The sequence below is a fragment of the Urocitellus parryii genome, chromosome 4, assembly GCF_045843805.1.
Source record: "Urocitellus parryii isolate mUroPar1 chromosome 4, mUroPar1.hap1, whole genome shotgun sequence".
Lineage (NCBI taxonomy): Eukaryota > Metazoa > Chordata > Mammalia > Rodentia > Sciuridae > Urocitellus > Urocitellus parryii.
Genome location: NC_135534.1, coordinates 31,206,677 through 31,278,765, shown reverse-complemented (window position 1 = coordinate 31,278,765; position 72,089 = coordinate 31,206,677). Strand labels below are relative to the sequence as shown.

At 40.6% G+C, this 72,089-nt stretch overlaps 2 protein-coding genes across 3 annotated transcripts in view; one reads left to right on the top strand and one right to left on the bottom strand.

The window, feature by feature from the left end:
• Positions 1-21,160: 21,160 nt before the first annotated feature.
• Cat (catalase) lies at positions 21,161-64,579 on the top strand. The gene is made up of 13 exons (XM_026404840.2): positions 21,161-21,325; positions 38,423-38,594; positions 39,790-39,900; positions 40,875-41,005; positions 41,604-41,708; positions 42,513-42,638; positions 45,132-45,323; positions 45,788-45,940; positions 49,736-49,874; positions 52,705-52,835; positions 61,056-61,163; positions 63,471-63,554; positions 63,868-64,579. The coding sequence occupies exons 1-13, from the start codon at positions 21,260-21,262 to the stop codon at positions 63,931-63,933; spliced, it is 1,584 nt and encodes a 527-aa protein (XP_026260625.2). The 5' UTR covers positions 21,161-21,259; the 3' UTR covers positions 63,934-64,579.
• A 5,788-nt stretch (positions 64,580-70,367) lies between these two features.
• Positions 70,368-72,089, bottom strand: part of Elf5 (E74 like ETS transcription factor 5) — an 18,533-nt gene continuing 16,811 nt past the window's right edge. For both annotated transcript variants that reach the window (XM_026405016.2, XM_026405035.2), the window contains 2 exons: positions 70,924-71,119; positions 70,368-70,464 (listed from right to left, as the gene is read on the bottom strand). In XM_026405016.2, the coding sequence (XP_026260801.1) occupies positions 70,368-70,464; positions 70,924-71,119 (293 nt within the window). The remainder of the gene's footprint in view (positions 70,465-70,923; positions 71,120-72,089) is intronic.

The following is a 72,089-nucleotide window of genomic DNA, read 5'->3' as shown; positions in this document are numbered from 1 at the left end:
TGTATCCAAATCTTTCATGTCTGTATAGTACTTGCATTTCTGCCAGAATGAATTTTGACTTTGTAGAATATAAACATCAGCCCCTCTTAATCTTCGTCCTTTCATCTGACTGTCAAGGGGCTTTGAGTTCCAATAGAAATGGAGCCACAAGCCACTTAGGGGGTTCTTTCTAAGGCTCATTTTGGTATTTTGTTGTAATTAGAGAAACCTGGTGCTAGGGAAACTTCAGATTCAATCCCCAAACCTCGAATTCACAAGTTCAATATTCTCTTCTATTGTTATTTTTCAAATGAGCTCATTAAAAGATGGGTCATAAACTCACTGACACTGGACCAGAGTAAACAGAGTTAGGACAGTCACCCGCACATAGTAAGATGGGTAAAATAACGATTCAAAAATAATGCAAACAAATGGAAGAAATAAATACAAAATAGGCCAAGGGTCTAATCCAATAATAAAATACTCTTCTCTCTTCTGATCCCTTCCTTATCCCAGGAGGTGGTGCATTAGCAAAATACTGCCTAACCACTTACCTGGGAACATGGTCTCCAGCAGGACTGTGACAGGCTTCTCAAACAGTGCGAGCAACATGGGCTTTGGAGTCAGGTGGACCTGGCTTACACCCAGAGCCTCGTGCAATAGCAGGGCACATCCCCTAGACATTGCTGAGCCTCAGTTATGTCATCTCCTCCCTCTCAGAACTGTCAGAGGGATTAAGAGAGATAAAGCGTGAAAAAGAACCCATCAACCTGTGTGGCAGATGGCTGGCACCACTCATCCATTCCTCCTGCTGAAGACACCCGACAGAAGTTGCCTAATGAAGAATCTGTGAGTACAGCTCGTTTTTCAAAACATCTAGAAATTCCTTCTTCTTTCTAGCACTGAGCATTTGAAGCAACGAGTCAAGGAGCCAAAACTAAGAACTAACGGAGACGCTGAGGAACCATCCGGTCTGCTCTACTCATCTCAGTGCCCACCATTTCTCGGTAGTCTTTCTCAGTCCACCAAATCTGTTAATATTCACGATCGTAAATCTTGCTTCTGAACAAGAAGATCAGATCTGCTGAACCCAAACCCAGTGGCCTGTGCAATTAATGAGACCAATTAGAGGCAGCATGTGCATGAAAGTTGGAGGTGGAGGGAAGATGGATGCTAAGGCTTGTTTAATGTCCCACAAAGGCCTATGGGTTAAAGGCTTGGTTCTCAGCATGGCACTACTGAGAGGTGGTAGAATTTTTGTCAGGTTAGACATCGTGGGAGGTGCTTAGGTCACTGGGAATGTGCCTGTGAGGGGGATTGTGGGACCCTGGTCTTGTCTCCCTCTGCTTGATGGCTTATTAGGTGAGTGATTGGCTCTGCCATACACTTCTGTCATGATGTGCTTCACTTGTCAGAGGCCCAAAGTGATGAGGCAGCTTGATACTGGGCTGAAACCTCCACAACTGTGAGCTAAACCTTCTATCTTCATAAACTTAATTGCCTCAGGTATTTCATCATAGTAATGGAAAGCTAATATAGTGGGGATAGAAATAGTGGATACTTACTTTTAAGACTAGTGTGATGGGTATTTTGCCAGTGTGGAATCTTATATATAAAAAAGAGTGATTTTTGCAACTCAATTTCTAGAAATATGTTCTATAGAAAGCCTTACAAAAGTACCCAAAGTTGTACTTGAAAAGATGTTCATGGCAACATTGTTTCCAAAAGTGAAAATTGGAGATGATCTCAATGTCTTAGCAAGGGAATATGGTTCTGTCTCCTGCTATATACCCGAAATCCTCATGGAGCTCTCATGGGGCAGTATGAGGAGGAATGGCTCTCTCTCCTTTATGTCACAATCTTTTTTTTTTTTTAAATTTTAAAGAACACAAATATTTAATTTCGAGCACAAAGCAAGGATTTGGACCAAAGACATCAGAATGAGTGTTCATTTCATCACACAAGGCAAGGTCTGAGTCCCATTGACACCACCTATCTGGACGTGCCTATATGGAAACATGTATTGGGTGAGTCCCTCCAGACCAAGGTAAAGCATCGTCCTAATGATGAGAGGAAGGCTGAGCTTATGTGTCAGCAATTCTTGGCCTTATGAGAAGATGTCAAAGGTAAAATCTGGAGAATTAAGCAAACACTGGCCAAAGCCACAAATGCCCTTTTATTTACATTTATTCTAGTTACTTGATCAGCTGACCAACCAAAAAATATTTATTTCTTTTTTTTTCTTTTTTTTATTGTTGGTTGTTCAAAACATTACATAGTTCTTGATATATCATATTTCACACTTTGATTCAAGTGGGTTATGAACTCCCATTTTTACCCCGTATACAGATTGCAGAATCACATCAGTTACACTTCCATTGATTTACATATTGCCATACTAGTGTCTGTTGTATTCTGCTGCCTTTCCTATCCTCTACTATCCCCCCTCCCCTCCCCTCCCCTCCCCTCTTCTCTCTCTACCCCCTCTACTGTAATTCATTTCTCCCCCTTGTATTATTTTTCCCTTTCCCCTCACTTCCTCTTGTATGTAATTTTGTATAACCCTGAGGGTCTCCTTCCATTTCCATGCAATTTCCCTTCTCTCTCCCTTTCCCTCCCATCCCTCATCCCTGTTTAATGTTAATCTTCTTCTCATGCTCTTCGTCCCTACTCTGTTCTTAGTTACTCTCCTTATATCAAAGAAGACATATGGCATTTGTTTTTTAGGGATTGGCTAGCTTCTCTGCTCTAATGCCATCCATTTCCCTGCAAATTCTATGATTTTGTCATTTTTTAATGCAGAGTAATACTCCATTGTGTATAAATGCCACATTTTTTTTTATCCATTCGTCTATTGAAGGGCATCTAGGTTGGTTCCACAGTCTTGCTATTGTGAATTGTGCTGCTATGAACATCGATGTAGCAGTGTCCCTGTAGCATGCTCTTTTTAGGTCTTTAGGGAATAGACCGAGAAGGGGAATAGCTGGGTCAAATGGTGGTTCCATTCCCAGCTTTCCAAGAAATCTCCATACTGCTTTCCAAATTGGCTGCACCAATTTGCAGTCCCACCAACAATGTACAAGTGTACCCTTTTCCCCACATCCTCGCCAACACTTGTTGTTTGACTTCATAATGGCTGCCAATCTTACTGGAGTGAGATGTCATGTTAGGGTTGTTTTGATTTGCATTTCTCTGACTGCTAGCGATGGTGAGCATTTTTTCATGTACTTGTTGATTGATTGTATGTCCTCCTCTGAGAAGTGTCTGTTCAGGTCCTTGGCCCATTTGTTGATTGGGTTATTTGTTATCTTATTGTCTAATTTTTTGAGTTCTTTGTATACTCTGGATATTGGGGCTCTATCTGAAGTGTGAGGAGTAAAGATTTGTTCCCAGGATGTAGGCTCCCTATTTACCTCTCTTATTGTTTCTTTTGCTGAGAAAAAACTTTTTAGTTTGAATAAGTCCCATTTGTTGATTCTAGTTATTAACTCTTGTGCTATGGGTGTCCTATTGAGGAATTTGGAGCCTGACCCCACAGTATGTAGATCGTAGTCAACTTTTTCTTCTATCAGACACCGTGTCTCTGATTTGATATCAAGCTCCTTGATCCATTTTGAGTTAACTTTTGTGCATGGTGAGAGAAAGGGATTCAGTTTCATTTTGTTGCATATGGATTTCCAGTTTTCCCAGCACCATTTGTTGAAGATGCTATCCTTCCTCCATTGCATGCTTTTAGCTCCTTTATCAAATATAAGATAGTTGTAGTTTTGTGGATTGGTTTCTGTGTCCTCTATTCTGTACCATTGGTCCACCCGCCTGTTTTGGTACCAGTACCATGCTGTTTTTGTTACTATTGCTCTGTGATATAGTTTGAAGTCTGGTATCGCTATACCACCTGATTCACACTTCCTGCTTAGCATTGTTTTTGCTATTCTGGGTCTTTTATTTTTCCATATGAATTTCATGATTGCTTTCTCTATTTCTACAAGAAATGCCATTGGCATTTTGATTGGCATTGCATTAAACCTATAGAGAACTTTTGGTAATATCGCCATTTTGATGATGTTAGTTCTGCCTATCCATGAACAGGGTATATTTTTCCATCTTCTAAGATCTTTTTCTATTTCTCTCTTTAGTGTTCTGTAGTTTTCATTGTATAAGTCTTTCACTTCTTTTGTAAGGTTGATTCCAAAGTATTTTATTTTTTTGGAGGATATTGTGAATGGAGTGGTTGTCCTCATTTCCATTTCAGAGGATTTGTCTCTGATATACAGGAATGCCTTTGATTTATGCGTGTTAATTTTATATCCTGCCACTTTGCTGAATTCATTTATTAGCTCTAATAGTTTCTTTGTAGACCCTTTTGGGTCTTCTAGGTATAGAATCATGTTATCTGCAAATAATGATAATTTAAGTTCTTCTTTTCCTATTTTTATGCCTTTAATTTCTTTCGTCTGTCTAATTGCTCTGGCCAGTGTTTCGAGAACTATGTTGAACAGAAGTGGTGAGAGAGGGCATCCCTGTCTTGTTCCAGATTTTAGAGGGAATGCCTTCAATTTTTCTCCATTCAGAATGATGCTAGCCTGAGGCTTAGCATAAATTGCTTTTACAATGTTGAGGTATGTTCCTATTATCCCTAGTTTTTCTAGAATTTCGAACATAAAGGGATGCTGTACTTTGTCGAATGCTTTTTCTGCATCTATCGAGATGATCATATGGTTCTTATTTTTAAGTCTATTGATGTGGTGAATAACATTTATTGATTTCTGTATATTGAACCAGCCTTGCATCCCAGGAGTGAATCCTACTTGATCATGGTGCACAATTTTTTTGATATATTTTTGAATCCGATTCGCCAGAATTTTATTGAGGATTTTTGCATCTAGGTTCATTAGAGATATTGGTCTGTAGTTTTCTTTCTTTGAAGTGTCTTTGTCTGGTTTCGGAATCAGGGTGATGTTGGCCTCGTAGAATGAATTTGGAAGTTCTCCCTCTTTTTCTATTTCCTGAAATAGCTTGAAAAGTATTGGTATTAGTTCCTCTTTAAAGGTTTTTTAAAACTCTGCTGTATACCCATCCGGTCCTGGGCTTTTCTTAGTTGGTAGTCTTTTGATGGTTTCTTCTATTTCCTCAATTGATATTGGTCTGTTTAGGTTGTCTATATCCTCCTGACTCAATCTGGGCAGATCATAAGACTTAAGAAATTTATCTATGGCTTCACTATCTTCTATTTTATTGGAGTATAAGGATTCAAAATAATTTCTGATTATGTTCTGTATTTCTGAAATGTCTGTTGTGATATTGCCTTTTTCATCCCGTATGCTAGTAATTTGGGTTCTCTCTCTTCTTCTCTTCGTTAGCATGGCTAAGAGTCTGTCTATTTTATTTATTTTTTCAAAGAACCAACTTTTAGTTTTGTCAATTTTTTCAATTGTTTCTTTTGTTTCGATTTCATTAATTTCAGCTCTGATTTTAATTATTTCTTGCCTTCTACTTCTTTTGCTGTTGTTTTGCTCTTCTTTTTCTAGGATTTTGAGATGAAGTATGAGATCATTTATTTGTTGGTTTTTTCTTTTTTTAAGGAATGAACTCCAAGCAATGAATTTTCTTAGAACTGCTTTCAATGTGTCCCATAGATTCTGATATGTTGTGTCTGTGTTTTCATTTATCTCTAAGAATTTTTTAATTTCCTCCTTGATGTCTTCTATAACCCATTGATCATTCAGTAACCTATTGTTCATTCTCCAAGTGCTGCATGATTTTTCCTTCCTTCTTTTATCGTTCATTTTCAGTTTTATTCCATTATGATCAGACAAGATGCATGGTATTATCTCTACTCCTTTATATTGTCTAAGAGTTGCCCTGTGACATAATATATGATCTATTTTTGCGAAGGATCCATGTGCTGCTGAGAAAAAAGTGTAACTACTTGATGTTGGGTGGTATAGTCTATATATGTCAATTAAGTCTAGGTTGTTAATTGTGTTATTGAGTTCTATAGTTTCCTTATTTAACTTTTGTTTGGAAGATCTGTCCAGTGGTGAGAGAGGTGTGTTGAAGTCTCCCATGATTATTGTATGGTGGTCTATTAGACTCTTGAACTTGAGAAGAGTTTGCTTGATGAACATAGCAGCACCGTTGTTTGGGGCACATATATTTATGATTGTTATGTCTTGTTGGTGTATGGTTCCCTTGAGCAGTATGTAGTGTCCCTCTTTATCCCTTTTGATAAACTTTGGCTTGAAATCTATTTTATTTGATATGAGTATGGACACTCCTGCTTGTTTCCGAAGTCCATATGAGTGATATGATTTTTCCCAACCTTTCACCTTCAGTCTATGTATGTCTTTTCCTATCAAATGTGTCTCCTTTGGCAGCATATTGTTGGGTCTTGTTTCGTGATCCATTCTGCTAGCCTGTGTCTCTTAATTGGTGAGTTTAAGCCATTAACATTTAGGGTTATTATTGAGATATGGGTTGTTCTTCCAGCCATATTTGTTTATTTATGTTACTAAACATGGTTTGTTTTCCTCTTTGATTATTTTTCCCCCCTTTACTGTCCTACCTCCCACTGTTGGTTTTCATTGTTATTTTCCATTTCCTCTTCCTGTAATGTTTTGAAGAGATGGTTTTCTAGCTGCAAATTCTTTTAACTTTTGTTTATCGTGGAAGGTTTTAATTTCACCTTCCATCCTGAAGCTTAATTTTGCTGGATACACGATTCTTGGTTGGAACCCATTTTCTTTCAGTGTTTGAAATATGTTATTCCAGGATCTTCTAGCTTTCAGAGTCTGTGTAGAAAGATCAGCTGTTATCCTGATTGGTTTACCCCTAAATGTAATCTGCTTCCTTTCTCTTGTAGCTTTTGAAATTCTCTCCTTATTCTGTATGTTGGGCATCTTCATTATAATGTGTCTAGGTGTGGATCTCTTATGATTTTGCACATTTGGTGTCCTGTAGGCTTCTAGGATTTGGGATTCTGTCTCATTCTTCAAGTCTGGGAAGTTTTCTCCTATTATTTCATTGAATAGATTTCTCATTCCTTTGGTTTGGACCTCTATACCTTCCTGTATCCCAATGACTCTTTTAAGTTTGGACTCTTTATGTTATCCCATATTTCTTGGATGTTCTGCTCATGGTTTCTTAACAGTCTTGCTGAGCTGTCTATGTTCTTTTCAAGTTGAAATACTTTGTCTTCATTGTATCATGTTCTATCTTCTAAGTGTTCTACTCTGCTGGTAGTATTCTCAATTCAGTTTTTAAGTTGGTTGCTTCCTGAATTTCTAGGATTTCTGTTTGTTTGTTTTTTATAACCTCTATCTCCCTGTATAGTTGATCTTTTGCTTCTTGGATTTGTTTATGTAATTCACTGTCAAAGTGATCTTTCATTGTCTGATTTTGCTGTCTAATGTCTTCCTTGAGACTTCAGATCATCTGAAGCATGTATATCCTGAATTCTTTATCTGACATTCCATCTGCTGTAGCTATTACCTCTTCTAAAGTTGAGTTGACCTGCATTGCTTGTGGTCCTTTCTTTCCTTGTCTTTTCTTGTGTTTCTTTCTGCTTGGTGAAGCTGTTGTGTTTTTGAAATTTTCCCCCTATATATTTATATTGCTCTTGTATAGTTGAAAAGTCTCCCTTGCATGGGTGGGAGGCGGCTGTGCTCCTCCTCCAATTGGGGTGATCTGTCTACCACGCTGACGGGCCGCTGGGTCTGTTCTGCCAGTAGGTCGCAGGTCTGCCTACCTTGCAGGCACGGGCGGCGGCTCTGCTCTGCCCCCTCCACCAATTGGTGTGACGTGTCTACCACGCCCGCGGACCCCTAGGCCTGTTCTGCCTGTCGGTCGCAGGTCTGCCTACCTTGCAGGCACGGGCGGAGGCTCTGCTCTGCCCTTACTCCAATTGGGGTGACATGTCTACCACGCTGGCGGGTCGCTGGGCCTGTTCCGGGCGCAGGAGGTGGCTCTGCTCTGCCCCTACTCCAATTGGGGTGACGTGTCTATCACGTTGGCAGGCCGCTGGGCCTGTTCCACTGGTCGGTCGCAGGTCTGCCTACCTCACGGGCTTGGGTGGCGGCTCTGCTCGGCCCCTACTCCAATTGGGGTGATGTGACTACCACGCCGGCGGGTCGCTGGGCCTTTTCCGGGCGCAGGCGGCGGCTCTGCTCTGCCCCTCTGGCTTGATGACAAAGTGAGAGAGGCTCGGGTGTATGTGACTCACTTTCTTTACAAGGAGACCAACTATTTCTGTCGCCACTGGTATCGATGAAGTTATCTCCTCCATGCTTTCTGATGACATCAGATCTCTGCCATGTTGGTATCCCATGCAAATGGCAGCATTTCGTTCCCTTTGCCGGGTGACCAAAGCAACGGGTGAGTCCTGACTGGCCCTCACAAGTCCCGTCTCAATCCTGTTGCCACTGCCTATGAAGGCTCGGTTGGTATTTACCTCCACAGTATTCAGCAGGACCCTGACCGAGAAGCAGTTTCTGCGGGTTCTTTAGCACTGAGCCTGAGTAATTTGTCTGCGAGACACAGGCGAATGGCAGCCTGAAATTACCTGTTCTATAGCTGAATGAGCCGCGATCAGTCGAAAACAGGGATGGTGACGTCAGCTCTCCTGTCACAATCTTTTGGTGGCATGTCATAGTAGCATTGCCTGAGCTCCAGTGTTTTATAGAGTATAGAAAAATAAGTCTTCCATCTTTCACTTTATAGCACTGTCTCTGCCTTGGAATTAAACTTGCACCCAAATCTTGCAGAGCTCCCATGATATACTCAGAATCACTCTTTTTCCAAACTAAGGCATTATTTCTAGGCTCAGTAATTCATGCTTGAGTTCTTTTTCTTTTAGAATAAACTATTCCCTAAGAGGTTTATCAAGGCCTCTGCAAAGACACTTGTGTTGCACCTTGCTACCAGTTTATTTGACATGTCCACATGGATATGACTCCCAAATATACACTCAGTATAGGTTCTTAATAAGAGACATCTTAGCCTTCAAAGAGACTTCCCTTTGGTCTGTCCCATCACTTTATCAGAAACACAGTATTAGTTTTCTGTCACTATAATGAAATAATGGAAATAATTAACTTATAAAAAAAGTTTTATTTTGGCTCACAGTTTTGGAGGCTCCACTTCATGATCAATTGGCCCCATTGCTTTGGGTCTGTGGCAAGGCAGAAAGAAAAGTTTTGAGGTTCCACATCAACTTTGGGGACATTCTCCCAATGACCAAAGGATCTCTTAATAGTCCTTACCACCTAAACTTTCTGCCAACTCCTAATAGTGCCACACTGGGGGCCAAGTATACCCCCACGGATACCTTTGGGGTATATTTATCCAAATGATAGCATTTCACTCCAGGCCCCCAAAGGTTCACATCTATCCCACAACGCAAAATATATTCAGTCCATCCCAAAGAGTTCCCCAAAGACTTCACTGTACCAGCACTGCTGAAAAGCCCAGTCCAAAGTCTCCGCTGAGATTCAAGGCAAACTCAACTGTGAGGCATAATAAAAAAGAAAATTGCCTACTTCAGGCTACAGTGATGGATGGGCACAATGTAAACATTCCCAGACAAAAAGGGAAGAATAAAAAATGGGAAGGAGGGATCAGCCCAAAGCACCACAAAATCCAGCAAGGAAAAAGTGATATCTTAAAGCTCTATGTCCAGCCAATGGGGCACACCGTGGCAGAAGGTGGACTCCAAGGGCTCAGGCAGCCCCACTCTTCTGGCCTTGCTGGTTTGGGCCCAGATGGACATGCTAACCCTAAAGTGCTGGGCAGGTTCTACGTGCTGCTCGCTGCTCCCTTGGCAGACATCACACACTGCCAGCAGCTCTGCCTTCTGGGGGTCTCCTTGTAGCTTTGGCTTCACTCCCACAGCTCCACACAGTACTCGTAGCAGCGGCTCGCAGGGACTCTGTCCCTGCAACACACTGCGTGGCCTCCCAGCTCTCCTTTGAATTCTTGGTGGAATTCTTCATGACCCCGTCACTCTTGCATTCTGCATGCCTGCAAAACCATGTCATGTGGACGAGGCCAAGGTCTGCTGCCAGTGAGAGCTCACCAGGGCCTGCGTGAAGCACAGCTGCAGCACCCTCAGAGTGACTTGCCAGCTAAACGTGGGGAAACAATGCTCAAGGCTGTCCTGGGCACGCAGGGCACCCCGGATTCTCTAAGGACCTCCCCCAAGGGCCTTCCTCCTACAGGGCCACAGCATGTCCAAGAAGCACCACCCTGGGGACCAAGGCTTGAACACATGAACCTTTTGGGGACACTTACACAGACCATAGCACATGCCTGAGCATCCTAAACCTAAACTCGTTTTAGGCAAGTGTCCTGTCTATAAATGATTCTTTTTATCATTGCATAAGTTATATAAAGTTTAAAATATGTAGGTCTCTCTCCAAGTGCATTATTTATGAAAAATACATGTTGGGCTAAATTACAAAGAAAAGCAAGAGGAAGGAAGGGAAATACAAAAGACTGTACTCACACTGGTCACGTTCCACTTTTTAGGCAAAGGAGTGGACCCACAGATGTTTGATTTTGGTACTCTTTGTTACATGTACCTACATTACATATATATGAATTCTGTTGTATTCAAAAGTTTAAGTATGACATATTTCCCAATTAAAACTTTGTTCTAACTTAAGAAGACCCTGACATATTGCTATGCCCCCTGCATTTCTTATATGTTTGCTTCTTCCTTTTGAGGCTTTTCTCCTTCTTATTATTTATTATAATCTCCACATTTTGAAGAGCCCTTTGCATATTTGCCTTCTTTTTCTTATCTTAAGGGATACTTCTCTGTGTTCTTCGATGATTTCACCTCTGCTTCCTTCCTGGTTGCTAGTTTCTCTCTCTCTACCTCTTTTGAACTACTTTCACCCACTTGGACTACTCTGCCAGCATTTGGCAGTGAAGTTACTCTCTAGTCTTTGTTTTTCTTTTCGGGAAGGGTTTCCTGCCTATGATTCATGAATCATTGTTTATTAGATCAGTGAGCCTCTGGGTTTTCTATTTGCCCCTTTTGGTGATATTTAATCGAGATGTGCTTTTAGATATTTTCTTTTATGGACTACTCTCTAAACTACAGTGGCAAATTGGAGTTATGGTCTCAGGAGGTGCCACTGCTACAATGAAATAAAGGTAGTCTATACGCAAAGTCAGTACTTCCCTCCTCCCCTCTCCATGCTCTCCCTCCCTCTTTTCCTCTCCCTCCTTCCCTCTCTTCCTTTGTTGTCCTGGGGATAGAACCCAGGGGTGCTTTACCACCAAGCTACATCTCCAGTGTCTTCCTAAGTTTCCCAGGCTGGCTTTGAACTTGGAAATTCTTTTTCCTCAGCCTCCTTAGTTGCTGGGATTATAGGCATGTGCCACTGTGTCCAGCTGAAAGGTGCTTTGTTATAAGCTTCTCTTAGGGAAATTTCTGCTCCTACTTTCCTAAGCTCAACACCTGGGATAAACATCCATAGGATATCATGGTATACACGGGATACCATGTAGCTATTAAAATTGATCATATAGATTATTATTTGTCAACAGGGGAGATGTTCATAATATTCAGAAGTTAAAAAAAACAAGCTATTATAGTATGTAGACTTAATAATATTTCTACATATGATCTCATTTTTATTTAAAGCCTTCTACATCTAAGTGCAAGTATAGGTATAAATAGAAGGATATATATCAAATTGATACAAATACTAACAGTAATTATATGGGATGGTGGGATTAGGTGTGATTTTGGAGGTTAAATCTATATGATTTTCTAAATCACTTGAGGTGAGCATATATGGGTTTTATAAAAACCAGAAAATTAATCTCAATTTTATTTTTTTTTTAAAAAGAAAGCTTTTGGTGAGATTAAGAAATGTCTCCTCTAAAGATTTCATTTCTTTCTTTATCAAAAATTTTCTGAAAGTATTCTTTACCTACCCTTTAGCATTTAAAATAACACCACAGCAAATGTTAAGGGTGCAATATGAGTATTCTGCATGCTCTGTCAATGCACATACACTGGTCCACAGCAGTAAGTTAATGTACAGTTCCTACCACGCAGGATGTGTGGTGAAAGTCCTCCCCAAAGACACGGCAGATTTGGCCTGGAGGTAACGGCTGTGGGGGGAGCTGGTGGACAGAAAACAGACTGGGGAAAGACAGTGTAGTCTTACAGGGTTGCACAGTTCCACGGGGAAACAGAGGTGTGTGTTTCTCCAGGGGCCCCCAGCAGGATACTCAAGGCAAAGGAAAAAGCTCCTCCAACACTTTTTCTTGGGTCAGAAGCATCCTCCACGGTTCCCATGTTGAATTCTAAGACACAAGCCCGTGGCGGTGGCAGTTGTGACGACTTAGGGTGGGAGGATAACCAGAGATCCATGTGATTTTAGCTACTGGTTTTAGCACTGAAAACCCCATGTCCCAGGAAACCTCTGTGTTCCAGAGAAACGGTATGATTGATCTCCTTATTGGATGAACACATTGGATGACCAGCATTAGCTGGTCTCTTCTAGACTCTACCTGGTTTCACAGGGCTTTCTGAGGGTAAAGTCATCTTTAGCTCTTACACATATTACATTAGACATTACCTTTCTCTGTACATAATCCCCAGTGCCTAAAGATTTCAAGTCTTTTTTTGTTTGTTTGCTTGATTTTAACTTGCCAGGCAATGGAACACACCCTAGGGTAGAAACTGAGTAGTTTTGCTGAGGAGGAACAATCAGGGATTAATTGCTATAATTGAAGTATTGAAAACTAGCTCTGTGGCTAGGAAGGAAGGAGTCCATCGGCCTGAATGCTGGTTACAACAAATCCTGTGGTTCACCAGTCAAGAGAGTTATCAGCTGGATTTGAGAGTCTGGCATACCATGGTGTCTCCAAGTATGTGGTCCCAACCAGTCGCGGCTGCTTAGAAACACTTATGGTGAAACAGCTTGTTCAGCTTTGCAAGGCAAATATTGTTCTAAGTGGAAATATTTCCTCTTGACAAATATGAACCTCTCAACAGTCCATAGCCTATTTTGCCAACAGAGCAGAAAGGTCTCCTTAGCTCGGTCTTCCATCCTCTGTTCCTCTGTCCCTGGAGACTTATGCTCTTCCTGCAGCCATGTTCATCCCTGCCCACCCACTATTCCCTGGACTTTGCTCCTACACATTCTCTTCTTTGGGGCTGGGGCTGGGGCTCAGTGGAAGCACACTTGCCCGGCATGTGTGAGGCACTGGGTTCGATTCTCAGTAAAAATAAATAAAACTAAAGACCTATCAACAACTAAAAAAAAAAATCTTAAAAAACAAAACAAAACAAAAAGTACATTCCCTTCTTTAACTTTGGATAGTTTTTTTCCCCCCAAACCTAGTCTTTTTTTTTTTTTAATTTTTTGTTCTTTTTAGTTATATATGACAGTAGAGTGTATTTTGGCATATTATACATACATGAAGTATAACTTCCCATTCTTGTGGTTGTATGTGATATGGAGTTCCATTGGTTGTGTATTCACTGTATGTGAACATAGGAAAGTATGTCCGATTCATTCTACTGTCTTTCCTATTCCCATCTCCTTCCCTTCCCTTCGTTCTCCTTTGTCTAATCCACTGAGATTCTATTCTTCCCTCCCCCTCTTATCGTGTTAGCACTGAGATCTAGTCTTGATCAGCATCTCTGTTTTTCCTAAATTCTTTCTTTCCTTTTTTTTTTTCCCCCTTTGTAACCTGATTCTCTCATCTCCATCCACTCACCCTTACCTCTTGGATTTCCTTCTAAGTCTTCCTTTCCAGCCAGACTGTGTGGCTTTCGGCTCTCTCAGGGAAACACTGGTTTCCACCTGGGTTTTTCTTTCTTTTAAAGCCACAATAGTGTAAAGTAATTTCACATCTGCATTTAATTATGATTCAGTCTTCCTGGCTCCACATTCACAAATTTCTAGTGCTTTGGAGGAAGGAGTGTTTGTAACAATTGTCCACAGCAGTGACCGTGTTGCCATCTGCTTTTCATTTCCTAGGTAAAGCACAGATGCAGAGGTGGCTGAAATGGTTGGGAGTGGGGTGTCTGGACCATCTGGCATGGCGCAGGCAAGACTCTCCACATGTCTACACTCATAATATTTCCCCTGTTCTTTTAGCTTCTATCTTTAAAAACATGCCTCTTTAAAAAAAAAAAAAAAGTTCACTGGCCCAGAACAAATAGAACTTTGACTTTGGTTTCACAATTCGTGGTCTGATTTTTAGACTATCCTCTTTCATGTTATATAATATTTCTGAGAGTCACAATTTTTTTTCCATCTTCAGATCATAGAACTTTGATGCTGATATGTTTCAGAGAAGCAAAGAAATAACATGGGGAATATGATGTAAGGAGGGCATGGCCCTTCCTGGTATGAGCCACAGAGCTCCCCCTGCCCTGCCCAAAGCAGTGCTCTTGACCATGTGCTCATGTTGAATTCCCTGTCCCCTTAGCCTGCGGTCAGCACTGTTGAGTCATGCTCCCAACTGTGGTCCTCTCTGTGGGGTTCACTGTGGCATACTTATGTGTCTTGGTGGCTGGTATTTTGGGCAACTTTTGTTTGTAGTGGGATTCAGTGCTCCTGTCCCTTTCCAACATTATAATATTTCTCTTGGCTCAAAGTTTATTCTGTGATTGATTGATGATCACTGTAGACACATGGATAACAGAAGCCCGGAGGAATGCACGTTACTAGGCAGGACACTTTTCCTGCATGTAATCAACCTCTGACATCAAGGCTTGTATTCTCAGGGTTTCTGCCAACAGAACAATATACAGAATGATCTCTAAACCGAACAGTGTGAACCTATAGCACGATACATTGTGTTCCAAACATAACCAAAGGCAGCCATAAAGTCAGGGCGTATTTAGACAAGATAATAGCTGATATTTACTAAATGGATAGCTAATTATACAGTAATGAAAAAGTTAGAAACAAACATTGTCAAGTAATTCCTTATAGATAATAATACAAGGTTAACTTACAGCACGTTTTGTGGGATGAACTAAAGTTTTTTTTTAATATTAACACATTAAATCTCATACATATGAATTAAGAAAACCATAAGGCTATTTATCTGTATTTATATCTTCTTATTTTTATCTTCAATTTTTGTGTCTATATTATTTAGCTTTCCATTGCTGTGACAAAATACCAGAGAAAAACAACTTAAAGCAGGAAAGATTTATTTTGGCTCATGGTTTCAGAGGTTTCAGTCCACAATCACTTGGCCCCATTGCTGTGGGTTTTTGGTGAGGCAGAACATCATGGTGGGGAGTATATTGGCAGAGCAAAGCTGCTTACCTCAATGAGGACAAAATGTGGAAGGGGGGAGAGAGAGAGAGAGAGAGAAAGAGAAAGATATGACCTTCCAGGACATGTCCTATGACCTAATTCCTCCAATGAGGCTCTACCTCCTATAGTTTCTACCATCTCCCAATAGTCCATTCAGCTATGAACCCACTGATGTGGTGGTGATTGATGAAGTCAGAGCCCTCATGACCCAACCACCTCCCCAAAGCTCCGTCTCTGCACATTGCTGCATTGGGAACCAAGTCTTCAACACATGAGGTTTTGGGGGACATTACAGATGCAAACCATGATTGTGTCTTAACTTGTTCTTAGAAAAAACAAATCACTGGTTCCTGGGTGGAATGGTGATGCAGGGGAAGTTTGAGTGGTATTTCTTTCCCACCTATTTTTTTCCCTTGCTCTTGCTACTTTACCCCTATGTAGTGCCTAACCTGGGCCCACCCTGTCTTTCAGTCCACTACTGAACAATTTGTGATTAAAGTATTCCCCGAGAAGATGGTTACATATGACTGGCCCCCTAGGAATATACTTACACACTTTGGTACATTTTTATTTTGATATTATACTAAAACTGTAGAAATTTTCAAAAATAATACAAATAACTCCAGTTTGCCTTTTACTCAGACTCGCCCTGTTTATCATCTTATTGATATCTTAATACCTGTATTCTGCACATGTGTGCAATTTTTCTGACCCATTTGAGTGTAAGGTGCCTTTAAAAAAAATTACAAATCGACCTTTGTTTGCATGAGGCCATTGCTTTTGGTCCTTGGCACAATTAGAATAATATTACTTCATGTCACAGAGTCTCAGAGTAGAATTTGTTTATGTCCACCTATCCTGGGGCAGGAGCTGCATATAAGAGGTAATCCAGGCCAGTGGAAGCTCTTGCCTGGTGGAAACTGTCTGAATGGACATGTTTTCCCGGGGATCTTCATTCTGTAATTTTAGAAGTCCCAGTCTCTGCCTGTGCTTCGTTGAGAGGAAGAAGGGTGGCTAAAGATCTTCCTCCTTCCCCTGCTCCCTGTGCTCAGCAAGCTGCATCTTGTCCAGCTTCTTCTCTACCACTCTTATCACCTTTGGTTGTTCCTCACCCCCACGTGACTCTCTATAACCGCTCATGATTCTTTCAAAAGCCTAGAATGTCATTTTCCTGTGTCTTTCTCAATCACAAGAATGTGAAATGTGAAATTCACAATTGGTTTACATCAGTGTGCTTCCCACAGAGCCAGGTCCTAGCAGGGTGTGGGACAAGGCTTTGGGTGTATTCTACAAATGGGGAACACTCGCCCCCATCTTCCTGTCTTCCTGTACACTCTGTTGCGGGCAAAACAACTTAGGAGTTGACATGTGCTCTCTAGAGCCACTGCTTGGTCTGAATCCAAAGGCACTAACTAGTTATGTGACTTTGGGAGGTTACTTAACTTTGTGTTCCTCAATTTCCTGTAGGTAGAGTGAAGATAATAAGGGGTGATGCCTTATGGGATTGTAGATAGGGTTGGAAAAATCCTTAGTGTGGAGCCCGGGCATAGCAGGAGCAATGTAAGCTTTTGCTAAGTTTTGAGAGGATGGTTATGCAGGATGGGAAGGTTTGGTTTACAACTCTGGTTGTTCATCACAATGTGACCTTGCAGCCATATGTGAAGTGACAAGAGGCAGTCTCTTAACTACAGCACACCCTAGAGGGGTGGGAGGAACATAATGTGGGAGCACAAAATCTGTTGCATTTTCTCAGCAGCTGAATCAGCCCATAAAAGTCACAGGGGGCTCAAGAGCAATGGTCATTCTCATAACTGGGGAATACTGATATCTGCGTGCACGACATCCCCTGAATCCAACAACCCCAGGAGGTCAGTGTGGCACACGACACATGCCCTTTCTTTTATAATAGAATGCCTGAGTTTTGCCAAGCACATGGTCACCCAGTCAGTGACTACATTTCTCAGTTTCCTGAAGAGCGAGGCATGGCCATGTGACTAAATTTGGGGTAATGGAATGAGAGTAGAAATGAAGAGTGTCATTTCTAGGTTGGACACTAAAAAGGAATGGGTATGTGCTCCACGTGCTCCTTTGTCCCCCTTCCCACTGGCTGGCATGCAGCTATGATTATGTGTGAGCTGCAGGAGCCACACTGGACTCAGAAATGGAAGCCTGGTATTAAAGGTGGCAGAGATGCCCAACCAGCCCTGCACCATCTAGGTATGGGATGTTTTGAGTGAGAGAAGTAAACTTTGATCTTGAAACAAGATTTTGTTTTAGCAGCTTAGGTTATAAGTAAGACAGAAGCTGTTACTATCTCCATTTTACAAAAGAGAAATGGAAGCTTAGAAAGATTGTGGCTTACCTGAGGTCACATAGTTTGTCAATAGTCACAGTAGAGTCAACTTCAAGGGCCCCAATGCTAGTGTTGGGACTTTTAACTATGTAGCATGCTGTTTTGCCTCTTGAAGTCCTGTTGGGTTATGATCTGTGCTTATGAGAAAAAAAAGAGAGGAGAAAGACACCTGTCCCACTCCACCTAGACTACCATCCCCAGCTGTTGCCAGTGGTTCCCCTCAAAATAAGTACATTTCATAACCACATTTCTCCATAGATACCTCAGGTTCAGTCGACATTGAACGTGTTGGTTTGCCTGTGAGTTTTGTTGTGGTTGTTATTGTTGTTTTTTGTCATTTTGGGGACTGTCAAGGTGCAAGAATTTGCACCTGGTTCTGCACACAGTTAAGCCAAGGGAGAGCACACGTGTGACACCCGCACATAGGAGACTGGTAATCAAACACTTCGGAGATAGCAGCACTGGAAAATAACTCCCAGCCGGGTATATCATCCCAGTAGCCAAACATGATTGGTTTACATCGGCTGTGCAGGATCCCCGGAAAGTGGGTAAACAGCAGAAGTCAAAGCCAAAGTCAAATACAGAGGTCAGTGTACCTGGGTGAACTTGAAAAGGCCTTAACCCTAGTTGTAAATATTTTCTTGCTCTCCCAATCCTACTTGAGGCATCACAGTACCAGCATGGATAAAGTCAGGATTTCAAGGAAAAATGCAGAAATTTCTTCAGATTTCTGGTAACAGGGTAGATCATAGCATGCTTATTTCTGGCCTGGTACCTAATATCTATTCATTCTTCAAGATTCACTTTGCTGTTATTTCCTCAAGGAAGTCTCCTATGGCCTCCCAAGTTCAGGCTAGGCTGTCTTCTCAGGTACACCCCCACAACCACTGAACTTCCCCCTTTTGGCACTCTGTACACTTTCTTGTTTCACTGGGATGCTCTGAAAGCCTCTCAGGCAGAGGGCCCAGGAACAGCAGGCATTCAGTGGGCTGAATGAATCGTGTGGGGTCGCCATGATGGCTGAGCATAACACGACAGGGTTCTCCACTCAAAAGAATCTAATGAAATATGCATCTTGTAAACATATAGAATCCAGCTACTCCCCTATCTTTAAGATTTTATTGCCAATCCACACTCTTATAGCCAGTAAGAGTTTAAGCTGGTTCAAGTATTGCAGAGAGCAACTGACAGTATGTCATAAGAGCCTTAATATGTTCAAATGATTTGAACTGAAAAGTACTTCTGAAAACGGATCTTTAAAGAAGCAAATACAAATGCAGAGGAGGGGTATCACTACTGTCACAGTACGAAAAAATTTAAGCATTCCTGGTAATGGAAAATGTATAGACACATAGTTTGATTGCAAATTGTGCAGCCATGGGGTGGGGATTCACATTTTTTGAAGAATATTTAATGACTTGGGAAAAACTTCATCCTATGATGTTAAGTGAAAAGAAGAAGGACATAAGATTATATATTCTTTATAATCAATTACAAACTTCTTTCTTCATACAATACCTTTATGTATATGTATATGTGTGTGTGTGTGTATATATATATATATATATATATATATATATGATAGAAAATGTTGGTAAGAAAGATACCTATTTATTAACATTAATATGTGATTGTTTGATATATATGTCTGCATTTTCAGGTGTCTATTAGTAAGTACATATTACTCTTAATATCAGAAAACAGAGAAGTTAAGGAAAAGATAAATTCTAGCTTATTTTCTAATGCATTTCTTTTTCCTCAGACACTCAGGGTGTAGCATGGCACATGAGGCTGGGATGAGAAAAGGCATATGAAATTTTTTCTTCTCATGATTGTTCCAACTGCAGCCATTTCAGACACCAAGGGACATCTGGGCCACGGTGGTAGGATCACAGAGCGGTGGCACTGCTCACTCTTGTGCCTCAAATGAGTGGCTCATTCTGAATCATAAACATCTCTTACTATGTTCTTTTTTTTGTTTGTTTCTCTCCTCTGCTTACCCCTGCAATTCCCTCACAAGGACATAGTGAAGACAATTAAAATATGTAGAAGATTTACCCTCTCAGAGTGTGAGAAACAGAACCTAAGTAAATAATTACCTTAGATGCCGTTACTGCTCCTGCTGCATGGTACACCTGTCATCTAAAAGTCATAGAGTTCATTCTCTCCATTCTTTTCTTTTACTACTGATTAAAGAAAATTTATAAAGCTTCCCAGTGGACTTCCCAACATTTTCTCTTGAATATTTAAACTTGGTTTTAGATTTGGTGACATCAGGATTAATAACATTATGTTTTATGCCAGTATATTTTTATTTCATCAGGTTTGGAACAATTGGAAAGCAGCATTTGCTAAATGACAATACCAACCTAAAACTCATGTGTTCATATGAAGAAAATATTAAAACCTGGGTCCAAATCTGTTTATCACTTAGAATTACTTTTAGGAGTAAAAGAGATTGGATTTCCAGTATTTTCAAAGTAGGGCTGAGTTTTAGAGGTGTTTTCACTTAAACTAAAATTAAATTATAATAAAAAAGCCAATAAATAGAAATTCTACCTATGTACCCAGTATGATTTTTTTGGGGGGGGGGGAAATGGGGTCCTTTTTTTTTGGAACTGGGTGTCAACCCAGGGCTTTGCAAATGCAAGGAAAACACTTTGCCAACTGAGCTACATCCCTGCCTAGCATACACCTTATTTAAAACAAGATATTACCAGATCAGAAATTGGTCTTGTTTCTCCATTTCTCTTTCTATGGAAATAATTTCTTAGGAATTCAAACCAACAATAATAGAAACAGAAAACAGCATAATAATAACAAATAATAGAACTCCAACAGGGCAATGTTCACATAAAGAACAAAGGTTAACATGTGACTGACTCGAGATCTATCTTTTTTTTTAAACTTTGTTGATATTTATCCTGAGGAAGAAAATGACTGGTTCTTTTCAACATTCACTTCTGCAACAAGCCACGGGGTCTGGAGATGGGGCTAGAATCTTGACTCTATCGCTTAATAACTGTGTAACTTTGGGAAAGTTATTTTTTAATTTCTTTATGCCTCAGTTTCCTACTCTGTAAAGTGAGGATAATACTGGTAATCTAAACAATATTATTGGTAATAGTATAGATAATATTGGTTCATAGTATTATTAGTATTCTAGCCTGGTAAGTGATAATCCATGAATAAGAAAAAGAGTATGTAAGAAAAAAGGATCCACCCATCCTTCAGTAGCAAACAATACTTATATCTGGGCATGGCACAACCTTGTTTTGCATAAAGGAATTCAACCCAGGACTTCTGACTCTTAAGGGCTGAGCGAGCCACAGTTGCACTGCTCCACCTGTCGCGCCCCCAGGGCTCTCTCCCTTTTCTCTCCAGCACTAGTCTCTCCGCAGGGTCCAGGCCCGCCTCGCTCCAGGAGCCCCCGCTGGGCGTCCAATCCCATCCCGCCTAGAGCTCTCACGGCCAATCAGGAAGCGGCAGGAGGGGGGCGGTGCTGATTGGTGGAGCCTGAAGTTTCCGACCTCTGCCGCCGAGCAGCAGACGGGGATCGTCTGCTGAGGGTGCAGAGGCGCGAGCCAAGGCTGACTGGCACGTTCTGCTACGCCAACTCGACACCATGGCGGACAGCCGGGATCCAGCTAGCGACCAGATGAAGCAGTGGAAGGAGCAGCGGGCGGCGCAGGTACACCCTGTGCGCTCAGAGCCGGCCGGCGGGTCCCCGCGGGGCGTTGGCGAGTAACGGCCCCTGCTTTTCCGAGGCTGCGTTGAGCCGGGCTGTACCATCGGCCACAGGCGGCGGGGGGCTGTCTTTGGGTGGAGGTGGACTGTTACATTCATGGGGGACAGGAGAGCGGCTTTCTGGGGCGCGGGGCTGACTGCCTGCAGGATTTGTCGTTGGCCACTGGACGCGGGTGGTTGGCTCAGAATTTTGCACTATTGCCTACTGGGACAGAGGTCACAGCTTGAGGGCGGAAGGAAAAAGCATGGAGAAAGAGGCAGAGAGCTGCAACTTCAAGAAAGGAAGTCAGAGTGAAGTGGGAGCAGGCATTAGCTTTAACCTTACCGAAACAATATCTGCACGCTTTCATGTTTGTGGGATATAAGAACTGTATTTTAGGTGGATGTCTTCAGCAGCAATCATGGTGACATGTGTAGTACGTACAGCATTAAACCACTAAATAAAAAATATTTTTAAAAATTATTTCATTTGCACTGTGCTGGGCCAAGGTGTACAAATTCCAATGAGGCAAGAACCACATCCTTGAGAAGTTCAGAGTCTAGTCTGGGAGACAAGATAAATCACCAGTGTGGTGAAGGGTCTAATAAGTACCTGAAGACTGGTAAAGGGAATGAACAAGTTGACGGTGAGACTCCCCAAAGCAGGTGACATCTGAACAGAATTTTTTAAAATGAGAGGGATCCAATCCAGCGGTGGTGGGGGAGGCATTCCAGGCCTGTGCCCAGAGGTGCAGAGTCTTAAAGGGCATCTTTGAGAAGATTGGATTAGATGAGGCTGCATTTGGTTGAGTTTTCTGGCTGGTTGGACCAGAGTGTCATGCCAAGTTCCTAGGGCTTCTGGTTAACATGGCAGAGAGGGCTAATTCTACATTTTTCCCTATCCAGTTAAGTGCTCTTTCTCAAAACTGTGCTAAAATGTTCATAAACTGGGGCATTGATGCCAAGTGCTCTCATGAATTGTGTTAATGGTTCCCTGTTTGTGAGAAGGCTGCCATTCTTCTCTAAGCTCCTAATCCCATTCTTTGTTATATACCACTAAAATAGCTCATTTTTTTTCATACCAGAGAGACTTAACTTATTTTTTTTTTTTCCCAGTACTGGGGATGGAATCCAGGGCCTCATGCATTCTAGGTAAACACTCTACCTCTGAGCCACATCCCCAGCCCAAGATGTAAGAATCTTAATCAAGGATATGCAGTTAGTTGGTGGCAGAGTCAAGATTAGAACTGAGCTTCTTGAGACCAGGACTTGTTGCATACCCAGTGACTGCTGATTCCTGATTCACACTGAAGTTTTCATGAATGATTGGCTAGTTGAGGAATATTATGGGTGATATAGTGAGATTTTTATAAATCAAATATATTCATTTCTAAAGACTCTCTTTTATTCTGAGACTAGCTTGCTATTTCTTTGGGAGACTCATTAACTTTTGTTGAGTCCTTAAGTCCCTGCTGTTGATTTTCCAGGCATAGTTGCCCATATGAGAAACAGCTGGGCCACAAAGCACATCTGTAATTGGGTACCTCCATTGAAGTATTGCTGTCTCTTTTGCTCATGGCATCTCAGCATATTGTATACATCCTCCTGATTGATAGTTACATTGATATTTCTCATTTTTGCGGCTGAGTGAAGATTGCTTATTTTTACCCTCCAGAAGGAATTTTGCCCAAGCCACCTAGCTTATGTAATTTTCAAATGCTTTATTGTGAAAAAAACATTCAGAAAAGTTGAAGGAATTTTGCAGCATATTCTCATATATAGATCCTGCAATTAATGTTTTGCTACATGTCTTTTATAACAGGTTATTCCATCTGTCCATCCTTTTATACATCCAGTAGTCTATTAATTTATTTAGTGAACCTCAGAGTAAGAAGACATCAGTATGCTTTATTCCTAAACATGGATCATGTGAATTAACAGTTCAATGTGTGTATATGCTTTTAAGGTGTTATTTACATACAGTGAAATGAACAAATATTGTCTACTGTTCCACAAGTTTCAATAAATATATACACCAATGAATCTAAAACCCTTATGAAGGTATAGGAGATTGTCATCACCCTGAAAAGTTCCTTCTTGTTACTTATTTCTAGTTTTTGGCTATTATGAATAAAGTTTCTATGAAAATTCTTATATTAGTCTTTATGTGCACCCATGCATTAATTTTTCTTAGAAAATACCTAGGAGTGGATTTACTGGGTCATAGGGTAAGTGAATGTTTTATGGGAAACTGCTCAGACTTTTCCCAAACTGGTTGTACTGTTTTACTCTTCCATCAGAAGTGTACGAGAGTTCCAGTCAATCCACATCCTACTGTCTCTTGGTTTTGTTGGTCTTTTAATTTTAGTCATTCTTGTGGTTCTGAGCTCTTATCTCTGTGATTTTAATTTGTATTTCTCAGGTGATTAATGATGCTGAGCATCTTTTCAGGTGCTATGGATCATTTTTATGTTTCTTTGCAGTGTCTGTTAGCAAATTTTTTGTCCTGTGAAAAATTGGTTTATGTTTTTATTGATGATTCATAGCCCATGCTTTAAGTTTAATCCGGGGTGGGTTAAATGCTATAATAATAGATCCCAACATGTATAATGATGTAAATATATTAGAAATTTTTTTTCTCACCTATAATCTTATGATCTAAAGTGCTTTGAGGTTGAAGGGAGTGGGCAGGTGCTCTGCTCCTCACAATTATTGAGGGCTCCAGGCTGAAGGAGGCTGAAGGAGGTGCTCTGCTCCTCACAATTATTGAGGACTCCAGGCTGAAGGAGGCTAGCCACAGAAGGGTTAGCCACAGAGGAGGACGTTGGTAGGTTTAGGGACTAGAGTCACTTCCATTTACATTCCTTTGGCTAGAACTCTGTTATAGGACACACAATTGTAAGGGAGGCTGCAAAATGCAGTCTACCTCTGTGTCTTGGAAGCTATTATATTGTCTAAAATATACATTCCATATTTAGTGAAAACCTGTCTAGCTATTTTCTTATGATATGGTAATAGAATAATAGACATGATCTCTTTTTAATTTTCTGACATTAAAATACTTCTTTTGTTAGAAAAATATGCTGGTAACATATGATGTCAAACAAACAAACAAAACATGTCCCCATGCTTGCTAAATGCTTGATGTAAGTGGGAAGTTCTGTATCAGTATTCTGCCTTCTGTTCCCCAATTCGTTTTAATCTTTTACTGAATTGTGGGAGCTTTAGATTTTGGACCTACTATGGGAGGGCACTCTGTTGTCTCCTCCCTCAAGAACCAGCTAGAGGATGCCAAATTGGGTGGATCCTCCTTTGGAACCAGAGTCAGCCAATGTGAAAGCAATTTATTGGGCGTGTCTCCTTGTGGTCAGATGTTGTTGCTGACAAGTGAATTGGGAGCTTTGTAAACTTTAATAATGGAGCATTCAATCAAGTGTCTTCACAGGCGTGACTTGGGTCCACTTAAAAGTCTTTGCCTCTTACTCCCAAAATACATTGGTCAGAGGAAGGCCATTCTATAGTTATCCTTAGCCTCTCTGAATGGAACTTAAGTGGGTATTTTTGTTCACTGCCTAGAATGCAAGGGCTCTTTCTTCACGATGCTTAGGTTTAATGAGTAAGTTTTAATCCCATCAGATCAGGCTGGAGAATCTGAACATTTTAAGCCTTACCTTTTTATACAGTGCCTTGTTATCTGGGAGAAAGGATGGGTCTTAGCCCATCTGTTTCTGTCAGTGAGTTATGTATATAGCCCACGAGGGTCTATAATTTTTAGGGTAACCTGGATAGTAAGTGTTGATGTTACACTGCCAATGTATGGATTGGAGAGGGAGTGACTGAGTGATTTAACCCTTTATGTACATGTGCTTTCATTTTCTTCTCTCTCTCCCTCTCTTTCTGGAACTGGAGATTGAATCCAGGGCCTTGCACATGCTAGGCAAGTGCTCCACATTGACACACATCCTTGATCCATGTGTTACTTCTTTTGGGAAATGTTTAGAAGTGGAATTGCTGAGTCATAGTATGTCAGCAGGGAAAACAGGAGACATGGAATCAAAATTTCTGTTTTCACTTCTACTTCCTCACCAATATCTAGACCATTCCACAGTTTTTCTTCAAGTAAGAAAGGAGAGGATGATTGCAAAATGTAAAATAAATAAATATTAATTTGCGTTTATTTTCCCATTTTTATTTTTAATTTCCTAAATTCAGTGACTACTGCTGCTTCTAATACAAAGAATAAAGGAATCTTTCATTTGTTGAGCTTTATTTTTTTTATGATTTATTTTTTTTTATTTTTATTTTTTTATTAAAATAAAATATTACATAGTTCTTAATACATCATATTACACGGTTTGGTTCAAGTGGGTTATGAACTCCCAATTTTACCCCGTATACAGATTGCTGAATCACATCAGTTACCCTTCCATTGATTGACATATTGCCTTTCTAGTGTCTGATGTATTCTGCTGTCTGTCCTATTTTCTATTATCCCCCCTCCCCTCCCCTCCCCTCCCCTTTTCTCTCTCTACCCCTTCTACTGTAAATCATTTCTTCCATTTGTATTATCTTGTCTTACCCCTCCTTTCCTCTTATATGTCATTTTGTATAACCCTGGGGATTGCCTTCCATTTCCATGCGATTCCCCTTCTCACTCCCTTTCCCTCCCACCTCTCATCCCTGTTTAATGTAAATCTTCTTCTCAAGCTCTTCGTCCCTACCCTGTCCTTGTTGACTCCCCTTATATCAAAGGAGTCATTTGGTATTTGTTTTTAAAGATTGACTAGCTTCACTTAGCATAATCTGCTCTAATGCCATCCATTTCCCTCCAAATTCTATGATTTTGTCATTTTTTAATGCAGAGTAATACTCCATAGTGTATAAATGCCACATTTTTTTTATCCATTCATCTATTGAAGGGCATCTAGGCTGATTCCACAGTCTTGCTATCGTGAATTGAGCTGCTATGAACATCGATGTAGCAGTGTCCCTGTAGCATGCTCTTATTAGGTCTTTAGGGAATAGACCGAGAAGGGGAATAGCTGGGTCAAATGGTGGTTCCATTCCCAGCTTTCCAAGAAATCTCCATACTGCTTTCCAAATTGGCTGCACCAGTTTGCAGTCCCACCAGCAATGAACAAGAGTGCCCTTTTCCCCGCATCCTCTCCAGCACTTATTGTTGTTTGACTTCCTAATGGCTGCCAATCTTACTGGAGTGAGATGGTATCTTAGGGTGGTTTTGATTTGCATTTCTCTGACTGCTAGCGATGGTGAGCATTTTTTCATGTATTTATTGATTGATTGTATGTCCTCCTCTGAGAAGTGTCTGTTCAGGTCCTTGGCCCATTTATTGATTGGGTTATTTGTTACCTTATTGTCTAATTTTTTGAGTTCTTTGTATATTCTGGTTATTAGGGCTCTATCTGAAGTGTGTGGAGTAAAGATTTGTTCCCAGGATGTAGGCTCCCTGTTTATCTCTCTTATTGTATCTTTTGCTGAGAAAAAACTTTTTAGTTTGAGTAAGTCCCATTTGTTGATTCTAGTTGTTAACTCTTGCGCTATGGGTGTCCTATTGAGGAATTTGGAGCCCGATCCCACAGCATGTAGATCATAACCAACTTTTTCTTCTATCAGATACCGTGTCTCTGATTTAATATCAAGCTCCTTGATCCATTTTGAGTTAACTTTTGTGCATGGCGAGACATAGGGATTCAGATTCATTTTGATGCAAATGGATTTCCAGTTTTCCCAGCACCATTTGTTGAAGATGCTATCCTTCCTCCATTGCATGCTTTTAGCCCCTTTATCAAATATAAGATAGTTGTAGTTTTGTGGATTGGTTACTGTGTCCTCTATTCTGTAACATTGGTCCACCCGCCTGTTTTGGTACCAGTACCATGCTGTTTTTGTTACTATTGGTCTGTAGTATAGTTTGAAGTCTGGTATCGCTATACCACCTGATTCACACTTTCTGCTTAGCATAGTTTTTGCTATTCTGGGTCTTTTATTATTCCACATGAATTTCATGATTCTTTTATCAATTTCTACAAGATATGCTGTTGGGATTTTGATTGGCATTGCATTGAACTTATAGAGAACTTTTGGTAATATCACCATTTTGATGATGTTAGTTCTGCCTATCCATGAGCAGGGTATATTTTTCCATCTTCTCAGGTCTTCTTCTATATCTTTCTTTAGGGTTCTGTAATTTTCATTGTATAAATCTTTCACCTCTTTTGTTAGGTTGATTCCCAAGTATTTTATTTTTTTGGGGGATATTGTGAATGGAGTAGTTGTCCTCATTTCCTTTTCAGAGGATTTGTCGCTGATATACAGGAATGCCTTTGATTTATGCGTGTTAATTTTATATCCTGCCACTTTGCTGAATTCATTTATTAGCTCTAATAGCTTCTTTGTAGACCCTTTTGGGTCTGCTAGGTATAGAATCATATCATCTGCAAATAGTGATAATTTAAGTTCTTCTTTTCCTATTTTTATGCCTTTAATTTCTTTCGTTTGTCTAATTGCTCTGGCCAGTGTTTCGAGGACTATGTTGAACAGAAGTGGTGAGAGAGGGCATCCCTGTCTTGTACCAGATCTTAGAGGGAATGCCTTCAATTTTTCTCCATTTAGAATGATGCTGGCCTGTGGCTTATCATAGATTGCTTTTACAATGTTGAGGTATGATCCAGCTATCCCTAATTTTTCTAGAGTTTTGAACATAAAGGGATGCTGTACTTTGTCGAATGCTTTTTCTGCATCAATCGAGATGATCATATGGTTCTTATTTTTAAGTCTATTGATGTGGTGAATAACATTTATTGATTTCCGTATATTGAACCAGCCTTGCATCCCAGGGATGAATCCTACTTGATCATGGTGTATAATTTTTTTGATATGTATTTGAATCTGATTCGCCAGAATTTTATTGAGGATTTTTGCCTCAATGTTCATTAGAGATATTGGTTTGTAGTTTTCTTTCTTTGAAGTGTCTTTGTCTGGTTTCGGAATCAGGGTGATGTTGGCCTCGTAGAATGAATTTGGAAGTTCTCCCTCTTTTTCTATTTCCTGAAATAGCTTGAAAAGTATTGGTGTTAGTTCCTCTTTAAAGGTTTTGTAAAACTCTGCTGTATACCCATCCGGTCCTGGGCTTTTCTTAGTTGGTAATCTTTTGATGGTTTCTTCTATTTCCTCTATTGTTATTGGTCTGTTTAGATTGTCTATATCCTCCTGCCTCAATCTGGGTAGATTATATGACTTAAGAAAATTATCTATGCCTTCACTATCTTCTATTTTATTGGAGTATAATGATTCAAAATAATTTCTGATTATCTTCTGTATTTCTGAAGTGTCTGTTGTGATATTGCCTTTTTCATCCCGTATGCTAGTAATTTGGGTTCTCTCTCTTCTTCTCTTCGTTAGCATGGCTAAGGGTCTGTCAATTTTATTTATTTTTTCAAAGAACCAACTTTTAGTTTTGTCAATTTTTTCAATTGTTTCTTTTGTTTCAATTTCATTAATTTTAGCTCTGATTTTAATTATTTCTTGCCTTCTACTTCTTTTGCTGTTGTTTTGCTCTTCTTTTTCTAGGATTTTGAGATGAAGTATGAGATCATTTATTTGTTGGTTTTTTCTTTTTTTGAGGAATGAACTCCAAGCAATGAATTTTCTTAGAACTGCTTTCAATGTGTCCCATAGATTCCGATATGTTGTGTCTGTGTTTTCATTTAACTCTAGGAAGTTTTTAATTTCCTCCTTGATGTCTTCTAAAACCCATTGATCATTCAGCAACCTATTGTTCATTCTCCAAGTGATGCTTGATTTTTCCTTCCTTCCTTTATCATTGATTTTCAGTTTCATTCCATTGTGGTCAGATAAGATGCATGGTATTATCTCTACCCCTTTATATTGTCTAAGAGTTGCCCTGTGACATAATATATTGTCTATTTTTGAGAAGGATCCATGAGCTGCTGAGAAAAAAGTGTAACTACTTGATGTTGGGTGGTATAGTCTATATATGTCAATTAGGTCTAGGTTGTTAATTGTGTTATTGAGTTCTATAGTTTCCTTATTTAACTTTTGTTTGGAAGATCTGTCCAGAGGTGAGAGAGGTGTGTTGAAGTCTCCCATGATTATTGTATGGTGGTCTATTAGACTCTTGAACTTGAGAAGAGTTTGCTTGATGAACAAAGCTGCACCATTATTTGGGGCATATATATTTATGATTGTTATGTCTTGTTGGTGTATGGTTCCCTTGAGCAGTATGAAGTGTCCTTCTTTATCCCTTTTGATTAACTTTGTCTTGAAATCTATTTTATTAGATATGAGTATGGCCACTCCTGCTTGTTTCCGCAGTCCATATGAGTGGTATGATTTTTCCCAACCTTTCACCTTCAGTCTATGAATATCTTTTCCTATCAGATGCGTCTCCTGTAGGCAGCATATTGTTGGGTCTTGTTTTGTGATCCATTCTACTAGCCTGTGTCTCTTGATTGGTGAATTTAAGCCATTAACATTTAGGGTAATTATTGAGATCTGGTTTGTTCTTCTAGCCATATTTGTTTATTGATGTTACTAAACCTGATTTATTATCCATTTTGACTACTTTCCCCCCTTTACTGTCCTACCTCCCATTGTTGGTTTTCAATGTTATTTTCCATTTCCTCTTCCTGTAATGTTTTGCCAAGGATTTTTTGAAGAGATGGTTTTCTAGCTGTGAATTCTTTTAACTTTTGTTTATCGTGGAAGGTTTTAATTTCATCTTCTATCCTGAAGCTTAATTTCGCTGGATACACGATTCTTGGTTGGAACCCATTTTCTTTCAGAGTTTGAAATATGTTATTCCAGGATCTTCTAGCTTTCAGAGTCTGTGTTGAGAGATCAGCTGTTATCCTGATTGGTTTACCCCTAAAAGTAATCTGCTTTCTTTCTCTTGCAGCTTTTAAAATTCTCTCCTTATTCTGTATGTTGGACATCTTCATTATAATGTGTCTAGGTGTGGATCTCTTATGATTTTGCACATTTGGCGTCCTGTAGGCTTCTAGGATTTGGGATTCTGTCTCATTCTTCAAGTCTGGGAAGTTTTCTCATATTATTTCACTGAATAGACTGTTTATTCCTTTGGTATGGAGCTCTGTGCCTTCCTGTATCCCAATGACTCTTAAATTTGGCCTTTTGATATTGTCCCATAATTCTTGGATGTTCTGCTCATGGTTTCTTAGCAGTCTTGCTGAGCTGTCTATGTTCTTTTCAAGTTGAAATACTTTGTCTTCATTGTCTGATGTTCTCTCTTCTAAGTGATCTACTCTGCTGGTAGTATTCTCAACTGAGTTTTTAAGTTGGTTTACTGTTTCCTGCATTTCTAGGATTTCTATTTGTTTGTTTTTTATTACCTCTATCTCCCTGTGAAATTGATCTTTTACTTCCTGGATTTGTTTGTCAATGTGATCTTTCATTGTCTGATTTTGCTGTCTAATGTCTTCCTTGAGACTCCAGATCATCTGAAGCATATATATCCTCAACTCTTTATCTGACATTCCATCTGTTGCAGCTATTACCTCTTCTAAAGTTGAGTTGACCTGCATTGCTTGTGGTCCTTTCTTTCCTTGTCTTTTCATACTGCTCGCGTTTCTTTCTGCTTGGTGCAACTGTTGTGTTTTTGATTTTTACCCCCTATTTATTTATATTGCTCTTGTATAGTTGGGAAGTCTCCCTTGCAGGGCGGGTAGTGGCTCTGCTCCTCCTCTAATTAGGGTGGTCTGTCTACCCCGCTAATCGGTCGCAGGTCTGCCCCCCCCCCCCGCGGGCACGGGTGGCGACTCTGCTCTGCCCCCACTTCAATTGTGGTGACGTAACTACCACGCCCTGGGGTCTTTGGTCCTGGTCTGGATGTGGGTGGCGGTTCTGCTGGGTCCCCACTCCAATTGGTGTGACGTGTCTACCGCGCTGGCAGGCCTCTAGGCCGGTAGGTCGCAGTTCTGCACAGCCCCCACTCCCAATGGGGGTACCTGACTACCTCTCCAACGGGTCGCTGAGCCCCCTCCGGACCCGGGCGGCGACCCTGCTCCACCCCCACTCCAACCAGTGTGACGCGACTGCCTCGGTGTTGCGTGTCCACCACGCTGGCAAGCTACCTGGCCTGTCTTTCCAGTGGGCCGCAAGTCTGCCTGCCCTGCTTGCTCAGATGGCAGCTCTGCACAGCCCCTACTCCAAATGAGGTTGTGCCTCCCAGGGGAGCCCTGATGGCGGAGGCTGACTACCGGTTCGGGTGGGGCGGGCAAAACCCCTCGGGTGTCAGCCGCTTGCAAAAGTGGCCGCTGGCCTCAGGACTCAACTTCTGCACCCTCCGTGGGGCCACCTGTGGAGCCAGGTAGCTGTGGCCACGTGGTTAGGACCCGGGCAGGTGAAGTGGCTGCTCCCAGAGCAAGCTCTATGCCTCCCAGGGGAGCCCTGATGGCGGAGGCTGACTGCTGTTTCTGGCAGGGCGGGCTAAACCGCTCGGGTGTCAGCCGCTTGCAAAAGAGGCCGCTGGTTTCAGGACTCGACTTCTGCACCCGCCGCGGGGCCACCCGTGGAGCCAGGTAGCTGTGGTTGCGTGGTTAGGAACCGGCCGCGTGGTTAGGAGCCGGGCGGGTGAGGCTGCTGCTCCCAGAGCGAGCTCTGTGCCTCCCAGGGAAGCCCTGATGGTGGAGGCTGACTGCCGGTTCGGGCGGGGCGGGCCAAACCGCTCGGGTGTCAGCCGCTTGCAAAAGTGGCCGCTGGGCTCAGGACTCGACTTCTGCACCCGCCGTGGGGCCACCTGTGGAGCCAGGTAGCTGTGGCCACGTGGTTAGGACCCGGGCAGGTGAAGTGGCTGCTCCCAGAGCGAGCTCTATGCCTCCCAGGGGAGCCCTGATGGCGGAGGCTGACTGCCGTTTCTGGCGGGGCGGGCCAAACTGCTCGGGTGTCAGCCGCTTGCAAAAGTGGCCGCTGGTTCAGGACTCGACTTCTGCACCCGCCGCGGGGTCACCCGTGGAGCCAGGTACTGTGGTTGCGTGGTTAGGAACCGGCCGCGTGGTTAGGAGCCGGGCAGGTGAGGCTGCTGCTCCCAGAGCGAGCTCTATGCCTCCCAGGGGAGCCCTGATGGCGGAGGCTGACTGCCGTTTCTGGCGGGGCGGGCCAAACTGCTCGGGTGTCAGCCGCTTGCAAAAGTGGCCGCTGGCCTCAGGACTCGACTTCCGCACCCGCCGCTGGGCCACCTGTGGAGCCGGTTAACTGTGGCCGCGTGATTAGGAACCGGGCAGGTGAAGTGGCTGTTCCCAGAGCGAGCTCTAGGCCTCCCGGGGGAGCCGCTTGCTGAGCAGCTGATGGCTGGGGGACTATACCTCTGTGCCCGAGAGGCTGTCCAAGATCCACTTCTCTGGGACGAACTGTCACTTCCAATAAACCTACCAGTTCACGGCTGCTCTCCTCTTAAGGGAATTATGCTAGAAGTTCCTCCATAGGTAGGCTGCATCTGTTCAGGTGGGTCTTTCTTATCCCGTTAAAGTGGAGACGTTGGAATCGCTGCTTCCTCGCCGGCCGCCATGTTGGATCCCCTTCCTGAGCTTTATTTTTTGAGCTGATCTCTCCAAACTCTCCCTTTCCCTATCCAAAACTCTACCTTTTCTGGAAAGTTTGAGGATTAGCCCTGATCTCAGTGTTACCAGATTTACTTAAGACAGTTCCAAGAAAGAAAAAATTTCTTTTGCAATAGTAATTTTCTGTGTATCTTAAAAGTTTTATTTTTCTACACAATTATTCTGTTTCTAATTCTCGAAAACCAGTAGCAATGTTTTGACCATTTCTGGCTGAAAACATTGTAGTAGTCAAGTAAGTGACTTGGCAATTTGCCGAGAGGAAAGAAGGGAAAATTAGAAACTATTGTAATGGGTTTAGTCTTATACAAAATAGTATGACAGAGCCTTGTTTGAAAAACAAAACATTTCTCACTCGCATAAAGGAGAAGCTGTATTCAGTTACTCTGTTCTTGGAGGCCAGCACTATCAGTATGAAGTCTGATATTTGTTCTTGTAAAAGGTGTTATAGAATAATAATAATAATAATAATATAATAATAATAATGTCATTATTATTCTTTTTTTTCTGGAATTAAAACTACCTTTCGGTTCTCTTCCCTGGGGTCCTTGGAGCTATTGTAAATTTTCTTTTTTGCTCCCCCTGTCCCCATGAGGTTTCACACCAAGGATATGCAATTCTTTGCTTTGCGTTCTAGACACCTTAATGTTCTGCCTTGCCCTAAGTGTTAGCCTAAGGCTTGTGAAAGTTGTCAGAATCAAAATGGAGTTGCTTGTGTTAAGCCTGACCACCACCACCAGTGCTAAAGCTCCTAGTCCTGGTAACAAGAATTAGTCACCAAAGGCTGCCAGAGCCATGACTGTGCACAAAGGCCACTTCATCCTTACACAGAACATGCTTGTGCAAGGGCATCTGTGTAGCAACTGTCTATTCAACTTTGGGCTGGTGCCAGCTGGTTATTGATCTTTGAACACCCTTCCTATTAATCTTGTGACCAAGGATTATTGTTTCAAAACAATTTATGAATTCTTCCTCTTTTATCTTTAAAAGCTTCCCTTTCCTCTTAGAATATGCCTGGGGTTTCCACGAGATGCACGTTCCACATTGCAGTGTTCCTCACTTGTTCCCCAAGAAACATATCAGTATTCTTCAGAGAGTCGTCTGTATTTAGGTTGACAGGCTGTAAAGGTCACACATTTGATAGCAGTTAGTGTGTTATGAAGACAGTTTCAGGTACACTTTCAGATCTAGCAGTTTATGTTCTTTATCAAGACCATAGTTTGTTTTTTTTTCTTAATCTTACTAGAGCTCACTTGTTCTGTGATACATTATTATAATTTTTGGGGGGTACTGAGAATTGAACCCAGGACCTTGCATATGCTGGACAAGTGCTCTACCACTGAGCGACATCCCTAGCATGATGATATATTATTTAATATTTTATTGGATACATATTTATTGAGTATCTTATTATTGAATCCCTTAAGTACAGTGTATAGGATAATTTAGGCAACAAATAGAAAAGAATAAAAACTCTTTTTTGCCTTTTGAGTATAGACTAATTCATATTAACTGATAACCACCTGTTGGCTTAACCAGGATGAGTTTACTAGATATTTGGGTGCATCTGGTGTTGTGAATTCATTGATTTATTTTGTGCTTGAGAACTACCCCCTAGAGTGTTTAAGATTAAAAAAAAAAGAAGAAGGCACACATGAGACTGAATGCAAAATTTAGCACTGAGTGGCCTACCTGGAAATTAAACTTTCACATTCCCTAGTGATGCTAAGCCCTCTGGGCAGGAGGAGTGTTAATCAGCAGGTCCACTGCCCAGTGTGTATTTTATGTGGGTGTGGAACTCTCCTACTCTTGTCTTGATTAAGCATGTAAATATAGGAAAGCAGAACAGAGTCTGGTGGAGTCCACACTCATGTGTTAGCAGCACTGAAGCAGCCCTCCATTTTTCCTGCCTTTGCTTCAGCTTCTGCCATATATCTTTTTTTTTTTTAAGAGAGAGAGAGAGAGAGAGAGAGAGAGAGAGAGAGAATTTTAATATTTATTTTTTTTTAGTTTTCGGCAGACACAACATCTTTGTTTGTATGTGGTGCTGAGGATCAAACCCGGGCTGCACGCATGCCAGGTGAGCGCGCTACCGCTTGAGCCACATCCCCAGCCCTCTGCCATATATCTTGCATTAAACATTTTTCTTTGATTCTTCATTTAAAAAAATCAAAATTCTATATCATGATAAATTTCACACCAGTCCTAGTGTAGTCCATGCCCCTCAGCCCCCATAGTGATCTTGTTTCATTATTATTCCACCTGCATCACCTTCATTTTCTGAAGCAAATTGCAGACATGGTATCACTTCATCTATAAATATTTTAGTGTTTATCTCCAAAAGATAGGGCTTCTTGGAAATTTCATGGTCACATCTAGAAAAATGAACAGTTTTCCAGTCGTGTGTTTGGTTTCCCTGATGGTGAAGAAAGGCAGTGATTACAGCAGGTGGGAGACTGCTGTCCCTAGAGAGACCTGCTTGCAAGGTTGGCCCTTGCTGGTGTCTGCAAGTTGGGCTTTGGGGGTGTTCCCACTATCCTGATAGCTATATTTAAACCGTGCAAATGACAGGGTTTACACTGTACAACTGCTGCCCCTCTGGGAGGCTGAGAGGGGCCACGTGACTGGCCCTTGATTTAAAACTTGGCTATTGAGTCTAAAGAGCTTCCCTGCTGAACACGGTTTCACAGGTGTGGCCCTAACCTTTGCTGAAGAAACTGGATGTGTCCTGTAGAACTTCACTGGAGGGCTCTTGCAAGCTGGCTCCTGGTTTGCTTCACACTTTGCTTTGTGTCCTTTTGCTGTAGTAAATTGTAGCCATGATAATGACTGGATGCTGAGTCCTGGGAGTCCTAGAGAATCAGTGAACCTGGGGGTGCTCTTGGGGGCCCTTGACATAGTCTGTCTCCTCCTTAAACTGTTCAAATCCAGATCCCAATGAAGTTCACTCCTTGCAGTGGTTGATTTGTGTCTTGAGTTTCTATCTTCTTTGTGGTGATTATAAATAGCGCACATGTGGCTTAGTGTAACCTAGTCAATCAATGAAGAGTCATCATTAGAATCAGACAGGATTCAAGTTGTGGCTTTGCCCCTTGGGCAGGTTACTTTCTTATCCTTTGTTTTCCCATATTGAGAATGGGGTAATAGTTCTCCTTACCTTGAAGGATTGTTGTGAATTTTCGTATATGTAGTAGGATGTTTAGCTTTTATTTTACTATGCTGCTTGGGATCCTCTTGGCATTATTGTTTTGGGAAGTTCCCTTTATGTTTTTTAGGCTTTCTTTAGTGCTTTTTTTATATGGTTAAAAAAAAAGTATTTAAAGAGCAGACAGGTTTATTTTGCCCCAGTTCATTTATTATGTCTGTGTCATCCCAAGGCTCTTGTCAGTGGTTCTCAATCTGTCTTCACTTTGAAATCACGTGGGGTTTTAAAAATATCCTGGGCCTCACCCAGACTGCTATGTTATCAGTGTCTGGGGGGTTATTCAGGCATTGGGAGGCCTTAAAAAGCCCCCTGGCTGGTTCCTGTGTGCAAGTCACTGGAGAGGCCGCTATCAAAAGCCTGAAGACCAAGGCTTTAGGGGTTTTGTTTGTTTTTGTTTTTTGGTACCAGCGATTGAACCCAGAGGTTTAACCACTTTCCAGTGGATTTCCCAGTGGGCTTAACCACTGAGCCACATCCCCAGCCCTTTTAAAAATTTTTTTTTTTATTTTGAGATAGAGTCACACTAAGTTGTTTAGGGCCTCACTAAGTTGCTGAGGCTGGCTTTGAATTCATGACCCTCTTACCTCAGCTTCCCGAGCTGCTGGGATTAGAGGCACTTGCCACTGTACCCAACTAGGGCTTTAGGATTAAACTAAAGGGAAAGTTGTGCACTTTTGCTCTTTTATTGCCATCTTCTACTTTAAATGAAAAATAAAATTATACAAGTTCACACCTACTAGCTAAATGTGTATTTACAAAAAGAGAGTGGTATACATCTGTCATGGTTACTAGAAAAATCTCAAATGCTCTGCTGCTTCTGCTATCAGGTCACTTTCTCATAGCTGGGTAAAGTGGTGTATGTGTGCCTAGTGTGTGGTCTGTGTTTTCATATATTTAGCTCTTTTAACTCTTGTATGAACTCAAGGGTGCAGTTATTCTGTGCCAATGAAAAATTGATTGATTGGCAGAGCTGGAAGTTGGGCCCCAGCTCTAATCCAGCACTCATGCTTTCTTAAGACGCTGTGCCCCCTTGGTTTTTGCCCATTTTGATGTGAAAACAATTCTAGCAGGCTAGGGGAATTTATGAGTGTGTGTGAGAGTCTTGTTCATTAACTTTGCATATTTCATGATCTCTTATTCAGTGTTTTTTCTCAAATAGCTCACAGGACTTTTATAGTTTAAGTTCCTCACCAGATCACCTTCTAGAGAAGATTCTGGATTAACTTTATTTTAATATGTAGGACAGCTGTGCACAGGGAATGAGTGTTATAGATCCACTCCAGATGTGGAAGTATTCAGAATGCTTTTCTGGTATGTGGGATTGGTCTGTTGACTTTTATCCATAGAGCCTGTTCAGTTGTTCTTTCAGGAGAATGAAACCAAAGCTTGGCTGCTTCTACATCTCCCTTGATTTCCCAGTGGGCAGGAAAGACACTGGAGAGGCAGTTATCTATGGTCAAAAAAACCATGTGACTATGGATCAGGATGAAGCTAAGAGCTGTGAAGTACTATGTGAGGCTTAAAGAATGCCTCGGGAGAGACATGTCCTGAGAAGAGGGACAGCTTGGAGGCCTCTGATGTCACTGAAATTGGAGAAATGGGTGGATCAAAACTAGTTGTTTATTACAGTAAAATATCCTGTCTCGTTTCAGAGACATTTGACATTTTTCAGACATTAATATTATAATCTATCTTATGAGAAGATATTTTCAGTGACAGTAAAAGTCACTTTTTTTTAATCAAAAGAGATGTCACAAGTAGCTGGCATATCGTCTTTAGAGAAATGAGTGCCCTGTACCGGATGGCACCCTTGAACATCCACCCTGGAACAGAGTGTGGGTTATCCCTGGGTGAAGTGCTAGCCATTTTCTCATAATCAGTTTGGACATTCAGTATTACGCACAGTGATCCTTTTTAGGGGCTCCTAGTCTGAGGACTTTCCTTGTGGAACCCTGTGGCTCACTGTAGAGCAGGTACTGAGTCAGCTGGCAGGCTATTTAGCTGTCTTTCTGCTCTTCAGAGCAAGCATCTCAGCAAACTGGGATTGAGACTTGTTGGGATTTCTGAGACTTGACTCTAAATTTCAGGCATTTTTTGAAGTATTTCAGTACTTTGGACACAGGGAATTTAAAAAAAGGGCAGCAAGTAATAAAAATTGCATGGTGATGTATCCTGTGACAGTGTGTTCCGAGTTGGATTGTGCCGACTCTCTTACACTTTTTTTTCTTTCGTGTTCACGTAGAAACCCGATGTCCTGACCACCGGAGCTGGGAATCCAGTAGGAGACAAACTTAACGTCATGACCGCAGGTCCCCGCGGGCCCCTTCTTGTTCAGGATGTGGTTTTTACTGATGAAATGGCTCACTTTGACCGAGAGAGAATTCCCGAGAGAGTTGTGCATGCTAAAGGAGCAGGTGAGATCTCTGGTTGTTTGGTTAAAAAAAAAAAAGGATTAGTTCAGAATACCTAGGTCAAAATTCCTTCCCAAAGTGTTGGAGGACCTTGGATAGAAGTGCCAAATGTCTTTTCATCAGAGAAAGAAAAAATGTCTACTAAAGGGGGGAATTAGTAATTACGTAGTGGTTGATTCCTTGGATTGAACAAGTATATATAAAATGTTTTATTTTAAAAACAGTGGTCTTCCATTTTTTCTATCATACTATCAATGAAGGAATAAAAATATAGAAATACAGATATAGACACATGTGCTATAATTACAGCTTGGTTTAAATGGTGCTCTTACTACATACTGAAATGAACTGCAATATTGAGCATAGTTGTGTTAGACTGGTAGGTTTGGGTGATTTTTCCTTCTTTTTTGTCTAAAACTTATGTGAAAGTTTGATTTTGCTTTTATGATGGAAACAAAAGATGGGAATGGGGTTTAAAAGAAAGCTAAAAACTCAATAGGAAAAAGATCCCCAGAGAAAGAAATGAAACATTATTTTGGCCTGCACCCTTGGACTTCCAGTTAAGATTCCCTAATTTCTTCAATTCTTTCTCCTAGATAGATTTCTTCTGTCTTTTCTGCATGTGTCTTTTCTATCGTGATTTAATATGCTAATCAATTTATTGTTTGGTTCTGAGGCATCCTTGATAACTGTTAGAACTATTCTTTCCCCTGTATTTTCTTCTCTTCAATTTTATTTTGGTTGTAGAGGGACACAATACCTTTATTTTATTCACTTTTATGTGGTGCTGGGGATCGAATCCAACGCCTCATGCATGCTAGGCAAGCGCTCTACCACCGAGCCATAACCCTGACCCCTTTTCTTCTCTTGTTTTCTTTCTCTCCTAGGCCCTACCTGTATCAAGGCCCTCTGAGATCCTGTGTCCTTGGGTTGACTTTGATCAACTACTTCTAGCTCCACTCATTTCTTCCTCTTGGCTCAGCTGTGTGGCACTTACTTGAACATGAATGATAATTGAGCTTTGCATTTAATCTCACTATTTTGTGTTTGGACAGCTCCTCTTCCTCCCATCACATTGGAAGCTCCTAGAAGGCTGGTGCTACACCACCAGTTTCTCTCAACACCAGGTGCCTGTTTGAGAGGCTGATAGTCTGAGTGAAGGTCTCATGGTGAATCATTTTTGTATCTTTCTCATTAGGTGCCTTTGGCTACTTTGAGGTCACACATGACATCACCAAATACTCGAAGGCAAAGGTGTTTGAGCATATTGGAAAGAGAACTCCGATTGCAGTTCGATTCTCTACTGTTGGTAAGTCAGTCTGTTTGCATGACGGTATTGTGCAATTCAGCCTGTACTTTATTTGGGATATTTATAACTTAAAAATTTCAAGAAAACTTATTAGGAAATATGAAACAAGCACTTCTCCAAAATTTAGCAAGTTTTACAGTAGAAAAAATATTTGGAGACATGTAAGAAATTACTTATATTTCTGTTTGTTAAAGTCTTGGGAAATCACCCTTATAACAGAGGTTACCTCTGCAGTTTTGTGACATTTGGGAAGAGCTTTCCATAAGTGGTTGCCTCAAAGGGAAGCATGGAGTAAGGCTCTTATTTAATAGTAATGGTAATAGCTGTCCTTTATTGAGAATTAAGTCTGTACCGACCATGGTTAGGTGCTTTATAGACATTAATGCTCAGATCTGCTTTGCAAAATAGGTTATTCCATTTCAGAAGGTTAAGTGATTTTTCTCATGTTATAGAGCTAGTTAGTATTCAGAAATATCGTACTGTATCTCTTACACATCACAATACATGATTAATTTGGTGTTTATGTTAGGCTTTGTGCATTTAATAATATTGAAGAATGTAAAAATAAATCAGATTACAAAATAAACTTTTATTTTAACTGATTTTCTTAATGTTAACCTCATAGTTTTGACGTCTCACTCTCTTTATCTTTGTAATTATTTTCTTCCCTTATATTAATTTAAAATTTAATTACCAGTTTAAAAAAAGTTATATTAAATGGATAATCTTTTGAGCTGTTATTATATATGCTCTCTTATTACTCTCAATTACTTGTTTTGTTTGATTTGTAGATCTAATTAGCTGGTGGGTGGTAATTAGATCTACCCCAGGCATGTAAATACCTACTGTTCCAGGCATGTAAATGCCTACTTTGCTTCTGGGAAATGGATTAGAAACTACAGATCCTAATGTTTCTTTTATGACTTTTGCAGAATACTATGACTTATGCTTAATTTCCCCTTTGACTCTCCCAGCTGGAGAATCGGGCTCAGCTGACACTGTTCGTGACCCTCGTGGGTTTGCAGTGAAATTTTACACTGAGGATGGTAACTGGGATCTTGTTGGAAATAACACCCCCATTTTCTTCATCAGGGATGCCTTTTTGGTAGGTGATAGCATTTTTTTTTGTTCCACAAATGTTGCTTTAAATTGATTTCAACTGCTCTGTGTAGGTTGGCATATGAGGAGAAGCCTCAGGAAAGGCAGAAAGAAGAGAATTTGGGTTGTCTGGATTGTCCTTTTAAATATATTTTTTACATTTAATATCTCTTTATAAGATCAAATGACAACAATTACTGTTAGTCTTGGTTTTGGCATTTCAAGATTCATTGCCTTAAATGGGAAGAGTATAGTTTTCCTTGTAGAGCATTGAAGATTAGTCAAAAGAGGGGCTTTGCCCTAAAATATGTAAAGGATGTCTCTGATGGAGGTGCATATAGACCTTGATTTTGTGTGTGTGTGTGTGTGTGTTCCTGCTTATTTTTCTTTAAGGAGTTACTTTAACTTTGTATATTTGAAATACTTTAGATATCTTAGGTACTACTTGTATGTGCTGAGTAAATTTCATTTTAGGGTTTGATAGTTTAAATTCTAGTATTATTTAGAATTATGATCCATAACTGAGCAGTAGGCAATGTATAATATAAGACACCATAATTCCTATAAACTTAGTTTTTGGAATTTTTTCTTTTTTCCCCATTTAGTTTCCGTCCTTTGTCCACAGTCAAAAGAGAAATCCTCAGACACACCTGAAGGACCCAGACATGGTCTGGGACTTCTGGAGCCTATGTCCTGAGTCTCTGCATCAGGTGGGAACCTTATTTTTTCACTGAATTATACTACATCACTGGGGTGAAATTGTGAATTAGGCCTCGTGATTCTCCAGATGGGGCTGCTTTATAGGAATTGTCTTCTGATTTTTTTCTGGGATGTTTCCTCAAATTTCTTGATCTCGAAGAGTTTTATAATGACTGATTTTATTTCTCATCATTCATAGGCCTTGAATGTTGATGCTAGATAACTGGAAATATTATTATTTTTTTTTTAAAGAGAGAGTGAGAGAGGAGAGAGAGAGATAGAGAGAGAGAATTTTTAATATTTATTTTTTAGTTCTCGGCGGACACAACATCTTTGTTTGTATGTGCTGCTGAGGATCAAACCCGGGCCGCACACATGCCAGGCAAGCGCGCTACCACTTGAGCCACATCCCCAGCCCCAACTGGAAATATTATAATTGACAATTAGCAATACTAAGGATTAAAGTCTGTAGTCTGAGATGAAGCTCTACATTAGGAAAAAACGGGAAAATAATACCAAACTATTTTGCTATTAAAATGTATTTTGAATAATGGCTTAAGCTAGTTTTCAGATTTTTTTAGCGTCTCCCCATGGAATTCTGAGTCATGACATTAACGATTTGTTTATCATCCTGCTTTGAAACTTTTCTCTTTGTTATTTTCTGTAAATGAAATAATACTGGTATCCTCCCATGGGATATTGATTGGTATGTTCTGTGTCATTAAGGGATTTTCTGGAAACTTAAGAATGTCTTAAAAACATCATATGTTTTGATTTAAACTGAGAGATTTGAGGCTTTAACTTCTCTTCCTTAGGTTTCTTTCTTGTTCAGTGATCGCGGGATTCCAGATGGACATCGGCACATGAATGGATATGGATCGCATACTTTCAAGCTGGTTAATGCAAATGGAGAGGCAGTTTACTGTAAATTTCATTATAAGGTATATGTTGCCTTTGAGGTAGAGGCTCCTACTATTCACCTCTCCTTATTCTTTTTGAAGTCTGAGCAGGAATTTGAGCTTCTCTCACCTCTCCCTTTCTTCCACTGCCTAGGATAGAAAGTATTGGTCTAGTTGATTAGCACTGTGAATATTGTGTTGACCCTCACCCAGTGAGTAAATTCATGCTGTTCAGTTAGAGCTGTGTGTAGTCTCTCTTTGATCTCTACTTTATGCATGGCCAGAGGTAGCACATAGCTACTGTCAACAGTTCAAGTTTTTTTTTTCGCCCTTCTCCTGTAAGTTCTTACCTGTAAGTTCTTACCTGTAAGTTCTGATATATATATTTAAATGCTCATTTTGTACTGGATTTCTGGGTTAGTGTTTCTGCTGTTAGTGTTTCTGGTGCATGTTAAGATTTTCCTCTGAAGTGGGAAGACAGAAGGTTTTGGTTTGAACTCAAAGGTAAGGAGATGATTAAGGTTTCCAGGCTAGGCAGAAGGAGATTTCTATCTAGGTTATCCCAGCTTCTCGAGAGTTCTTTTTGGAGTTTGGAATCAAGCCCTAGCAAATAGTGAAGTGTTGTGGGGCTCTGCCTTTCCAAGCCCAGAGTCATTGCCCTTGTAGGGTCCAGAACAGGATTAAGGCAGATCAGTGCACATATCAATCTCACCATCAGTTCTAGCATCTCATACTATTGTCTCAAAAACATTTCTCCTAATTTTTTAGGTGATCCATTGATTTATTTAGCATTTATAGAGGTTGTATTATGAGCAAGGCAAAAAAAGTAAAATCAGTTATAAATGTCAGAAGACAAAATAATACCTTTCTTTTTTAAATTTGCTTTCATATACTTAGATCAAATTACTTCTGGAGAAGCTTGGGGGAACTTCTTAATCAACTGAAATAACTTAAAGAACACTCTCTTGGTATGATCTTGGCACTTATTACAATAAGTGATATTACCAATGAACTCCAGAGAGCTAGTTAAAAATAGAAGCCTATTTCTATTTTTAAAAATAGAAGCCTATCTGTTTCCAAATACTACTGCTAAAATAGGCAGAAGGAAGTGGCTTCCTGATCAATGAAGTATCCCTTTTAGTGACATCAAAAAGCCCTCTTTTCTTCTATCTTGACTTAGTTTTTATCTAAACAAATTGTGTAGGTATATCATACACGGAAACATTAATCTCTTCTTGCATTTATGACTTGGAACAGTTTCAAGAAGCAGTTGATACATTGTAATTGTAATTGCCAAAAGGAGTCACTTAGAGCAAGACTAAAGGACTGTGTGTGGGGCAGCCAGCCTAGTTAGTAGCTTTGGAGTTAGGCTAACCTGAATTCAAATCTTTACTTTTCTGCATAACTGAGACCTTGGGCATGTTACTAAAAGTTCTCTGTGCGCCAGTTCTTTTCACTGTAAAGTTGGGATAATACTGCTGGCCATGGAAAGACTGAATTGCTTACATGTCTGCTCATTAAGATATCCGGAGGTAGCTGAGGTGTTCATGGAATCATCAATCTATATTCTTCTGACCTATGAGGATTCCTTTCTAAGCTCAAGGGATTCAGTAGAGGCTATAAGATTTTTTCAATATTATTGCACGGTTTAATGTATTAGCTCTTTGGGTAGTCTGCACATAGTGAGCTTCGTGTTTTAATCCTGAAGGTGGCCTGGCTTTTGGACCAATAGTAAGAAGAGTTCAAACTTTGCCATTTACTAGACAGAGTTGAAATTTCTGTGATGGAGATAGAGCAGCCTTCCAGAGTTGCTTTTTGCTCAGGAAGTCTTTCCAGGACACTTGGCTTCTGGGAGTCTTTTAGAATAAGGATCCTGGTGAGCAGTGTAGGAGCAGTGTGGTATGATAATAAGAGCACTTGTGAAAGTGGTTTAACTTCCTTGATTTTTTTGGTTTGTTTGGAGAGTCAAAATATTACTTTTGCCTATTCAAAATTAGAGAACCAGTTCAGAGCAGCTGTTCTTTTCAGCTCTGTGAACTACTATTCTGTGATTTCCTTAAAACAAAACAAATCAGGAAGAATGTGGGGATTGTAGAGATACTAGCTAAGCACAATCTCAGTAATTTATTTGAGCTGTTATAATATGTGATTTAAAAAATTGCTAGATGTAAAAAAAAGGAAGTCCTTTAATTTTATTAATCTTTTGCTTATTTTTAAAATATATTTTGATTTTTTTATGGTTAGAAAAGTAACATGAGTAGAAAAAATCAAAAAATATAGAATTAAAGGGAAATATAGAAATAATGTTAAATATAAAATGTTTGGATGGATTTACTTGATATTTAAAAGAATCAGGATAATCAAGTAGAATTTCTTATTGATAAATTCACTAGTATCAGACTTAAACAATAAAACTATTGTAAAGAAAGCTTAGTCTTTGAGTAGGGTTTCTCACAGTTGTTCAATGAATTCTGATTAAATTTTGATAGCTTGACCAGTAAGTTTGAGTTTGACCTCGTTCTTTCCTTTCTGTAGACTGACCAGGGCATCAAAAACCTTCCTGTTGAGGAGGCCGCAAGACTTTCCCAGGAAGACCCTGACTATGGCCTCCGGGACCTTTTCAATGCCATTGCCAAAGGCAACTACCCCTCCTGGACTTTTTACATCCAGGTCATGACATTCAGAGAGGCAGAAACTTTCCCATTTAATCCATTTGATGTCACCAAGGTAAGTCAGCAACAATTATGTTGTTTCTTTTTGAAGTCTCTTCTTACCTAATTAAGAAAACAACACAAATCCCAATGGTGTGTTCACAGTAGCAGGGACATCATAGACAACATGTGGTGGTAGCACTTCAGGACTTGTTGCTGTGGGTGAGGCCCCCAACATCCCAGTTCCACACTCTGTTGGATAAGTGCATGGAGTTTCTATAGGGGGCTTCATTTATTGTTATTAGCAGGGAATGAATTTTGGAAATCTGATGTACTTTTGCCCTGGGAAAGGGCCAATACTTACTACTTACTGTTGTAAAAGATTTTAGTTACATTCTCACCTTAAATTCTTATCATGTTTTGTTGGGTCAAAAATTATTTTCACCAACTTGATTATATTTGAAAGTTGATATATTCATGGGCACCTTTAATGCTGTTCAGTTGGTTGTCTGGTAATTGTGAACATGACATTCTTTTCAGGTTTGGCCTCACAAAGACTACCCTCTCATCCCCGTTGGCAAACTGGTCTTAAACCGAAATCCAGTTAATTACTTCGCTGAGGTTGAACAGATAGCCTTTGACCCGAGCAATATGCCACCTGGCATTGAGGCCAGTCCTGACAAAATGCTTCAGGTAAGCTTGGTGGATTGAGATGTTCTCAGGCAGGTGTCCTGTTTGTGAATACACACACATATGCACACACACACACACACACACACACACACACACACAATGTGTGATTTGGCATGATCTTTATATCAGGAATTAATTAGAACATTTACTTAAACTTTAACCTGGGTGCTTAGTTCCTTGTGGAACTCATTGGGCTGAAACATCCTTAGATAAGCATTCCTAAATAAACCAGTTTTAAACCAAGTTCTCTAGTAAAGTTCCTACATATGTGAAGATGTGAACATTTAGTCTGTTAATTAAAAATAAAAAACATAATAGAAGTACCTTAGGTATTTGTAGGGTAAAGCATGGCTTTGGCCTGAGATGGCCAGGAGGGAATAATAATTAATTGATTAGAACACCTTAGTCAGCATAAGTTCATCCATTTCCTATTCCATGGTGTTGTTTGCATTTTTATCCATAAAGGCAGATCTGGGGACAATTTTTATGAATTAAACTGCCAGTGATTAAAGGCAGATTAATTCAGTGATATGTCTTGCAGTAGTTGCTAGGCATTCAGGGCCCGTTTTCACTTACCAATATGCTCTTCCAAGAGTACAAAGAATGGAGATTCTACTTTGGACCACAAATCAGTAGGAAAATAATTGGCTTAATAATTAACATGTAAATAATTTTTTTTTGTGTGTGTGTTTTTGGACTTTGAGAGCAAAACAGAAGTTAAAGATCATACCCTAGCTCAGACCACAGTGACTAAAGGTTGCTACTTATGTAAGTTCTGATTCCAGGGCGGGTGTCAGTCTCCATGGAGTACAAGCTAAGATTCCTGTTTTTAAATTTTTTAAAATATTAACTTTTTGCTATGACATTAGGGATATCTAGGGCTTTTATAGAAAGTATGTTTTGGCTTTAGTTTTTGTTTCTTTTAACTAACATAAATTGAGTACCTTTCTATTGTGTGTGATAGCCCTGTCCTAGATGCTATGACAGATATAAAAACACAAGATGACCACAACATAAGGCAGAGTGCCATGATGAATCCAAACCTGAAATGTTGTCTGATCAGAGGTCTGTGACAGAGTTTTAGGAATGAGGTATCATTGGAGATGGGTTTTGAAGAATGGCGAGGATTTTTATTTTCAACAGGTAAATGGGACAGGACAGGTAGAATATTTTGGGTATATTTAGCTACATTGTCATTCTTTCTTGAATGAGAAGAATTGAGTTTGGACTGGTTCATTGAGTATTTGTCAGAGGAGACTTTAAGTGCTTGAGTGGAAATTTAGACAGTTGTTCCTTCTAGGAAAACAAAAAGTTTCTTTGGTTTTTTTGAGCAATGTGGTCTGGTAGATAACAAGTAGAATCACTCCTCTTGGTGATAAATAGAGAATGAGGGAGCTGGCAGCTGGGAATAATGAGGGAAATTTGAGCAGACTACAGTGCATAAGTAGAAATACTTGCATTGAAACTGAGGAATTGAGGAAGCTAAGGCAGTGTGACCCTGGGCCCCAAAGCTTTCCTGCCTGGGTTTGGAGGAGTGCTGAACTCTATGATGGAGGGGCTAATGGGGTTCACCATTAGCCCCTCCATCATAGCCAAGCTAAGACTGCATAACTGTAGTATTGAGGAACCAAAGTTCACCCGAGTCTTCTCACAAGAATCACTGGTCCCTGGGATTCCAGTGAGACCTGGAGGCAGGCACACTGAGTCACATGATTAGTAGAACATTGAAGATATAAATGGAATTCTAGGCCCAGGGAAAAGGACCAAGAGTGAATACCTATTCTCTACAACAAAAGCAAATGCATGTATAAGGCATTTGAAATTATGTTGAAATTATGGGGAAAAAAAGCATGAAAAAGGATGACAAGTGGAAATCAATCATGTCATTTCCACATTTTAGTTCTGACAAGTATATATGTTTTAACTTAAGTGTGCTTTAGTTTTTCCTGATGAATTTTTCAAGTGTTTGTAAGAACTTCTCTAAGTTTTATCAGACTGTCGATCCTATCCTAGCTTTTCCCATAACTTCTCAGGTCATTTAGTTGTGAATTCTTATTCCACAAAATTCTTTAGGAGCTGTGCAGTTGAGAAAGGACTGTCGTACTCATTTAGCCATTTGGTAACAAGTTTAAGGTGTTTTAATAGATTAGTGATATAATCTGATTGGGCTTTAGGAAGATTCTTTTGGTAGGATGTATTGTTGGAGGAGGGACTGGAAATGGAGAACTAGTTAGGAGGACTTTGAAATTGCTCCTGATGAGAGTCAGTGAGGGCTGCAGCTTGGGCAGTGGAAGTTGGGGTGTTAATGCACAGTGTTCTGATTTACCTTTCACAGGCCTTACTAACAAATTTTAAGACTTTATCCAAAATGATAAGCCAGACCACTGTGAAATGAACAAAATAGTGTAATGTGAGTCCCAGAGAGACCGTCCCAGAGTACCTGACAGTGCAGGTGCAGCCTCTTTACTCCCACACTCTTCAGTTTACCAGCTGGAGTTGGAGAAGGGGGCCAGTTGCTTGCATGCATAGGGATTGGTCTGCTTTTTCCTCTGGGCTCAGGAAGGGCACGCAGGGGCAGGGCCTTGAGTAAGACCTAGATTCAAGTTGGTGTCAGGTGTGGCCTCACTGTGCCCATTTCATAACCTTTGTGGATCTCCACCCGTAGACGGGGTAGGTTGATGGAAAACCAGAACTCATGTGATAGAGGCTATATTCAGGAGTTGCTTATAGCTAGATTGTATCTTGTACCCTGTTGATAAGAATTGGAGCACAACTTCTTGATCCAAAAGAGGCAACCAGCTTCTCAACTGTAGCTGGGTTTTAGTCATGGCTGCATGACCAGCCATCTGAGTATTATCTTAGACTATCTAAAATGACAATGGGAGTGGAGTTTTCAGCCAAGAGCATTTTGTGGACAGAACTGTGGGACTAGGTTCCGCATGCCAGTAGGGATGATTTGGTATAGAATATTCAACTTGGCTTTTATTTTTGTCTTGTCAAATTTGGGATATAAGAATACTAATTAAGATTCAAGATCAGTGATCAAGTCAATGAAAGAAAAATTGCTCATAGAGTAGAATTTTGAATAATGAGAATAGTTCAATATTGAAATTGGATATTAAAACTGATCATAAAGTTTTAATGAAAGAAACGTCAAAATGCTTATCTGCCTTGGTTCATACAAAGCATTTATCAATCTTTGATTTGTTACCTTTGACATTGTAGAGTGACGATTTTGAGCCAGTTTTCTTTGTGTAGTACTTTGTTTACACCTAAAAGGTTTCAGAACTCCCAGCATACCTGAGATGATTCAGAATGCAATATGGAAGGTGCTTCTTTGAAGAATTCCCATGTAGTTGGATTTGTAGAAATGTGCTGCTTTTTAAGAGCAAACAGTTGATTTCTTCCCTAGAGTTGGGGAATGAGGAGGTTTGGAATTAATTCAGGATTCTGGTTAGTTAGATTCTAGCAAATTTATTTTACAATTTTAAATTTCCTTAGAAATGGGAAATAATATAAGACAGGATACTTTCTTGTCATTTGGGAGGAAAAAGAGGCGTTATTTTAGGACAGACATGAAGTTTATGGGTGGCCATGTGGCCTGAAGGTCACATGGTGGTTCGGTTAGGGAGAACTCACTTCATCAATGAGAAGACCCTGGCTCTTTGGAGAGGTGATAGGCAGAGTTTTGTGGTGACCATGAACAAGAGTCCTTTTCACATTAAATGCTACAATGACATTTATAGCCACTTCCTATTTCATAAGTAACTGTCTCTGTCATGTTTGTTACTCTAGGGCCGCCTTTTTGCCTATCCTGACACTCACCGCCACCGCCTGGGACCCAACTATCTTCAGATTCCTGTGAACTGCCCCTACCGTGCTCGAGTGGCCAACTACCAGCGTGATGGCCCCATGTGCATGCATGACAATCAGGGTAGGCCTTGGCTCCCCTGCCAGGGCAGAGGGCACAGAGGGCAGGACACCAGTGGCTTTCAAACCATCCCCACAGGACCTCATTTGCTGTGACAGTCTCCGCAGGTGCTGCCAGTGACCAAGTATTTCTTGCCCAGCACTATTGGTTCAGACTTCCCCAGGACTCTCCCTCCTGTATCTCTTTGATGTATTTTGTCAAGAGTTCCTTCCTCAGATTTTACTTTGCTGGCCATCTGATATTTGAAGGCAGGGAGAAAAATCTTGCCATTTGGCTGTACTAGAGTGAAGCTTATATGGGAGTTACAAAATGGACGGTTCCTCAAATCTCTAGGACTTAGATCCTTGGCAGTGCAAAGCCAAGACCTGATGTCTTCTGCCTTTTTTTATGGTTCTGTTGAGGCCATGGAGGAGCAGGTCCATCTAGGGTCTGGAAGGGATAGGATGGGCTAGTGGGAGGAGAGAAAGGAAGGCAGAGAGGTCAGGGGATTCCCTGTGCTGAGGGAATGTGGTTGAATTCATGTAGATGGATCCGGCAGTGAGCTAGGAAAATTCCAACCACAGGCAGGTTTGCGCAAACCACTGGGTGCTTCTAGGCCACTCCTTGTTTAGACAGAAGTGAGATCAACTGGCGAGACGACAACCCACTGCATTTTGGTTTTTTGGAGCTCATTTACCAAATTTATGACTTTTTTCTTTTAATTCCTTTTTGGGTGCTATGTACAGTCTTGGGTTGTTAATTACTTATGCTAGTTAGCCAAACAGAATGCCTGATTAGTGTTTTTCTTTCACTGTCACACAGTTTAGTATAGATCTTAGTGTTATAATTCCTACCTGGGACACGTGTTTCAGTACCAGGTTGCTTATATTGATCTCTTCAGAAATTTTGCTGATGATCGATAATTTTAGTCATAGATGCCTATGTAAAAACAAAATTTATTTTTCTATGATAAAAACAAATGTGCCTTAAAGAAAATTTGGAAAATACAGAAGAGAAGAAGAGAAGAAAATCTATTCATTGTCCCAGAATCCCAAGGCCACGACTGGGCATTTTACTGTGTTTCTTGCTGTTCTTTTCTATTAATATTTTTTATACTTTAGATTATTTTGTATATGTAACTTTGTGCTTTGCTCTTACCATGGCTATTAATCCTTTTCCACGTATGGAACAAGTTTACACGCTTCCTAACTAATTCTAGTAGGTGGCTGCAGTATTTTTGTTCCCTAACTTACTCAGAGGCGTGATTGTGTCATTGCCTCAAGTAGTCTTCTGTGTTTTCATTCTTCTGTTCGTTGTTTTTTTCCATTCACTTTCTTCAGTCCTTTTTTTGTTGAAACTGTCAATCGGAGATCAATGTATCTTTTGAACTTTACTCATAAACAACTGCTTCATGTTTACCATTCTTGTTTACCATTACAGTGGCATTCTTAAGGAAAAAACTGTGTATGGATGTATTTGACACGCTGCCTGATTCTAGAAGTAGAGCATGTGGGCTGTGCTTGTAAAGTTCCATGAAAGAGTTTAATTGTTTCCAATAGTTAGTGCTTTAAAGACAACTCCCACTTTGAGTAAAGGTCAGAGCTTTTTTGGAAATGGAATTTTGAAATTACTCAAAGATCATGTTAAAGATCAAATTCTTAGTGCAGAAAACACTGGTAGGTGATTGTTGGAGCATTTTGCTTTCCTTGGAGACATAGCTGACAAATTTCTTGAGCTAGTAATTGAGCTTCATAATGGTGATATGTGTCACTCAGGTAATGGTTCCTTGTCTGCCGTGGAGGTCACTTGCTTATTCTCTCTGTTGATACTTGGTGCCCTGATTGGTATCATGCATAGGCATCTCTTAATTATCTACTGTGGATAATGTGCTCTGGCAGTGAGCTAGGTAAAATTCCAACCACAGGCTGGTTTGCGCAAACCACTGAAGTTTCTGTTTAGGCAGTGTGGGCCCAGGTAAGTCAGCTTCCACAGGTCTCAGCTGACGCAGAGTGTCATTTGGAAACCAAATATGCCAGAATGGGAAAAAAAAAAGCCTGTGTCATAGAAAATATTGTGATTATATTTGTCACTATTTCTTTCTATAAAGTCCAGATAAATGAATGCTGACACACTACAAATATAAAATTTTTAAAAATATCTTTTTTACTAGTCTATGGAGGAATGTGAAAGTAAAGCTAGAATCAAAGTCATCATAGTAAAAGAGAGATAATGTGAGAATTTTAAAAACATTTAAGGAGCAGTGGAATAGAGTTCGGTAATGGCCAGATATAATAAGTAGGCTGTGCTGGAAGATCAGAAGCCCAGAGCTCTCGCCCACATCTCCTGCTGACTCATTCCTGGGTGACCTGCACAGTCCCTTAGCATCTCAGAGCTCCATAACTGGTCTGTGGATGGAAGGAACAGGGCTAGAACTTTCAAGTTATTCCTAAGAGTTCTGTGATTTAGTGTTCAAGCGGAACCCAAGTCCAAATAAAACTCTTCGATTTGAAATGTGTCTATGAGTCTAGTCTCAGTAGTGACCACATCAAATCTTTGAAAACTTATGCTTTGCGGGAGAGCATCAGGAGACTACATAGCTGAGAACTGTTGACAGGTTGAAATGGACTTGGAGGTCTCTGTTCACTCAGGCTGAGGCAGCCCATATGAGCACTGAGAAGATGAAGCCTTCTCTAAGACTCTTAGCACTGCCTGCAGCCAAGTCTGAGAAGTGAAAAATTGCAAGTGTGTGTATATGTGTATTTGATTACCACTTGAATTTTTTTCCTTGAATATTAATTGCTTGCCTACTGGTTTCAGTCTTCATATTGCTAATGAGTCTTGTTTTCCTTTAAAGGTGGTGCTCCAAATTACTATCCCAACAGCTTTTGTGCTCCGGAACAGCAGCCCTCAGCCCTGGAGCACAGCTCACAGGCCTCTGCAGATGTGAAGCGCTTCAACAGTGCCAATGAGGACAATGTCACTCAGGTAATGGTTCCTTGTCTGCCGTGGAGGTCACTTGCTTATTCTCCCTGTTGATGTCTGCCTCTTTCCCCCCTTTCTTAAAGTGTCTAACTTCTTAAATTGAATTCAGAGAAGACTTATCTCTAGTAGGAAGCCATGATCCTTATTGGAAGGGGTTGAATAGTTGTATTACTGTGCTCTTTCCGTTCAAGGTATGGAGACTCATCTCAGTTCCCCTAAGTCTTTTTTTTTTTTTTTTGAGAGAGAGAGAGAGAGAGAGAGAGAATTTTTAATATTTACTTTTTAGTTTTCGGCAGACACAACATCTTTGTTTATATGTGCTGCTGAGGATCGAACCCGGGCCGCATGCATGCCAGGCGAGCGCGCTACCGCTTGAGCCACATCCCCAGCCCCTACCCTAAGTCTTATTGAAGGGATATAGCTGGGGCTGCTGGGAAAATGTGTTTTCACAGAAATCTAAGAAATGAGCAAGTACAGCTTAAGCACCATCAAATCTACTTAGATGTTTTTCCTGTTCCTTCGATTGACTTAATTGTTGTTTTAAAATATGAATATTTCTATCATTTATCATTTCTATTTTTGGTGATAATCCTGACCAATATCTTTTTATACTGCTTGAAGCCAGTTTAAACCAACTATTGCATATTCTTCAAGTTAGTTTTTAAGTAATGATGTTACTAGCAGCAACAAGTCTACATAGCAACCAAGTGAGAGGTATGTTGTTGTTCTTCCTGTGACTATTGGTGAGCATAGGAAGGCAGTGTGCCACAACTCCAAGGTTTGCAATGGTGTGATCCTCAATATTGTCACAAAAGCTCTGTTTCTTAATGTTGTGAGTTTCAGATCCATAATCTGTTAAATAACCCCTTCCCCACTGCCAGGCCCTTCTCAGAGCCTTTCAAATGTTACATGTAGCTATTATCTTTTTTTATTCTTTTCTTTGCCCTTTGTGTGTGTGTGTTTGTGAGTGTGGGGGAGCACCTTCTACTCCTCTTAATACTTCTGTATCAGATTCTAGAGAGAGAAAATCAGATGGACTCAGCTAATCTTTTCACCCTGGCTTCTGTGTCATTGGTCTCTGGTCAGCCTGTAGTCTACTGCCGCAGGTCAGGTGCTCATTCTGTTTCCAATCACCTATGGCTACCCTAAGGGGACTTTCAGTAGCTGCTATGAGGGGCTCATGCATGGGCAGCTCCATGCCAGTCATGTGTTCAGTGCAACTTACACCACACTCACAAGAATAAAGTTAAAAAATGTAGTTGTTCTATTTAAATTGGGTTGGAACCTATTTCTAGTTTCTCAATATGAGAATGTAGATTCCAAGTAAGATATACTTAAATATACGAATTAATTCACTGGGAGGATATATTTGAAAGACATTTGCATGTATGTGAGTGTGTATGTGTGTGTGTGTGTGTGTGTGTGTGTGTGTGTGTAAACATTATTTTAAGATATAAACCATGTTTAATTTAAAATAGCTCCTATAAAACTTTTATATTTTTAGTGATGCAGTGTTACTAAGTATATTGCTGCATGCTCCCTGTCTTGCAAAGAAATTTGCCTGTGCTGGGTCAATATAGGTACAATATGCATCATACAACTCTTGAATAAATTAATAATGACGCTACTGTTTGCACCTTAAAATTTACCATGTGATCCTTGGTATATTGAGAGATCTTCTTATGACCATATAGTATGCACATTTCTAAGCAGTCATGCTACTGTTGTTATAGATTTATGACATGATTATATAATGATAAGTCATGTGGGAAATAAAGAAGGTTCAGATTTATTCTGTTAAAAATGATTCACGTGGACTCTACTCTGGCTCTGGCAGACCTATCCACTTATGGAGAACATTGGAATGCTAGGGAAAATACAGAAAGCATGTGGTTCAAGGTTTTGGAGAGCTAATGAAGCAAGGATTTAAGGGATCAAGATGTCAGAGAGAAGGAAGTGCAGGAAAAAGAAGGTGCCAGGCAAGCCTGAAGTTTCTTGTCCTCTCCTCATAAAGCATTTATTAATGTCTTGCAAGCATGGGTCAGAATGCCGGTGGAGTTCATAGCAGTTTCATGGACCTGCAGCCCAGGGTCTGCTGAGGAGGAGAACCTCTGGTTACCACCCCAGGCTCCAGCTGGAACCCTGAAGGGCCATGCCTAGGAAGAAGGGCAAACCTGAAATAAACTTGTTCTCCCAAGAGCTGAAATGCAGCTGTGCATCAGCTCAGTCTCAGACAGGACGTGTCGGAACGCCACCACAATCGACATAGACTTCTGTGACCTTGAAAGGCGTGGGGATTTCGTGCCACCAGCAAGCAAGTGGTCCAGTCTATAGTGGACACTAGCTGGGTGTGTTAGTCAGATTTTTGATGTTGTGAAAAATACCATGAGAAAAATGACTTAGAGGAGGAAAGATTTGTTTCGGCTCACAGTTTCAAAGATTTCGGTCCATGGTCAGCAGCTTCATTGCTTTGGTCCTGAGGTATAGAATGTCATGGCAGAGAAGAGCTGCTCAGCTCCTAGAGGGCAGGAAGGAGAGGGAAAGGGAGAGGGAAAGGGGGAGGGAAAAGAGGAGGGAGAGGGGGAGGGAGAGGGGGAGGGGAGGGACGAGGGAAGGGGAGGAAGAGGAAGAAGAGGAAAACAAAACAAAGCAGGACACTACCAAATGATCAACATCCTCCAACTAGACCCTGACTTCTAAAATATCTACCAACTCCCATAATGCCATCAAATTATTAATCCATCAGTGGATTAATCCTTGATGAGGTGAGAGGTCAATCACTATTCCAAATCCCACCTCTGAACATTGCTGCATTGGGGAACAAGCCTTCAACATATGAATTTCCTTGTGAGGGGGGACTTCATAACCAAGCCATAACACTGAGTGTCTCCTAATCTAATTCATTTCTCACATTACCTAGAGTGTCAGATCCCACAGGTTGAGGGCTCTGTCCCTGAGACTGCTCTCCCTCACCCCTAATGCTCATCTCAAGCCTCAAGATTTTTTTTTTTTCTTTTTGCCTGTGCTTCTCACTATAGAGATATAAATTAGGGTTCCCACAACCCTCTCCTCAGGTTTGGTTCAGTTAATTTGCTTGAGTGGTTCACAGGACTTGGGGAAATATGTTTACAGCTCTATTATTAAGGATATTACAAAATATACAGATGAAGAGCTGCATAGGGCAGGGTATGGGAGAAGGGCACAGTGCTTCTATGCCCTCTCTGACAGTACACCCTCCAAGAAGAACCTCATGTTCAGGTATCTGGAAGCCCTGGGAACCCTGTTTTTTTAAATTTAATTTAATTTTATTTTATTGCATATCTAATGCTACTGCTACTAGACTGAGTAGGGAAACCCAGCAAGATCTGTTCAGTTTCTGCTTGGCCTCTGTGCAGAAATTCTTCCTTCTGTTTATGGAACTTTCTGGAATGAGGAGTGTGTTATGATCTACTGTCAGACAAGAATAGAGAATTTCTTTATGGCAACTCCAACACAGAGAGACGGGAAAATATGACCTGCTCAGGGAAGAAAAATACTATTTTCTATAGCCTACTTTGGGGAGGAAGTTCTGAGCCAGGAACCATGGCCCTAAACCATGGTGTAATATCACAGGTGATCTTCTCCATTCTAATGCTTCCCTGAAGCAGACATAAATCTTCTTTGGCAGATAATAGAACCTCAGATTATATCTAGATCTTTTCATGTATAAATGTCAATTCAGTAATAATAAGGTACACCTAACACATAAGATTTTATGACTGAAAAATCAAGAGATATGAAGAAAAAAACAAAAACTGACAGTACAAACAAACATACTGGAGATGCAGATAATGGAATTGTAAGGTGCAGGTTTTAGAATAACAATGATTAATGTTTTCAAGAAAATAGATGACAATAAGGGGAATATTATAGCTTTAATCTATAAAAATTAAATAGACATACTGAACTAGAAATTGCAACAACTTAAAATAATAACATAGTAGATGAATTTAAAAGGAGATTAACACAGCTGAAGAGAAGATTAGTGATTAGGGCAGTAGATAATAAGACTAGCTCATGAGGAAAGAGAACTCTTTATCATGAGACTATATATATATATATATATATATATATATATATATACACACACACACACATACATACATACACACACACACACACACACACACACACACATACATACACACACTACACACACACAGTCCTGGGGATTGAACCCAGGGGCTCCTGCATGCTAAGCAAGTACTCTACCAGTGAGCCATATCCCCAGCTCTATGAGACATCATTTAGAAATTGAAAAGAAAAATTACAGAATGGGGAAAATATATTTGCAATTCATCTAACAAATTAGTTATATACAGAATATATGAGGATCTCCTACAGAGCAATCTGAAAAAGACCACTGGATAGAAAAATGAGCAGTCCAATAGGCACATCACCAGGTAGATATCCAAATGGTTGAAAAAAGGTGGTTTACTTCAATAATCATCACTAAAATGCCAACTAAGAAACACTGCTACACTTGTACCAAAATAGCTAGAATTAAAAAGAAACACTGCTACACTGTACCAAAATAGCTAGAATTAAAAAGATTGCCCTATCAAGTGTTGTGAGAACAAGAATAACTCTGACGTGAGTTTAGCCTAGTTCAGCTGTTTTGGAAGGTTGTTTGACAATATTTGTTGAAGCTGAACATATGCTTGCCTTTTGACCCAGCAGACCCACTCTTCAGTTGATACCCAATAGAAAGCTATATATACGATCATTTGAAGACATTTATAAGACTGTTCATGCTATCCAAATGTTCATTTAATGAAAGAATGGAAAAGTAAGCAACGGTATATTCTCATAATATATAGTAATGGAAATTTATAAACTATTGCAATAAATCAATAATACAGTTGAATTTGTACAAACATGACTTTGAGCAAAAAGACCAGATAAAAATATAGGCTGTATGATTACATTTCAAAAAACAAAGCCCGGACACATTTATACTATTAGAAGTGAAAATGAATTGCCTTTAGATAGGAGAAAGGGATTTCTGAGATGTGGGTATTATTTCATCTTCATCTGGGTGGTCGCTACACACTTGTGTTCACTGAAACATTGAACTTTACACTTATGATTGGTGCTCTTTACTGCCACGTATGTTCCACTTAAATTAAAAAGGTTATTAAAGAAAAAAATCATCTTACTTTGCATTGACTGGTAACTATGACACTTTTTTTTAAAAAAATAAAAAAAGGAATTTGGTCCTGCCACAAAGGGTCAATGGTTAACATGTGGAGCTGATGGAGTGGTTTCAAATCCTTTATTTATTGATGATAGAACAGTCCATGCCCCTCTGTAGTAAGTAACTAAGTTGTAGGGTAGTGGTTGTTAGCCAGACTTGAGAACATGCAAGTCAGAGCACAGGAGAGTCCTCCAGTTGAACTTCTTCAAAGTTAACTGCCTTTATTTGAACAGTAGTGAAGACAGAAGCTAGGGTTGGGTGAAGAGTCTTCCTGTTCATGCTATTTGTGATGTAGTCTAGTTAGGCTACATGCTGAAATAGGTGTGCTGTTTATCTTTGTACACACATGTGGGTACTTTTTAATTTGCTTCTTAAAACTGGAGATTGATCAAATCTCTAAAAGAATAATATATTTTGTGGGGGTTTTATTTAGTCGTGTGTTGACAAAAACTTAACTCTTGACTCCCTGGTGGAGAAAGTTGTGGTTTGTAATGTTCATCAATTTTCAGGGTGGGGCTATTCCCCAAGGCAGATGTTTTTTTTTTTTTTAATTTTTTTAGCTGTAGATGAACACAATATCATTATTATTTTTTATTCATTTTTATGTGGTACTGAGGATCGAACTCAGTGCCTTACAAATGGGAGGTAATCGCTCTACTGAGCTACAACCCCAGAAAGGCAGATTTTAAGCTGCCCAAATGATATCGTTGAACCTATGGCTTTGGGAAGTGATGCTTAATATCATTGTTACACACTGTTTCCACCAGAGAGATAGTACAGATATAAGCAATCTTAAAACCACAGGTAATATATCTTAATTATAAAGTGATATGTTTTGAGTATTTCTTTCATCTTTACTGTTATTTCAGTTTTAAACTGATAGAATTTAAATTTTACAAAAGCATATTTAATAACTTATTTAAAGAATTCCTGAAATCATGATAATGTACTTTTATGACAAGCTGGCTGTAGTGCACCACTGAAAATGTAGTAACTTAATTCCTTTCTTAGTCCAAAATGGTAGATGGAGGTGACACAGGAGAGTTTTCTTTTTCTTCTCACACAGAAATGCTAGGTCGAATTTTTTTTAAAAGAATAATGCAGCTCAGCTAATTATTATAATTAAGACATATTACCTGTACACTATCTTTAAGGCCCAGAAATGAAAATGGAATTATGAGTGATCATTGAAGTCTCATGGAGGTAACTAGACCTGATTTGCCCCTTATGAAGATTTTATGCCTCCAAAGGGTTAGGAGTGAGAACTGGGGTTGTTGCTCAGTGGTGGGGCACCTAGCATGCCTGGGTTTGATTCCCAGCACTACATAAAAACAAACCAACAAACAAACCAAAGGTTAGAAGTAAGGCTTCAGGCTTCACGTGTTGTAGGGAACTAGAATTGGTAAAGACCAGGAAAGAGCACCCCACCATTCAAACTGAAGATGCAGCTTGGAAGCATGTGAGTTGTAAATGGAATCAATTTCTTCAATCCTGAGAAATTGGGAGTTCTTGCCCTCTCCTGTTCTCAAGTGAGGTATCTACATTCTGGTCCCATCTAGAACCACATGGAAGCTGTGTACTAAGAAACAAGTAAATCAGTGAGCCCTTTTGGGCTTCGCAGAGAGGATGAGAAAATCACCACATGAAGTTATCTTCACAGATGGGACACATTTGGTGCTTACATAGAAGATAATTCCTGTTGAATATGAGTCACGGGAAAACTACAATACATACAATGAAATCCAGTGGCCTGAGAAATTGCTGATGTAAGAATCATACACCTGATAATCTGAAAGTGCTTTTAAAATAAGCATGTACACATATTTAAGGAGATACAAGAATTAATCTATAAGAGAAAATTAGAATGTAAGAAAAATCAAAGAATGCCAGGTAGATTTGAAAAAGAACCAAATAGAAATTTCTAGAAACAAATAATCTTCAAATAAAAATTCAGCAGATATTGAATCCCAGTGGATGTTTATAAAAAATGTTAGATATAGTTAAAGAAAAAATTAGTTAATTGGAACTATGTCTGAGGAAATTCCCAGGGTGCAGTACTTTAATTAGATTTTGTTGAAGTCTTGATTTTTTTAAACTTTGTTATTAGATTTATATTTTCCTCAAAAAAATTTTTTTTTTTGTATTGAGGATTGAAGCCAGGCTTTGCACATACTAGGCAAATGCTCTATTCCTGAGCTATAACCCCAGCCCCATACTTTCCTCAAGTTTAAGAGTATATGTAAATATTTGATTACTTTGAAAAAGGATATATATCTCAAGATTTTATGAATTTTATAACTGCATAATGGGATATTATTGAATTTTATAAACATTAACAAAATATTGTGCAGAGCTGAGTCTGTCACATTAATCATACTTAACAGATACTTGTTGAATGAATGAATGAATGACATGTTAGAATAAAATCATAGCTACAACCTAGAAATGGTTGATTTCAGGATCAAGCAGAGATTACTAGAATTCATAGATTTTAATCTATCAGCATTTGCTATAGTAGTAAATTCAGCAGTTTAAGCAAAATATCACTATCAATATCTATTGTGCCAATGTAAGCACTGATATACTATTTAAATGAATTAGTTTTTTCTTCTCATGGTTCTGGGAAAATTGAACAAAGATTGTATTATGTTACATTTACATTCAGAGACAACTTGCACTTTTTTGACTTATTGATATTAAAATGTGGTGTATTTGTAGGCCTTGTATTTATAGAATGTTTACAAGCATTGACTATGAAGAACATTATTAAAAAACACTCGTGAGCTATTAGGAAATGAGTTCCTCCTGTCTTGCTTAAAACACAAGAAAATACAAGTGGCAGTTCCAATTATTTTATATTATCCTTAAATTTTAAAAATGGTATGTTTCAAAAGTAGCGTTTTGGGTGTGTGTGTGTGTGTGTGTGTGTGTGTGTGTGTGTGATAAATTGGTTGTTTGATTCTTTGTGCCTTCTTTTTGCTGAGCAGGTGAGGGAATTCTATACAAAAGTGCTGAATGAAGAGGAGAGGAAACGCCTGTGTGAAAACATTGCTGGCCATCTCAAGGACGCACAACTCTTCATCCAGAGGAAAGCGGTGAGTCAATCTTTGTAAGCTGAAGGGTGACATCTTCTGGCTGATGGAGGTAGTGCAGCGATGTGGGAGAACCTTTAAAAGAAGTATCGTTTCTTCTTTTTTTAATTGTTTCTTAGTTATACATGAAGTAGAATTCATTTGATATAATATAAAAGCCTGGAATATATCTCATTCTAATTAGGACCCTATTCTTGTGGATGTACACAATGGCGGTATTCACTGTGGTGTATTCATATATGTACATAGGGAAATTATGTCAGATTCATTCCACTGACTTTCCTTTTGCTATCCCCCCTACCTTCCCCTCATTTCCCTTTGTCTAATATACTGAAAGAGAATGTCTCTCCTATTTAACTTGAGCCTAAGTAATAATATTTATTTTTTTAAAGTAATAATCCTCAATGAATCTTTGATTATTTTCTAGTCTCATTTTATCTGGTATGACATATCTGCTGATCCTTAGCCTTTTTTCCAGTGTGTAATAATTTTAGTTGAGTTCAGGATGAATTCTTTCCTGTGCTATTTAATTTAACTGCTACCAACTTCTGTGCAGGATAGTAAATACAAGTCAATGTCTGATGTCAGAGTATGACTCCTGCCACCATTTCCTTAGGTTTGGGATGATAAGAAATACAGCTAACATATTTGTAGTTTGACACCTGCCTAAAGGCTTGATGTCATGACACCTTGACCCTTCTTCAGATGTAAACTAGACACTTGCCTGTTTTCTGGGGTGAGAACTGGGAGACTTCCAGAAGGAAGGCTGACCTTTTGACTTGGGGAGAGGGTCTTTCTGCTGCTGCTCACGGAGCTCTGAAGCTCTCTTACTTCTGGTTTCCTGGCCTGTCACAGGGACAAGCATTTTGTAAATCTAGGAGTCCTACCATTTCCTTGTGCTACTGCTTTTCTGTTCGTAGGGCAGCTGTGTGGGATGTTGAAGGCTTGGGTTCAGGAACCTGCAGAGAACCACATGGTTGCTCTGGAACCTGGAAGAGCAGGTTTTATCTCATTTTTCTGGTGAGAGTGGATACGATAACTTATAAGTAGCAGAACTGGGCTTGCATCCTTTGCAGTCTTTTGTCACATGTCCTGATGTCCCCCCTTCTCCTTCCATGTTCTGGGCTTAGCCTGCAGTCAGGAATTCCTGCCCGAAGTATGTGGGCTTGCCTGGTGGGTGCCAGTGTCTCCGTACACTTCACTGTGAACTCAGGCAGTGCTTCACACAAGTTGCTAATAACTTGTTGAGAACTTTGAGTTCAGCTCTCTACATGTAGCAAATGCCACTCATCTCTTGTGTGTTCTTCTTATAATATTCTATGCGGTTGGTTCTGTGTGTTTTTTCTCCCAACGATAAGCAGCTCTCAACTTCTCTGACAGTAACTGGGTGTCCCACAACTCAGTTCAATTCTAATAGCACCTGTCAGTATCTGAGTAAGTGTCAGAACCCACAGCTTAGAGGGTCGGCCCCATAAGACTGCCCAATGCAGTGTCCCACTACCCGCCTTCTGCATATTCTGACTACAGATCCAGGGGTTCCCATGGTTCTTCTTTGGGTTTGGTAATTTGCTAGAATGACTCACGGAACTCAGGAAAGAGCTTTACTTTACTTACCCATGTGTACAAAGGCTACAACTCAGGAATAGTCAAGCGGAGGTGATGCAGTGGACAGGGTGTGCGGGCAGGGCCTGGAGCTCCCTGGCCTCTCTGGGGTGCTACCTTCCTACACCTCAGTGTCCCCCCATCCAGAAGCTCCTGACCCCTGTCATTTAGGGGTTCATGGAGGTTTCATTACATAGGCTCAGGGGATGAAATGGTTGGCCCTGGAGACTGAACACAATCTCTAGCTCCTCTCCCCTCCTGGAGGCTCAGGGATGGACGGGGTGCGACCTTCTGATCACACACTTGGTCTTTCTGGCACTAGCTCCATCCTGAAGCTCTCTAGGACTCCCCACGAGTCATCTCGGTCTCACACAGAAGACAGTTCCAAGGGTTTCAGGAGCTCTGTGCCAGGATCATAGGACAAAGACCAAATACTTGATTTTTAAATTATTTTGTGCATTTTGGGAGGGGGACACTGAAGCTCAGGTACATTAAGTGACTGACACAAGATTGCTTAGTCAGTATATGGCGGAGTATATGGCGGAGCTGTTACTGGACCCTCAAGGCCCACTCCCAGACCTGAGTTGTGGTGCTGCTTCCTGCTGGGATGTTCTTCCTCCTCTACTAAAAATACACTGGGAAACAGAGACGCCAGGGGGCATGGTAAGGGTGTAGGTGCTGCTTACACTTATTTTCATTTGGTTCTAGGTCAAGAACTTCAGTGATGTCCACCCTGACTATGGGGCCCGCATCCAGGCTCTTTTAGACAAATACAACACTGAGAAGCCTAAGGTGAGCGTGAGCAGCCCTGCTCTCATGGGATGTGAGCATGGGTTAGACAGACACAGCTTGGTTTCCACTGAACATTATTCCCTCCAGGGCCTGTTTCTTGCAACTAATAGATTTCTCAAGCAGCTTTTCAGAAATTCAATTGAGAAATAAAGCAATTACTTGCAAAACCATACTCTTCATTTTTAGCTCTAGACAATGGAAGTTTAAAATGAATGAATTCTGGAGTACTATTTTCATTCGGGTACAAGTGAAAGAAGATATCAGTAGTTGCCTGTGAGTTAATTAGCCTGATGCACTTGTTCTTTTAAAACAGAATGCGATCCACACCTTTGTGCGGGCCGGGTCTCACTTGGCTGCAAGGGAGAAAGCTAACCTGTGAGACTTCGGGCCTCCTCCTTCTGCAAGGAACTCTGCGTCTGTGAAGTGAAGCATGATGTTCACGTCTGCAACTCACTCATCGCTGAGTGAAGATTCTCCTGTGCTAATGTGTGAATGAAAGTTAATGTCTTTAAAATGAAAATCCAGGTTTCTATAGCAAATAATGTAACAGTGACTTTTAATGCTGCTTCCTTATGAGAGAATAAAGTTAAGGCTTAACAATCATGTAAAAGAAACATGTATTTGCATTCGGCAGTTGGTTGGATTATTATTAGTCATTAAAATGACTAGAAGAAAATTTCTAGGTAGAAATATGATTTTATTTGATAAGAAAAATCTTGGTGAAATAAGTATGTTTACATATCACCTTATGGCCTATTAATAAAAATGGGGCTATAATTATATAAAAAGAAAATATAAAGATGATCCACTCAAATTTTTATTTTTCTAAGATTCTCATAGGAAAACTACCCTTACTGCATCAGTGTCTTCAGAGAATAGTAATGCCATCGCAGCTTGATGTGTAATGCCTGTAATTGACCAGATTCCAGTTTTCACTTGGATTGTGTTTATGCTAATACAGCGTTGATTTTGCAACAAGCTGATTTGTAATTGCTTACATTCTTACAATAAAATAATCTCTAAGAATAGAAGAAGTGGTATTTGATTTCTTTTTCTATTTTTGGGGAGATACTGGAGATTGAACTCGCACTAAGCTGCATCCCCAGCCCTATTTTGTATTTTATTTAGAGCAGGGTCTCACTGAGTTGCCAAGTACCTCACTGTTACTGAGGTTAGCTTTGAATTCTCTATCCTCCTGCCTCAGCCTCCTGAGCTGCTTGGGTTACAGGCAATGCAGCACCATGCCCGCCTTGATTTCTTTTGACTATATATATAACTTGAAAAATGACACCAGACAATTTAAACATCATATGTCTTCAGATGCTTACCCTTAAAAATGAAAGTACCAATATCTTGAGGACACTGCATTATTTTTAAAAATTCATAGTCTTAAAGCAACCTTCAGGGACACTGAGAAAATAGCAAATATTCTGAATTTTGAAATCATACTTAGATCTCTTGATTTTGTTAGCTCACTTACTTTTTATAGGTTTAAAAAATAGGGGCACAGAACTCTTAATTATCCTCTTCTTTAAACTCACTTTTGCCTTATGCTTCTTAATCACATGGAAGATTTTAAAGGTGAATTCTAAATACTAAATGAAACCCATTTTTCTTGAAAATCCCTAATCCTTTCATCTTCAAAACCAGTTTGTACTTAGGAGCTTCTTGAGATTTAGACTTCAGAAAAGCATTATACCACTAGTAGATAGATATGAACTCACGTTTTAGCACAGACTTCTTTCTCTACTGTCAAACTCTCCTGTCTAAACTCCTCCTGCATTTAAGTATGCTTTGATACTGTTCTATTTCTAGATGTAGAAAGTAAATCCATCCATTTGCACCAAATGGTGGATATTGTTAGTTCAGCTTCACGACTGTCATCTCTGTCTAGTGTTAGATCTTTAAGTTAAGCCTATACAAATAAATATCATTCAATAATAGGAGGGAGATTATTTGAAAATTGATTATATACATCGAGACATAGAGCTCTTAGTTTTAGATTTTTTTTCGTAATCTAAAAATAAGTAATTAAATCCACATGTATCTAACATGTTTCCTGTATGTAAATGCCCGACACTTGAAAGTGCCCCCGATTTTGCTCTGGAGGCCTCTTATTGTGATTTTCAAAGTTAAGTACTGATAAGGTTAACTCTCTGATTATGTTCCTCTTAAGAGCTTCTGGGCTGAGTTTATAAGAAGGATGAAATGGGTGAGAAGCAGTACTTACTGTGACCAAGGATCAGGTAGATCTAGGTTCAAATTCTAGCTCTGCCATTTTCTACCTGTGGGGACTGGGGCAAATGGCTTCGCTCTTCTGAGTATTCACTCCCTCATCTCTCCATGGGGCCTAAAATTGTTATTTCCCGAGGGTTGTGATGATCACTCATTGTATTTGACTTTGACCTCCACATCTGTCTAACTGGCCTTCTGAGCACACTGTCTTGGTTAGCTTTTGCTTTGTAACAAACCACTTTATAACTCAGTGGTTCAGGATAGCAATCACACATCACCTCTGTTCCCAGTTGGCTAGGGATTGGTGTATGTAGGCTGGGCTCAGCTCGGGTGGTTTGGCAGGTATGCCTCTGTCACCCTGTGTCACATGTATCATCCTCCTGGGATTCACCATGATGGCAGAAGTGCAGGCATGCAGTCCCAACTGCACAAGTGCTTTCCAAACCTCTGTTCTTATCATGTGTACTCACATCTCATTGGTCAAGGCGAGTCGCATGGCTGAGCCCCAAGGCAGAGGGTGAGGAAGTAAGTGTCCTCTACCATGGAGGCGATATGTGGGTGGATAGCTGAGCAATGGGCTTCCCCTCCCATCCTTCTGGGGCACTCCTGGAACCTTCAGTCCACCAACCAAGCACCTTTTCATTGTTTGTCACCCTCCTTTTGCTTGTCGCCCCTTTTTACTGTCTGTTTAGATTTTATATAGTTGATGATGATAACTGCTTTAAAACCCTACCTTGGTAAAACCCACCTCTCACCTGTTCAGCTCTTGCACTGGAGAAGATGATTGTGGCTAGAACAAAACAGCCCTGCTGGCTGGGTGCTCTTGGATCTGACCATAGGCTTCAAGGGGCCCTCAGCACTGCCTGAAAATCTGTCTCTCCCGCCTCTCCAGCCACCCCATCCCTCAGTTCTTCATTAGAATGTGAGATAACTCCATTATAATTTCCTCCAGCCAAAGCCTCTGACTTGCTGGCATTGATGTCTCCGTGCTCTTCTTCCCTCACCTTGACAGATGAGTTCTGCTCACACTGCAGATGGGCCCCCATGTGTGTACCGATCCCACATGTCTGCCCTCTCTTCATCATCCCTCCTAGCATACAAACCTGCTGTTAAGATTCTCATTAAACCCTCTCTTGACCTCATAGCCTTCTGTTGTTATTATTATTTTTCTCCCCTCTCCTGAGAAATATCTTGAAAGAGTTACCTGTATTTGCCATCCCGCTATCTTCAGCCCTCTCTTGAACCTACTCCATTCAATCAGGCCACCGATGGTTCCCTTGCTGCTAAATTCTAGTGATCCAGTGATTCCACTTCTAGATGTGTACCCAAAAGAAGTGAAAGCAGGGACTCAAACAAGTTCGTAGCAGCATTATGCACAGTAGCTGAACTGTGGAAGCAACCAAGTGCCAAGTACCAGTGGGCTGGTACAATTCACATGCCATAAAATTCACCCATTTCAAGTGTATAAATCAAGGTTCTTAATATAGTCACAGAATCTTGTAATCATCACCACTATCAATGTTAAACATTTCTATGACACCCTGAAGAAACCTTTTACCAATTAGCAGTCATTCCTTATTCGCCCTTTGGCCTAGCACTGGGCCATCTAAATCTAAGCTCTTCTCCACAGATTTGCCTACTCTGCACATTCTGTTTAAACGGGGTCCACATTCTGTTTACATGTGGTCTTGTGTGACTCGCTTCTTTTACTTAGAGTAATGTTTAAAGTATAGCACTTTCCACAATCCCTTATATTTCCATTCTGCAATGAATTAAGCTACATGCTTAAGTAGAACTCTTGCTTTAAAGAGTGTGGCAGGTTGAATGATGTTTCTCCCAATGATGTACCCATGTCCTAGCTCCCAGAACCCATGAATGTGACCATATTGGGGAAAGAACCTTTGCAGATGTCATGAAAGACCTCAAGATGAGGGGATCCTGATTATCCAGGTGGGCCTTAAATCCAGGGATAGGTGTCCTTCTGAGAGACCAAGGGGGAGAAGGAGGAGCAGACCATGTGAAGATGGTGGTGCCTTGGAATTTTGTAGCCACAAGGCCAGTAATACCAGGCACCCCCAGAAGCTGGAAGAGGTGAGGAAGGAGCCCCCCTAGAGCTTATGGAGGGAGCCCAGCTCTGGCAATGCTTCAATCCCAGACTTGCCGCTTTTAGAGCTGTGAAGAATGCACCGCTTTAGTTCTACGCCACCAACTTTGGTAATCTGTCTCGGGCAGCCTTATGGAGCTCATCCAGAGGATGCTGATTTAACAGTTTTGTGAAATACATGCTTGAGTTGCAGAAGGGTCAGGCTTTCTCTGGATCCCTTGATGTGCTGGGGCAGGAGGGAAAGGAGCCACCTCTTACTCCAGGGTCCTGCCCACTTCTGCCTGTTGTGCCCACCTCAGGGCCCGCCCTTCCTGGAGCCTCTTGGTCCTGTTGTGCCTTCGCTGCCCAGCTCTTTGCTTGCAAGCTCCAAGCTAACTTCCAAATTCCTGGACCATCTCTTCTCTCCACCTGACCCTGGGCTTTGCTCCAGTCACACAGAGCACTTACCTTGACAGGGGCTGGGGCGGGGGTCCTGAATTCAAAATGTAAAGGCATTCTGAATGTACGCAAAATTAAACGGAGGCCAAATCAACAGGGCAGAGCAGAGCTGGAAGGTAGCTGACATTATAAACAGAGGGCAGTAGGAAGTGACCAGATGCTGCGCCCGTAGGTGCAGCTTCAGTTTAGCTCCAGAAAATTCAGGCCAAAAAAGACTAAGAAACTAGTATTGCCAGATCTGCTATCTGAAAAGAATCTAGAAATCTGGATTTTTATGTAAATCTCCTGATTTCTAAAGAAGACAATTACCAATAAGAAATCAAACACAACCTCAGATCATCAACAACTTAACACACACTGTGTATCACAAAGATGCATCTGTTGGCTCTGCTAGCTCATGAGCTCATTTGGGTGTGGGCCTCTCTTATAATATTAAAGGTGGTGGGTAGAATCATTCCATATATTTCTTGAATCTTTTGGGGCTCTTTAAAAATATCCATTTTGTAGGAAATGGATCACCAGGGTTTTTAACAGGTTGTCAATTCGATGCCTTTTTTTTTTTTTTTTTGGTGATGCTTGGGATCGAACCCAGGGACACTCTATCACTGAACTTTGTCCCCAGACCTTCTTATCTTTTACTTTGAGACAAGGTCATGCTAAGTTTCCTAGACTGGCCTTGAACTTGTGATCCTCTTGCCTCGGTCTCCAGAGCAGCTGGAATGACAGGTGAGGGCACTGTGTCCGGAGGTGTTGACAATACTTCGCTGTATGTACCTCCTCTGCTGAATTGAACAATGCAGATAGTCACATATGTTAAATATTTTATTCACATTGTTTACAAACTATATCCACCTGGAAAACACATGAATCCAAAAATAGATTATCTTACAGTAATTCACATTTTTTAGAACAAGTTACTTTTGAAGTTAAACTGAGCATGGAGGTCTGCAGCCTGGGTCATGGATCAGTGCCTCATCGCTTGATGATCCCAGTTGTGGTGAAGTGGAAGTCCTAGGTGCAGTCCACTTAGTTGTAGGTCACGACTGACATACCAGTGAATGATGAGAAACTGTCAGTGCAGATTTTAACCCGTGAACATTTATTGGTGTCAATTCACTGTTGCTATTTTTTTTAAGGAAATATATTTTAGTACTTGAGTACATACCAGGCAAGAAGATGAAACAAAAGAGACCACTTAATTGGCCATTACAGGTTTTGGGACATATCCAGCTCTATAAAGGTTGAATGTCTTGACCACAGACAGAATCAATGAGCTATGATTTTACTGAGTTGACCACTTGAATCAAGAAACAGCAGTGATTTAGAAATTGATGCAAGTGTCTGTCGACTAACTCTTTGCATATCTGATGCCAGCCACTGGTCAGGATGAGAGGGGGGATGATCTCAGTCACAATGAATATTGTGGCTAATTTGAAGTGTCGTCACTTCAGAAGGTGGGCCATGGAGTTTTGCTGAATGGTCAAGAAGATCTCTGGTTAAGAAATTTATGACTAACCTATGCTAAATCCAATTATGTTCCAGCTTAATGGGTTAACTCTTTTGTTCAGATACTTTTCTGCAGAATTGGACTTTAATGATTTAAAATCTAAAGTACGTATGTCTTACAGCTCATTCTCTCCTACGATAAGCTACAAAACTAAACATGATTTCATTTTTTTTTTCCTTTGTGAGCTGCTACAGTTAACCACCGGAGACCACGGGAAGCTTTGGAATGGAAGTATTGGGTGTGTCTCAAATGGCAGAATTAGATCCTTCTCTCTGAGCAGCACCAATGACATTAGCTATTGTGGTTCTGTGACACTTGATTAGGGAAAGAGTGTTTGAACAAGGTACCGCCAAAGGGCATCGTCCCTTCCTGCCAACACCCCAAGTGGGTAAGCTGAGGTGTGGAGAAATTTCATCAGCACATTTGCAGGTTAAAAAAGAAAAAAAAAAAAAAGACTTTCAAATGTCTATTGCAATCTTGATTGTTTCAAAAGAGAAATCCATCCGATGAGCTTAATGCCGGGAGCAGATCATAGTTTGTCTTCTTGCCATCCGTGTGCATTTTTTCCAAATTTGTACACTAACCTTCGGTCAACCCGCTCCAAAATCCCTGTTTTATAGTAGTATCTGTGAAAGAAAGCACAAGAGAAACCCAGAGAGGGTTTGTACCCCAAGAAAACAACAGGACATCCACTGGCTCTCCTCATTCCTCTCCGGTGCCTGGCTGGTCTTTGGTTACTCTGGTATTTTCACACCCTGTTATCAGCTTACACTTAAACCTTTCCCAGACATCGTTTACCATACTTGGTTCAAAACATTGTGTGTGTGTGTGTGTGTGTGTGTGTGTGTGTGTGTGTGTGATGGCCTGGATTCAGAGTGATCCCCGGGGAACTCTGCCAAGAACGAGGAGGACAGCAGGTCAATTTACAAACCACAATCCCACCTGCAACTAAGAACCTGAGTTTTGTCTCATGACCTTTCCATTATCAAATAAAAGCTGCGAAAACACGGGGCAATTTTCTGTGGCCGGCCATGTTATATAACTGGTCTTTGAAGGCTCAGTGGCATTTGATGCTATTAACTTACCTCAGAGCTCTGCTCAACTTTTCGTATGTCATTCTGTCGTTTTTCTTCCTTTGTCCCCACATCTTTGCCAGGGCTTCTGATTTAACAACCCGAAAAATACCTTGTTCCCTGTCTTCCCATTCCAGAATGCCACAGTTTTCTTCAGGAGACAGCAGCAAGTCTCGCACAAATTCCCAGAGATGAGAACTTTGGAGGCCTTTTGGGAAGGGGAGGAAAGTTAGTTACTTTAAAAAGTTGGTTTTTAAAATCTTTTTTGAACCACCCAGGGATGCTTTAGCTGCATCCCCAGCCCTTTTTATTTTTCATTTTGAGGCAGGGTCTTGATAAGTTGCTTAGGGCCTTGCTAAGTTGCTGAGGCTGGTCTCCAACTTCCCAACCTCCAGCCTCAGCCTCCTGAGTTGCTGGGATTACAGCTATGAGCCGCTGTGCCCAATTAAGGATGATTAAAAAAAAAATTAAAGGAAGAATTATACAACTTCTCAATAACCCCTGAGAGTTGCTGCTTTCTGGGGAAATTTCTCATGGAATGAATGAATGCTGTATTTGAAACCTTCCTGAACTGTGAAACATCTGTCTTCCAATTAAGCAGAAGCAAAACAGAGAGACATCAAATTTACATTGACCGGCAGCGCTGTGGCTCACAGATGTTCTACTCTCTTGGGATGAAGCCACCGGTCTCCTTTCTGGCAGACGGTGTGGTTGTGCTATGATTCTGTCGCCTGCAGAAACCTGCAATTTTGTTGTTCACAAAAAGTTGGCGCTTCTCTTGTCCCATGGTAGTGCAGTTGAGACTGGGCACTTGGGTTTGGGTCCCGAAGCTTCCCCCTTCCAAGTTCTGTAACTGCCATCTGTCTACTTACCTTATCTGTAAAGTGGAATGAGAGCATCCATGTCTCATCCATAGGTGAGACGACGTAATGACTCAATTCACGGTAAGTGGTTGGGACCACACCTCCCACGGAATGACTGCCTGACTCTGCGTGGGTGGCTCTCTCCCTCTCACCCTCCCCCTTTTTTTTCTGTACCAGGGATTGAACCCAGAGCCGCTTCATTGCTGAGTCACATCCCCAGCACTTTTTATATTTTATTTAGAGACAGGGTCTCACTAACTTGCTCAGGGCCTTCCTTGCTGAGTTGCTGAGGTTGGCTCTGAACTTGCAATTTCT

Excerpts from the sequence above, each read along its gene's own strand:
- Cat (XM_026404840.2), top strand. The coding sequence starts at position 21,260 with ATGGCGGACAGCCGGGATCCAGCTAGCGACCAGATGAAGCAGTGGAAG. Across the intron at positions 45,941-49,735 it reads GTCCTGACAAAATGCTTCAG|GGCCGCCTTTTTGCCTATCC; the intron begins GTAAGCTTGGTG and ends TTGTTACTCTAG. Across the intron at positions 52,836-61,055 it reads ATGAGGACAATGTCACTCAG|GTGAGGGAATTCTATACAAA; the intron begins GTAATGGTTCCT and ends TTTGCTGAGCAG.